Source organism: Denticeps clupeoides, chromosome 14 (genome assembly GCF_900700375.1).
Source record: "Denticeps clupeoides chromosome 14, fDenClu1.1, whole genome shotgun sequence".
NCBI lineage: Eukaryota > Metazoa > Chordata > Actinopteri > Clupeiformes > Denticipitidae > Denticeps > Denticeps clupeoides.
Genome location: NC_041720.1, coordinates 4,653,432 through 4,725,269, shown reverse-complemented (window position 1 = coordinate 4,725,269; position 71,838 = coordinate 4,653,432). Strand labels below are relative to the sequence as shown.

The following is a 71,838-nucleotide window of genomic DNA, read 5'->3' as shown; positions in this document are numbered from 1 at the left end:
CACCCATAGATGTTTATAAAAAGATTATTTCAAAAGAATTTCTGCCATTCTTTTGTGATACAGTGGTGATCCAGGAAAAGCGGATCCTTTCAGCACAAGAGAATGAATTTGCCCACGATCTCATTAAGGTGCCTGGGCGGAAGGCGACCTATCTGCCAGGAAAGTGCCCTTGTCTCCGCTGCTCGCTAAAACCGGTATTTTTTCCTCCACCTCATCCTTTTATCGAGGCTTAATGCTCTGCTAATAATGTGTTGATGAAAACTTCCCGCTTGATGAAAAGCAGTGATCAGAAGGACCGAGCGAACTGAATAAATTAGCCCAGGTGCCTGACATTAATTCCACTATGAATGTGAACTTGGCCGTAAAGGATTTTTTTTCTTTTCATTGTATCATTTATCAGGGTTATTAGGCATGAAATATGGGGTTGATTAACTTGGGGATTGAGTAATGATCGGAAATTAAAAGTGGAAAGTTCCTCCACAAGTGTGACAAATTTCAAGTAGCTTTCTGGTTTATACTTTTGGAGTATCTTGCAGTATTGATTTTTATTCTTTTAAGAGTATAAGACTCATGGTTCAAAGATAAGTTGAATTGTGGTTCGGTTAAACATAAGTGAACCATGCAGTCCTCCATCTATCAGCTTCCTAAATCCACTTATCCCACCGTCATGTTCAAAATGGAGTCTATCCCAGCAGTCATTGCTTTGGACAAGGAACATTATCACATCACAGCACCATGTTTGTGTCGTAAGAAAACTGGAACATGAGGAGAAGATGCAATGACCAGGTCACAAGGTCTTTTGTTGCCTGCCAGCCCCCTGACAAGAACATGATCCTTGCTCCATTAGAGACCGCTGGAAGACCTTCAGTCAAGTCCAGTAGCCCTTGTCCAAAGTGTTCGGTTGAAGTAATGGGCTTTGCAAAGGCCCACTAGCAAGCTGATTGTCCGAGAGAGCTGCAAGGATGTGACATTTACAGGAAAGCGTTTATTTTACTTGCATTTTTTCAACCTTCTGGACAGAGGTGGGTAGTAACAAGTTACATTTACCCCGTTACATTTACTTTTTTTTTTAAAATGCCATATTTACCTGAGTACGTTTGTGAACTAGAAACTTCACTCTTACTTCCACTCGACTTGTTACTTTTTTAAATAATTTATTCAATTTTAGATGTGCTTTATTTTTGGCGGACAGATACTGAGAACACATGACTACAAAAACAAAAACACTGCTTTTCACAAAGTTTGCTGCTTCCATTTTTTATGGCAATTTGCATATACTCCAGAATGTTATTAAGGGAGATCAGATGAATTGCAAAGTCGATCTTACCCTAACCCTAACCCTAACCCCATGAAAATAAACGTAATCCCTCCAAAAATATTTTCCACTGCATTTCAGCCTTGCCACAAAAGGACCTGCTGAGTAGTTACTTGACTATTATTATTGATTTGGAGTAACGCTATCCTACCCACCTATGCTTCTGGAGTAAATGTAATAGATATATGTAATATTGTCATATGTAATATTGTATGAAAAGTAATCTGGTCACCTGATCAAAATATCAACAACATTTATTTCTTATAAAGCCCAAAAGCACATACAGTACGTCTCAATGGGCTTTGACAGGCCCTACAGTTGACACCCCCCACACTTGACCCTATACTCCATACAGAAAAAAAACTATATCAGAGATATCAGAGATGGGTGGGCTAACGTCACTAGTGGGGCAGAACAGACCCGAGTTTCATCAAGCTGTGGTTTGATCACTTGAGCACCTTGAACAAAAGAGAGATTTTCCATAGGAAAATGCCACATCAATCATTTTTGTCTATTCCATTTTTAATATTGTCTCAGCAACAGTAGCAAAAGGCGTAAGGATGATAAGAATTCCATTTCAGTGTTGCATTTCAAATCACATTTCCACAGTCTTAAAATGCATGACTTTTGCTATAGAATTGATGAACTTGGATTCTGCTGGACAACACTTTAGTTGGAAAGCACTGCTAGCAGAATAGGTTTTAAGAGTGCGCATTTAAAAAGGTACTGATCTGGGCATTTATATTTACATAATTGCAGTACTTTACTTCCATTTCTGGGAAAAGACATAAAGGTCCCTGTGTGTTCAACAGATGGAATCCTCACTGATTGTCCCTGGAGTCGTTTAGCTCAGCATTTGCAAATGTAATGCTGAAGGATGAGCACTGAAACAGCATCCAGGGAGACGTTAACATTTTTAGAAGGTGAAGCGCGGTCAGTCTGGCATCAGCCGAGTTCGCAAAAAAAAGCGAGGGATCAAACCCACGTCTCATGACCATAAGCCAACCGGAGCAGAAAATGAAGCCCACAGAGGAAAATCTCAGACTGACGCAAAGGGCAGACGGCCCAAAAATACAAACCCGGCCCAAGTAGAAAATAGTCCCCTCCAACACAGACACAACACAGGCTATATTTGGAACCTGCGGAGACGGATTGCAAGGTCGTCTGAAATACAAACAGGTAGAAGTGGGGGGATTTGCCCTCTTTTAGCCTCAGCCATGCACATGCAGCCCCCTTGCACTCGTACACTTACAACCCAGTGGACCGCTTTCAGAAATAATGACACCAGTCACTTGTCCACGAAGGCCTTGTGGGTCCTGTGCTCAAGTTCAACTGAACAGTTTGGAAGCAATATCGATTACTGCAGACAATCTTAAAATAAAGCCTCATATGTGCGCGACAGTTCCATTTATCAGAAGCCCTTTTCCAGGGGGACTTACAATCAGTAGTGACAGGGACAGCCCCCCTGGAGACACTCTGGGTTAAGTGTCCTGCTCAGGGACACAATGGTGGTAAGTGGGGTTTGAACCTGTGGATTTGTGCTGTTCGGGTTAAATGGCAAGTGTGAAGTAACGCAGCACAGCACACGGAAATGTGTCCTCTGCATTTGACCCATCACCCTTGGTGAGCAGTGGGCAGCCAGGGCAGGCGCCCAGGGAGACGTGTTCCTATTGCGGGTCCATTTCGGGCCAACCACTGCCCCCACTACCCACAACTACCCCCACTACAATAAAATAGAATTAATTTACTGTCTCAATACAGTGAAATGGTTTGGCACGAATTTTTAGCCAAAAAACAGAAGTTATGACACTTTATGAACAACCAGTAGTCCAATGGCTGCAGTCCATCCGACTCCACATTTCGCCGCTGCCAAGACCCCGATAACAGCGCGCGTAGAAAACAAGTCCCGTTCTCTCGGCTAATAACGACACTATTCATGGATTCCCACCCACGCAGCTGTTGCATCCTAATGGCCGCCAAGCCTCATCCCCGCGAGATTAACTCTGTTCACCGCGACTGGTTGCTACGAAACAAACGAACACGCGTCCCTCACCTTGACAGGACGTGACAGTGACATTATTTCCACGTTACGTATTCAAGAGCACCTGACCAAACACGTAACTTGTTCCAGTCTGCAGCCGAGGGAAGGGACTCGGGACGCCTGTGACAACAGTTGTGAATAAATTACAGCAATTTCCTCCGAGTTTGGCGTCTTGTTTGCGGCTGCGCGCGCTCCTCTTTCTCGGCCAGAGCGATACGGGGCGGCTTGGAAAGGCAGGTGATGAAATATTGATGAGCCGAAGAGATTATGTGTCAGCGCAATTGTTCTCATAAGCGAGAGCACCGAATGAGACGCATCCCACGGGCAATTTCCCGTTTGTGGCCTTAAAGATGCATAATTTGTCAATACCGATAGGAAATCGTTACGGAATATGAGCAGAGCGTATCTGAAATCCATACCCGCCGCCCTGTGCAGCATTTATTTAAGTATACAGTCAAATTTCAATGCACTGCGGCATACTGTAGCTCTCACGGATTACGGGCGAGCGGGCGGGAAGAGGGTCGCTTCAGTCATCAGCCTGCCCTTAAAAATGCCCCGGGGACTTTAAATGGATTCGTTACTTGTGCTTAAAGATTTAAGGGCCGCAGGTCCTGGCTTCACACCGTTGCTTGGCGGCAAAACACGGAACTTCACTTAATGTCGGCCTGTCGAGAGCGGAACCTCGGCGGAAAGTACGGCCACGTCGGATAAGACCAGCTTTGACCAGCAAGCTTCAGTAAGAATGTTGGCTTCAATCTCGTAGCCATTGCTGTGTTGGATATTGAGAAGTTTCGGCTTTACAGACAACTCCGCAGGCAACTTTTCCAAACCACTCGCTGTATTTCTTCAGGCATCAAATCTGCAAACCCCTCTAGGGCCAGCACTCGAACCCGGGCAAGCAGCTCCTATTATTAAATCTACTGAATCGTGAACATCTTGAGACTGTGAGTAAAATATGATTCTTGTTTCTCAATGCAACCCCCACAATTAGTGGACGAAACGTTAAATATGGCTGCTCTCTTGTAACTATTAATGTGTCTCATAGTGGGAATTTAGCCTTTGATAAAATCATTCACGTATTTATTCTGGGACATGGGGTGAACTCTTCTCGACTGTTCTCATGGGAGCGCAGTCCAGGACTCGAACCCACGACCAGCGAGCAGAACATCGTGCGGCGACTACAATATTGTTCCGACGACACAAAATCACCTTTAGCTGCGTGAATTGTTAAAAAAAAAGAGAGAGGAGACGTATGACAATGACACACCTCCCTATCTCTCTCCCACTCTCTCTCTCCCTCACTCTCGCTTTCTCTCCCTCCCTCCCTCTCTCTCTGTCACTCTCTCTTTTTCTCTCACTCCCCCCCTCTCTCTCCCTCCCTCCTTCTCTACCTCTTTCTCTCTCCCTCTCTGTCCCTCTCTCGCTCCCTCACTCTCTCTCCCTCTCCCTCCCTCTCTCTCTCTCCCTCTCTCTCTCGCTCCCTCACTCTCGCTCCCTCCCTCCCTCCCTCTCTCTCTCCCCCTCCCTCTATGTCCCTCTCTCTCCCTCTCTCTCTCTCTCGCTCCCTCACTCTCTCTCCCTCTCTCTCTCTCTCCCTCTCCTTCTCTCCGCTCCACACCGCCGTCGCCACCGGGAGTAAAAGGAGGGTAAATGTCCGCCCGCCGCGTCCCCGCGTTGTGATTCCGTCCGCCGGCGTCCTGAAGGCGAAGCCGCGATGGATCTGTCCTTCATGGCCGCGCAGGTAAGCCGCAGGTCTCTCTCTCTCTCTCTCTCTCTCTCTCTCTCTTTTCTCTTTTTCTACAGGTAGAACTTTTCGAGGTGACCTCGTTTCGTTCTCTTTCTGCCCACCTCGTTATAAGAATGAAGAAATTGAACCCACCGGCGCATCAGAAATGAAACATCAGGTCCGAAAATGCAGAGAATACACTAGAAACCAAAAACGATGCAATGTGTACATAGAGAAAAATTCATAAATCTGGAAACAGACACTTTCCGTATCGCCTCCTACAAGTGGGACCTGCTCCTCCCAGGACTTGATCCACGGCTGCTGTCTTGGTGACAGTTTCACAGATGACATGATGCACGGCGTGGTCTGTCTCGGCACGGCTGTAATTATGAATGCACCGATGTGTCTCTAATAAAACACTTTTTTTCTCTCCTTCTGGCATTTTCAAGGTGCATCGCAGTGGTGTTTTATAATGATGAATAAGATCTTTGTGGATGCTTCGCCATTTTTTTACCCTGGTGGTGTTCCGGCACCTTGTCTCTTTCCGTGACGGTTGGTGCGAACAGGTCTTCCGGGACGAATCAGTGTTGAATTCGGCCTGTCAGGGTTCTGTCAGACGGGCCATCAGAACCTCAGAACCTCAGCTGCTGAAGTTCCTGAGGCCCCGTGTGGCTCCAGCCATTATAGGGTGGTAGTAGGTAACCCGCTCGGCTCTGAACCAGAAGACCCGGGTTCGAACCCCTTTGGTTATATTTGGACACTTCTGTCCGGTCACAGATGCAGTCACCAATTTTCTGTACGGAAAATGATTGTTGTGCGCGGAAAGTATATATTTGTCAAATTCCAGAAGCGCAGCCAAGAAGAGGAGTGGACAAAAGATGAGGCTGAGAAGATGTCTCTGGATGAAGCTGAGCTGGAAGGTTGTGGGAACGTTGTCAAAAGATTCCGGTGGAGATTGCTTTGTGTGGTAGTGGTGGTGCTAGTAGCGTAGTGGGTAAGACACTCGCCTATGAACCAGAATTCCCAGGTTCGAACCCCACTTACTACCATCGTGTCCCTGAGCAAGACACTTAACCCCGAGTGTCTCGGGGGGGAATTGTCCCTGTAACTACTGACTGTAAGTCGCTCTGGACAAGGGCGTCTGGTAAATGCTGTAAATGTAAATCTGTAGATTAGTGTCCTACACCTCAGCACTTGGAATTACAGAAAATGAATAATTAAAAACGGGGCCGTCGCACGGTCAAATGTCACAGACAAATCTGACACTTACACACGCACATGCGTACACATTTCACAAACAATACAAAAATGTGTAAATACATTATAATTTTTCTTCGTCTAGCACCTAACAATCTCTGAGCATGCTCTTCACTGACAAGTCTGAGCCTTATCAGGGCTCTTAGTTTGTAAACTCAATATTCTATAGAAATCGAACGAGAATTGCTGGTGTCTTCCTCTTGTAAGTCTGGAGTCTTCCTCTTTGGATAAATAAAGTAAAGTAAAGTAAAGTAAATGTCTTTCTTGTTTTTTTTTATTTTTACTTTTATTCGTCCTGCTTGTGCGTTCGGCGGGTAAAAGTTCTGGGTGTTGCGTGCGCCCTTTCGACCTCCGTGGAGCTGCTGCTTGCGAGTTGCTATTACTTATACAGTAGACGGCCACTCTCGCGCTTCCGTGTCTAATTAGCGGAACCGAGAGACAACGGTGTCCCATTAGCGAGGAAAGCCTTCCCGAGTCGGATTTTGCACGCGAACCTGTCTGATGTGAAAGGGCATTCCGGGGTCCCGTGAAGCAAAACACAGGAGCTTTTTTGTACTTACGGAACTGCACTTTCCCATTGTTCCCTGCCCTGGGAATAAAAAATCCAAATTGATTACGTCTACTTTGGATCTGCTTGTGGCAGAACGTTGAGAAAAGTGCCTTGTCCTGTCCCCATTGGGGGACAGTGTATATGTATGTGTCAGTGCGAGGTTGTAAATCGAATAGAAATAGAGCTTTGAACAAGTATCGAGCTCAAGACCTGCAAATACAAAAAAAAAAAAAAAAAAAGTGCAGGTTGTCTCAGGTGGCCCCAGAGCTCTTGCTGGTTTCCGGTCCTTGGATGTGGAGCAGAAAAACCCTGTCCAGATATCATGTGGACGGGGGTGTATTCGTATCCCCCAGATTCGAAGATGAAATCACTTTCACTCTAATTATATTCGTCCCGAAGGCAGTGAAGGTTCAAAATCCCATAGCAGAAGACCACAAAGTCCCTTACTACCATTGATTCCATGAGCAAGAAACTTAGCACTGAGTGTCTCCAGGGGGATTGTCCCTGTCACTACTGAAGTTGCTCTGTATAAGGGCGTCTGATAAATGCCGTAAAATGTCCATAGATCTCCACGAACTACCTGTTGCCACCAGGAGTTTAATTCAGAACGCTGTTGTCCACCTTCTATGTCTTCAGGGGGACTGTCCCTGTCACTACTGAAGTTGTTCTGGATAAGGGCGTCTGATAAATGCCGTAAAATGTCCATAGATTTCCGCAAACTACCTGTTGCCGCCAGGAGTTTAATTCAGAATGCCGTTGTTCACCTTCTATGTCTTCAGGGGGACTGTCCCAGTAACTACTGAAGTTGTTCTGGATAAGGGCGTCTGATAAATGCCATAAAGTGTCCATAGATCTCCACAAACTACCTGTTGCCGCCAGGAATTTAATTCAGAACGCAGATGGCCACCTTCTAGGTCTTCACCTGTCTACCTGAGATCTAAACCCTCCTCCAGACCCAGGAAGGACCTCCTCCTCCGTGGACATTGTCCTGCTGCTCCCATGGCTCTCACCTGCAATCACTTCACTACTTCTGGAGTTCAAAAATCACAAAACCGACATTTACATTTACAGCATTTACCAGACGCCCTTATCCAGAGCGACTTACAACCAGTAGTTACAGGGACAGTCCCCCCCTGGAGACACTAAGGGTTAAGTGTCCTGCTCAGGGACACGATGGTAGTAAGTAGGGTTTGAACCTGGGTCTTCTGGTTTATAGGCGATTGTGTTCCCCGCTAGGCTACAGACACCTCGCAGTGGTGGCCTAGCGTTTAAAGGAAGCGGCCCCGTAATCAGAAGGTTGCCGGTTCGAATCCCGACCCGCCAAGGTACCACTGAGGTGCCACTGAGCAAAGCACCGTCCCCACACACTGCTCCCCGGGCGCCGGTCATGGCTGCCCACTGCTCACTCAGGATGATGGGATAAATGCAGAGGACAAATTTCACTGTGTGCACCGTGTGCTGTGCTGCTGTGTATCACATGTGACAATCACTTCACTTCACTTCAATTTTCAACTGACTGTTGACACTTGTTGGACAGTCGGCGAGCGAAGGCGGGGGTTGGGCTGGAGGCCTCGCCCCCCCCATTAGTCTCCGTCGGCGTACGTCGTCTCCGCCACTTTCCCCGGTGTGTCATCTTCCTTTGACAGGCGGCACGGCGACCGCTTGAATATTAATGTCCCGGTGGTGCGAGGCGCGCGCGTCTAAGAATAGTCCCGCCGTCCCTCGCCTCCTCTCCTCCGGCCGTGCGGCGCGGGCAGGCTCTGGAGACACGGGGGCGACGGCTTCCATCTGCTCCGTCGGGCGGAGCCTCGTCTGCTGCCGCTAGCTGGGTCTGGGGGCCGAATGTCGAGTCCCTCGCTCCCCCAGTCCAGCTTTACTTCTCCTGACGGATGATGAGCGATGGAAGACGGCGGCGGCGGTGGAGGTTTCCGGCGGTGCTCCCCGAGCGGCCCCGGTTCATCTCTTCTGAAAGATGGTCGCGCTTCTGCTCCATCTTGAATTGCCCGTCTCGGTCGGTGTGGTTTTTTTGAGGGGTGGGCGGAGCTTTACACTTTTGAATGGTGGCATTATTCTGGTGAATATTGGTATAGGGTGGTAGCAGCCTAGCGGGTAACCCACTCGCCTGTGAACCAGAAGACCCAGGTTCAAACCCCACTTACTATCATTGTGTCCCCGAGCAAGACACTTAACCCTGAGTGTCTCCAGGGGGGGACTGTCCCTGTAACTACTGATAGTAAGTCGCTCTGGATGAGGGCGTCTGGTAAACGCTGTAAATGTAAATGAATAACAAACAGACGTTATTACTCATGAATATTTGAAATTCTGTCTCACATAGAATTTGCGAGCAACGGCATCCTTTTGCCATGTCCCATTCTCACCGCGGTCGGGTTCCTTTTAGGAATGCAGTTACAGGGACGGAGAGGCGGTCAAAAACTATGAAAGTAGTCTAGTGGGTGAGACACTCACCTATGAACTAGAAGGCCACAAAGTCACAGGACCAAACCCCACTTACTACCATTGTGTCCCTGAGCAAAACACTTCTATATAATACACTACAGGCGTGTGAAACACGTTTCCAGAGTGGGTGTGACCATGGGTCCCTGGTTGATGGCCATGCATACGTGAGAGGAGGTGGCAGAGAGGGGAGGGGGGCGTCTCTGCGCTCGTGCCCGACCAGGTTGGACCCATCTGTTGAGATCTAATTTCCCTGCTTCCTCCCTGTGTGTGTGACATGACTGTCAATGTCCCAGCAGACTGTGTCTATGACCTACAGCTTTATTGTCCCAAAGGATGTCACGGGGCTACTCATTGTCATTAAACCCCTTAACACACACGGCATTCAGCATATTTATTACTTTATTACATAGTTAATAAAATGTTATTCCAGAATAATAAAGAGGAGCGTTCTTTAAGCTTTGAACCGTTCAATTAGAGCATCTGAAGTTGAGAGTTGACCCATGAAGACGTCATGACATTTGCACACGTCTTGCATTCATTTTAGTAAACACATAATTTCTTTGGAATTTTAGCCTTTTGTTTCAGCCCAACATGCGAAATTTTCACAATAATTCCCAATAATTTTTGTAGGCATTACTGTTGTCTGTGCCAGAGACCCGTAACAATGCAAATGAAATTCAGAAGCACCATTTAGTTCGTTAAGTCTTCAACTGAATGGAAGCTGCAGACCATCTGGTTGTTCATTTGAAGGACCACTGCACAGTAATATCGCTATTTACTTTCAAGATCATCTTTATTCATTTTATTCTCTTCGTCGGCTCGGATAATTGTTTGTTTCAGGACGATGTAGGCTTGAGCTGCATGTCCTACATGGTTATGACAAGCGATTGTTGGTGTGTGTGGGTGTGTGGGTGGGTGGGTGGGGGGTTGACAGCTTCATCACTCAGCAGGCATTTGCTGTATGAAGGTAGGGGTGCATGGCTCACGCTTCCTCAGTACGTCAGTTCGACTTGATAAGGAGTGAAAGCAAGCGTGCTTTTTTTTTTTTTTTTGGTTCCTTTATTTGTGTTTACTGAGTGCTGCTTTAACGCTTCCTCTTCAGAAGATAAATTCACGGCCCATCCCTAGCGCTTGATGCTCGGTTGTCTTTTTTACTCTGATGTTAGTGGCTTTAATTTATAGCAATAAACCTTATTTGGTTTTGACCAATCATATCAGTGAATAAGATCAGCAAAAAAAAAAAAACGATTTTGAACTTGCATTTGAACTTGCATTGAAAAATGCATTTGTTTGGACCTGGTTTCTACCTGAAAATAGGTTTGATGGTGCAGTGGATGTTATTTGTTGTGTGACGCCATTAAAAGTTCTTGAAGGGACCTTTTTGCCTGACATTACAGCAGCACAGACCTGAGATCCCACCTCCTCTACGGGGGAAAAAACAGCATATTTCAAAATGTGAGCGTGCTAAAGACTGGGCGTGGGTCCATAAATGCTAATTCTCTGGCCCTGATGGAGGCCGCTGTTTACCTTCGGGAGGATGGACGAGATGGTGCATTATGGGGGAAAACACCGGGCTCATCGCACAATGAATGAGTCACTCGCCGTGGCCAGAGGTCTTTCTATGCAAATGCGCGACGCTACTCCACTCTAATACATGTCAGATGTCCAAAAAATTTTCTCTCCCCTCCTTTGGCTGGATTGAAGTTCCCTTCCAAGTCCTGGCCTGTTCATTTGGCCAGTGGAGTCAGACAAGCTGTGGAACGCCTTTTGTTAAAACCTTGAGTGCGATAATTACTGCAATAACCATCTTAGCGCCACACTTGCCTGATGTGTGGGAGAGATTTTTTTCCCGTATCGCAGATGTCTGCAGATGATACTGCTCCAGACGAACTCTCTTGCATGCTGTGCAAGGTTATTTTAGGCGTTACCAGTAACCACGTTGCTGTGGTTCTCTGGCTGCTCCCTGAACGTCAGTATAATGACATTTGAAACGTGGTGCCGATTTTCCAGTGTACTGAGTGTTCGCATTTCCAGTTGTCCATCCAGGACAGAAGGCAGAGGCCTTATTCCTGTGGCAAGGACGGGGTAAAAACATTTTCATTGGTTATGTCCATAAATGCTAATTCCTGTAAAGTAATGTGTACCAATGTCTAGTCCGATGTTTGGCCTAATGGCTACACATTGCTGAGATAAATATAGTGCAGGCTGATGCTTTAATGCTTTATTTTGTGCCTGAAAAGCAGAAAAGCAGAGCAATGCGGTTTAAAAAATTCATGTGCGATTTGCAAGCGTGCATGCGAAACACATCAAAGCAAGTAAACAAGACCAGTCAAGCTCGGGAATAAAAAAAAAATGAGCAAGGATGGTGATGCATAAGCATGCAGTGCAAAAGAAGGACAGCTGCTGCTGCACATTTGTGACAATGTCACGGCCAAGGCCCCCAAGGTCAGCATTTCAACGCCCGGAAACGTCACAGAGCCAGCGCACAGACACGGGGACGGGGTGTTTTTACCCTGGTGCCGGGCATTAATCATGAAAAAGAAGACAAAGACGAGCGTCTGTCTATCACGTATTATAAAAAGTAATAACCGCGCTTCCGTCAGACATTAAATCTCAATTTCCTGTGCGAAACTGATGATGCGCCATCCATAATCTTCACAAGCTCCGGGTAGTTTGATGTGTTTCCTGATGTACTATGTTCATAATCTATTTATCATCACTTTGTTAATTTTACGATTTAATATGCAAATCACTCTGAGCTCGTTAGTATGCTTTTTTTTCTCTTGTCTAGCCGTCCTCTTAAGACCAATGCAATTTTCAGTGTGAAAACACTTCTTCAAGTGAATTCCCATGCTTCATTAAAAGGAATAGGGCAGGAAGAAGCTCAATAAATTAATTTTCTCAATATCGTATTTCTTTTCTTTTTTTGCTTAATTAATACTTAATGAATTCATGGATAAAAGAAACCTCTAAAATTCATCTCGGGGATCTGCCAAGAGCTAGATCAGAGATGGAACCGTTCCATTATAGTAATTACGCTATTAACGAGACAGCCTAGGGGACACACAACTTTTTTCTCTAACAACTCTTACCTTCTCCCCTAAAGGAGAAGTTTTATCATGGCACAAGTGAGGGAGCGTGGTTGCCAATACTATGAAGTATCCAGAGGAGCTTTTAGGTTGAATGTTGCCAGATTGAGCAAGATCTCTTTCAAATGGACATTTAAACAAAACAAAAATGGCTTTTGCATTTGATTGCAAAGAGGAATCCATGCTTAACTTTCATTCTAGACATTGTGTTCTACTTGAACACAATGTCATCGGGGAAAAGAATTCTCATTTCCAACAATTACATGACACATTATTTCCATGGCAATCTCAGTCAATTCCACTATATTCACTTTACTGGCATGGCACAGGAACGTTTACAGCGTTTAGCAGACGCAGATATTTTGGTGGTCTTCAGGTTCATAGATTGGCCGTGTTACCCACCAAGCAGTTGGGAGTGGGAAAAGGGAAAGGGTTGATAGCTTGAAACATTATGGTTAGTTTTGGTGTTTTCTGGCTGGTAACTGATCTGTTAGCTGTCTCTAGCAACATTTGGCAATTCTAGGTAATCAAAGATAATCAAACTAGTTGGTTTCTTTAGATGTAATAGTGTACATCTATTACATACACAAATTATTTCTAACAAATGAAGAAAAAAATGAAGGCCCTATGTGTGATTTTATTTGTTAGGTGTAGGCTTCTGAAAAACTACTGTCGGTTTTTGGCGCTCCCAGACCTGTGAAATGAGAAAAATAACCCAATGCCTTATCCTGTAAATCTCTTATTTATGTGAAGTGCAATTTATAAATGGACACTCCAGGACAATGCACCTTTATCGACTCGAAGGCCACCGCTCTCTGTCACCCGCTGCATCCCTCGGCTTTATCTGTACTGGTGAGATGTACTTTTGTTTTCATGTCCATTCCCTGAGTAATGAGCTTCGCCAGAAATATGATCAGTGTCTGAGATTTGCCATTCATTAAACTGTCGGAATACACAAGTGTTTTGTCCTGGTCTGTCGTTAAATTCTATTTTAATTTAAAGCTGGGAACACAGCTTTTTTCTCAAGTCTATGGTCCGAAGGCATGGCCTTCCTCCCCGTATTACATTAAATTCATGCCATTTATTATATTTCTGGTCAGAGCCATTGCTTCACACCTGCTTGTACTTCCACCGATTCTCTAGATGGCTGATGAAAGAAGAGACAGAATAATAGTGAGGTGAAAGTGAAGTGAGAACCTCTCGGTTGGGACATCCTGCAGCATCGTTTTTGGTTCACTTCTGCCCTTAGAAGTGAACCAAAGAAGGTGTCCAATCACAGCAATCCTGTGGTTCTGGTTTTTGAAGAAATTCGGTTATACGGTATATAAAAGGAAAACCGAGCACTCTCTACTTCCGGAATTGCTGAGTAAGATAAGATAAGAGATAAGAAAGTCCTGTATTAGTCCCCCAAGTGGGAAATCAGAAAATACATAGAATAAAAATCTATACCAACAGTACAGTATAAGTATAGAAATGATGTAACTATAATGACATGACATGATATCAAGGGATACTGGCGATCTTAGACAATTTCTCCTCCATAATCATAATCAAGAAAATATTTTGGAAGAATGGCATCCATTCTGGTAGAGGAACCCAGACTGGAGAAATGCTCTGTTCAGTTTAATTTGTCACTCATCTCTGTCTTTGTTATTCTGATAGAGGAGCTGAAGACCCCTGGGATTTTACGAGATTTCTATGAAATGCATGATTTTTTTAGCTAAGAACATTGTCCTTCTCAAAAAAAAAATTAAGACCTTCTAGGAAAGAGGAAGCAGTCTAAACCATGAAAAACCATTGGAGAGAGGAGTCTGTCAAAGGAGGAGCCTTGCAAAACCTTATCATTTTGAATAATTTTGACAAGCGGTTCTATAAAATATGAGTGGTAAATTCAGCCTCTGAAGAAGCTTATGGGGTCACAGTGACGATAATGAACTTCATACTTCTATCTAGATTGATCTAATGTCAGCAGATATGTCCACGTATACAACTCAGATACACTTAAGCCAGAGCCGCATGAGTAGATGATCCCATCAAGAGCCTGGGACTGATGGTATCAAAAATATGAATCTTGTACGTTCATTATACATCCGTAGCAGCAACAGGTGAAAGGTTAGGGTCACTGTGTACTCATGCACACTACAAGTCAAAACAAGGCGAAAACGTAATCAGGGAGCATTTCACGCTCTCGGCTTATCTCCACCACCTCAAGTTGGACAACGGGGACGGTTTCCAACAGTTTTGAAGGTTCATGCTGAAAACTTTCTTCATTCATCATTCACTCATGTTAATGAGCAATTGATAGTGAACAGGCGATTAATCAAAAAACTTCACCTTCTCCTGATACAACAAATACTAAATGTGTTTCTTGCATTTGGGTTCTTAAAAATAGCTGCAATTTAGTCTCCATAACCGACACAGAGTAGGTGCATCCAAACGTTTGACCGGCAGTGGACACACCTTTGCTGGGAGTGCAGTTTTTCTAGAATGCATTGAGGAAATTTCATATTTATTTTTGTATAAAAGCCCAGTTTTACTGTTGGGATTTTGATTTTCATGTTCATCCCTACTTTTGAAACCAACATCCCCAGAACACCATGAAGGAGTTAAGAGGCTCAACTGTCTAGGACAATTTCTTATGATCACCTTGAGGAAATCTGGTGCATACGTTCGACGGACTGACATACGTTCTGTCTACAGAACTGTCTACAGAATAGAGAATACAGAATAGAAACTCCATGGACGTCTCTTTCTCTCTGGCTGCAGAAAGTCAGGCAGTGGCTAGGCAGTGGTAATCAGAAGTTTGCCGGTTCGAATCCCGATCCGCCAAGGCACCACTGAGCAGATCACCGTCGCCGCACACTGCTCCCTGGGCGCCTGTCATGACTGCCCCCTGCTCACTCACTGATGGGTTAAATGCAGAGCACAAATTTCACTGTGTGCACTGTGTGCTGTGCTGCTGTGTATCACAAGTGACAATCACTTCACTTCATAAACCCATCTGCTGTGTCCAGTCACAATCCATAAAACAAAACAAAAAAAAACAGAATGGAACAGTCTCCTGTAGCATGCAATATTTGTCTGACATTTGAGGAAATTCTCACCCTCTCTTAAAATATGGCCAACTCTATCCTAACTAGGAAACAGGAACTGCAATAAAATAAAAGTTGAGAGTATATTGAGCATAAAACATGCAACCGACATGGTCACACCCTATTTTTAACGTTTGATGCCTGTCTGTTCTGTGACGCTTGTGGAAAATATACCAGAAGGAGGGCTTAAATCCGGGTTAGACCGCGCCCTGTCCTCAGAGTCTTACCGGCACGGCCTGCTGGAGAACAATGCAAATCGATTAACCAGGTTCAGTCAGCCGTCGGAGGAGCCTCGTTGTCTGCTGCCAGTTTGTCTGAAGCAGAACGTACCAAAGAATTCCAGCAATTTATCATAAAACGAACATTGTTACTCATTTGAACTATGATGAAATGCAATTATTGGCCTTGCCAATTTGGTTACAGTTACAATGTACAATTTATGAATACATAAAATGAGTAAATTGATGTTGCATATACATTTGATTTAATGCAAAATTAACAGTTCTGATGCACACAAAAAAAGACAAGTAGCATCATCCCTACTATTAGTAAGATATTTAAAGTCATCAATCAGTCCAATTAGGTGCAAACCTCTTGTTATATTTTAATGCTTTTAATAATTTTTAGCATTATAGATATCTGTAGTTTGAATATTAATAAACCTTTCTTTCATTAAAATGATGAAAATGTTTAGTGTTGGGTAGCAATAATGCTCAGTTATTTAATGGTGTTGCATTCTGACACACAAAACACATGGTCGATATATGAACCTCAATATGATGCATATTCATATTTTCACATTGTTTGTCTGAGTGTATGTGGTTGCACCTTTTTATTTTACATGCAAGTTCCTTTTCTCCTGTGCTGCCAACCCTCCATCTGGATGCAGCGTGTTTGAAAATTGCATCTAATCCCCTCCCTCCTCATTATACCTATTCTCTGGGGGACTTATAGAGCTGGTAGGTGCTGCTCTGAGCTGATTGCTGCTGCCCTTGAAGCATTGACATCAAATGCAAAAAAAAAAAAAAAGAGAGAGAGTCTGCATGGACACAGCGAGGGCCTGAAGAAGCGGAATTGAACTACCTCTCGCTGAGTTGTATAAAGTCAGGCTTTGCCGGTTGAAGGACAGTCGCTCACGGCTGTACCCGCTTCCTCTTTTGATCAATGGGAAGCACCTGACAGGCTTCTTGCAGCGAAATAAGAAAGATGGCTGTGAAGGGCGCATTTGTTCAAGGAGGTGAAATCATCTTTCTACTGAGATTGTGCTTTTTTCCCCATCTGTAGGCCTTTGTGTTGAATTTAAACAATGGAATGTAAGGGCGCACCTCCAGGGTTGTGCTCTCCCCGTATTGACGCGGGTTTCCTCCGTGTACTCTGGTTTCCTCAAGGATTCAAATTCAAGGCGTTTATTGTCATGTGTACGGAAGAAATGACATTTCTCTGTACAATTAAATTATTTCTTGACTGTCCACATACAAATGCCGAGTTAGGTAAATAGAAATAACATAAAAATGTAGGTGAGGGCTGAAGTGTTGTGCATATAAATATTAACTGCAATACAGCGACAAGGAAATTACATAGTGATGTGCAGATGTGCAAGGAGCGGAAAATTGCACCATGACGTAGCTTAGTGTGCAAATGAGCTTAATGAGTCTTAGGGCAAAATTGATGATGGAGGCAGCTCTCCTCTGAATTCTGTGGTGGTAGATGGTCCTGATGATCTTCTCCGCAGTTGTATTCACTCTCTGCAGGCGGTGATGCGGCTCTCCACAGTGCAGCTGTAGAAGGTGCTGAGGAGCTTGGCTGGCATGCCAAACTTTCTCATCCTGCCCAGGAAGTAGAACTACTCTTGGGCCTTCTTGACCAGCTGTGTGGTGTTCAGTGACCAGCTGAGGTCCTGACTGATGTGGAGCCCGGGGTATTTAAAGCTGCTCATCCCTGCTCCCCAATAAACAGCGGCTGCTGAGGCCTCCTCTTCTTCCTAATGTCCACTCTTTCGTCTCTTTTGTCTTGTCCGTGTTGAGGGTAAGGTTGTTGTCCAGGCCGGCCTCCTCTTTCCTGTAAGCCGCTTCGTCCCCTCCAGTGATGCGACAGATCTCTGCAGTGTCATTTGCGAGCTTTAGGATGATGTTGTCTTTGTGGGTGAACAGGGAGTAGAGGACACAACCCTGTCTGAGGACGCAACCCTGTGGAACGTCAGTGTTTGGGGTGATGCTGGCTGAGGTCCTGTTACTAATCCTGAAAGTCTGAGGCCTGCCACTCAGAAAGTCCAGGGGTCACCATGTGCTGTGATGCAGTGTTTCACAATCACTTCACTTTCACTTTTCACTTCAGAACTTTGTGGGGGGTGACCGTGTTGAAGGCGGAGTATCCTGATTTTTTCCATGTGGGAGAGGGAACAGTGAAGGGCAACAGTGAAGTTGTCTGACGTGGACCTGTTGGGCCGGTAGACACACTGCAGGCGATCCAGAGTGTCTGGGAAGATGCTCTTGATGTAGGCCTGCACCACTCTCTCACGACACTTTGCTACTGGTCTGAAGTCGCTCCTCCCGCCGTCCCTCTGCATTGGTGTGAGCGAATGGTGTGTGCGCCCTGCGTCGAAAGGCGCACCAACAAAGTATTCAGCAACAAAGTATTTAGTAGATTAGCAAAGTAAAGTTTTGTAAGATGGGACGCCGCGGAGCCATGACATTTCTACATGCCACATTGTAAGTGATACAGTTATTAGTCCATGTTCATTTTATACCTTGTCAGAGTGGATTTAGAAATACCTCGGTTTCTATGGTCCCAGGCTTTTTTAGAATATGTAGATCCTTTTCATTTAAATTAAAGCACAGAGATTCTATTCCTCGCTATGCAGGAAAATTCAGATAAAAAAGACTTACGGTCGCAGATCCACATCCGAACAAAGGTATCACGTCGGGTTCACCATTGGAAAAAACTGTGGAGAACAGAGTAAAAAACTCTCTCTCTCTACACACAAAAGCACTGTATTCAAACTACTCCAACTTGATGTTACCTGGCAGAAAGAGGCATGGCACAATAGAGGTTAAAAGATGAAGTTTCTAATTTATTAACACCAGTAGATTATTATTGCAGTTACATGTGAATATTGTATGTAAAAAGGTACCAATGTTACAGAGAAAACCAAAATGAAAGACAGGAGAAAAGGACAGCACAGCCTAGACCAAGTTTCAGAGACATCACCTGATCCAGGAGAAAAATGAGAGGAGAGAAGAGACGCGGAAGCCAGAAGGCTTCCGATGGAAATAAGAGAAAGAAATAAAAAGTCCACCCCCCACATAATCTTTATACGCCTAGCCTACAGGAAGCTGTCACAGACCAATCAGAACCTGTTGTTTCTGACGTCACGCCCCCGGTGCCTCCCGTCTGGGGAAGACAAAGAGAGTAGGCGGTCCCGACGGCCGGCACCTCACACGTTTGGCTCGGGGGAGGGCCGGCAACTGTTGCAATGCCGTTCGACAAAGGTATGCAAAAACGGAGGTGTTGAATCTCCATGCACAACAAAGGCACAGAAATGTCATGGCTCCGCGACATCCCATCTTACAGTTTCTTCATATTGTTATTATGTGTTGTTTTGTGTAGAATTCAATTTTAGAATAAGGCTGGAAAAAGTGTTGTGCTGTGAATACTTTCCGGATGCACTGTAGATTTCCACCAGATTTCAACACATGGAAAATGTGACTTTTGCCTCAGGTCCCTGTTATACAAATGACCTAAAATATAGGAGGGGCTGTGTTCTCTCAGGTTCAGTGGCTGGGTGAAACATGCACCGATTGTTGGCCAGTTACCAGAGACTTCTGCAGATGGCTGCCTGACTACATTACAGCCTGTCCACTCCCATCATGCTCCTGTCTGGAGCAGCACACACGCAGAGTAGGGTGCAAATTTGTTGTGGTTGCTGTGGGCCAGCGGAGGACTTCCCTGCTGGCTGCTTATATTCTGGGGTCAACACAGCGAAACGTGAGAGAAAGTTAATGTATATTACATGTGTATTTCCTGTCTTTCTGGCCAGCTTCCTTTTAGTCCTCTGTAAAAAGAAAGCGCTGTATTAAAACTCATCTGATGTTTCCTGGACAAACGGAGGGATGACGCAGCGGAAGCTATCAGAATGAAGAGTTTTTATTTATGAACACAGGTAGCTTACTGTTGCAGTTACATGGAAATATAACTGTTTCAGGCCATTTGTTGACCTTTTGGCACCCTTCTTGTGAGCGGAAGGCCACAGCTTGGAGATGAAGTGGGGGGGTCTTCGTGGACCTGGAATTTCCCATTTTACACCTCTTGGCACAGGGGCACAGCTCTCTTAAAGAGCACTCATCTTCGACAGATTTCACTGTTCATTGTGTGCATAGTGAAGTAACACAGATAAATGATATATAAATATAATTTTTAAAAAGTGTTAATCTTATCGTAGTATTATGACTGAAGTTCCATGGGAGAGATGAAAAGACAAAATTAGAATTTTTTGCTGAATGTTTGCGCCTTGTGTCACGCAGATCCCCGTCATGACAGGCGCGTTCATGGACTCGTCGCCCAACGATGACTACAGCACTGACCACTCCCTCTTCAACTCGTCAGCCAGCGTCCACGCCGCGTCCATGGCGACGCAGAACCAGCCGGAGGAACAGCAGCCCATGTCCCGGGATGCCATTTGGCTCTGGATCGCCATCACCGCCACCATTGGCAACATCGTGGTGGTGGGGGTGGTCTACGCATTCACCTTCTGAGCAGGGTCAGAGGTCACGACACAGTGAGCTTTTGAGCATGTGCCCAGGAGCAGGGCACTAATTCTACTGAATCCAGACTAGGGTGTTTGTAGAATTTTAATTGTTTCTATATTTACACATTTGGTTTCTGGCCATTTTGAAAGAAAATTCAGAAGGACATGAAGCATGTAAATGTAAGAAAACTAGATGGAGAATACTGCCTAAGGTCAGGATTATTTTACACATTTTTTTTTTCTGAGTATTATTAAATGTGCAATGTGCTTTGTCATACTTTTACCCAACGCGGTGTGTCAGATGCCCACTGAATTTTTTTTTTGTCTATGTGTGAGATCAGTATCTCAGATTAATGAAAACACTCACAATGCCTTGAAAATAATCAGATGGCAAGTTTGGACATTGTGTGCCTGAAGCAAAAAGTTATTTCACTCTCATGTTGTGTCTGCTGAATAGACAGTCTTCATTTATTTCCCCCTTAAATGACTCGACCTGAAAATGAATTCCCATCAGCACATGCAGCCCTCGCTGCTGTGAAGGTGATCTCCATCACTGTAGCTTGTGTCTATCTTAGCCCAGTTCAGACTCTCATCTCCAAAAATGAATGCTGTCTTTAATAAATAGGAAGCTATTGCACTCGAAGGCTACAGTTATTTGTTCATTTACCGATTCCAATGATGGGAAGAAAAAAAAAGGCATCTGTTTTGCTGCCTGTGCACGATCCATACTGGGCTGCCCAATCCGCTCTGAATCTGTTCTCATTCGGCCTCAATGGCTGATCCATTCCACTATTAGGTACATGGGCACAGCAGTTCAAGCAAAGGAACTGGACAATCTGGCATCTGCCATAAAAAAAAAAAAAACATAAAAAAACAGCAAACATGTTCACATTCATCACTTCATCACTAAATTTTTTGGGGGTCTGCATTGACGAAAAAAAAGGGGAAACGTGTTTGGTGTCGATGTGTGGATGTGACCGGATTTTCATCATGCAAAATATCTGATCAAGTTGCTGACGAGCTGCAGCCATTGAGAGTGCAGGACAGGAGATGACGGAAATGGGCAGGACCTTCAGTTCTCAAACAGCTTTCCATTTTTATCAGACCAACGGGACGGTTTGCAAAATAATGTTCTGAAATGGTTAATATATTGGTACAGAGGGCTACAATACAAGCCTCTTAAAAGGTTTTGAGAATCCCATCCAAAGATATTGTAGTTAATTACAGTGTAATAAAAACTCCTCTCCGGGTCCACTCGCCACCTTATGAAGGGAGCTTAGAACCCAAAGTTGCCGCTTAAACTCCACCGTACCCCACGAGACCTTCTGGAAAACACATTACTTTTTGCATTAAGGTAATGACTACCAAAACGAGAGGGTGCGGGTCATTTTGCCAGGTCTCCAATGAGCTGGAGGCTGCCGTTGCCATGGTTACATGTCCTCCCTGTCTCTCTCAAGGTAGCTAAGTGCTTGTGTCCTTTTTGCACATAACCCCATGCCAACTGGCTGAACGCCTGGACCCTGGCCATGCCATGATTTAATAGAGTGAGCACTGTGCCACGGTATAAAAGCAGAGCAAAAAAGAATTATTCTCTCGTGCCATTAAAGGGCATTCTCCTGCGAAAAAGGGTCATTCTCACCGAATCCAATCACATTCCGCGCCCAATAACACTTCCCTTGTCGTACTTCACAGTCCGACTGGAACCTTTTCGCATTGGGCGGCATCCTAAGCAGGTCATTTGGCACCACTCAGAGTGAGAGCGTAACTTGAGGGCCGGGTCAGTTCTGTTTCCTGTTCTTCTTTTTTAATTCATGAAGCTGTCCTGACCAGATGAGATGAGCTGCTATTGACCTGCTATTTAATCGACACCTCCCTAATTCGTACGACAGAATGGAAATGGTGGAAATGATTAAAAGAGTCGCTGAGACCAGGTCATCACCAGCCATCCTAGTATTTTTACACTTCCAGCACTGTCTAAGTCTGATGTTCTCACACAATAAATATGACACTGCCTGCACAACGCTTTTCAGTTAATGGATCTTGAAAACCTTAATAAGTGGTACACTGTGTCTCCACTTCATGGTGTAGCTTGACCAAATAAAAATAAAAAAATTCTGAAAATCAAAAACACAGTTAAATGTGTTCATTCTTAAAAAAAATTAGAATTATTATAGAACGAGAGAGATGTATAGATTTCTACGTGCTGTGTAGGCTTATAACCTGAGCTGACTTCCTGTATATTGATGTGAATATGTTTCAACTGTTTAAAAATATGAAATGGACACGTTTGTGTTCAGCAGCATTGTGTATCACTTACACTCGAAGATGTAATTTTTTCTTTTTTGTAACAAAGTTGTATTATATTATATTATATTGTATGATTAAACATAATATTAAACATGTTGTCATGAAACATCTTTAGATTCTGTGTCGTAATTTCTCACATGAGCAACACATAATGTTTTGGTCACTGATTAAGTATTTAATGATTATTACATACTTTTTTCACCTTGTTTAACGTGATATCATAATAATTCTAATTATTGTACGTCCACAGAAGTGAAATTCCACATTGCATCAACCACTCTGTGAATGTATAAGTCTTCTCCAAATCAATATATGGATTGTGTGCAACGCTTTTTGAAAAGCATCTCTTTTTGAAAACACCATTCATCAAAGAGATGAAATTTGTCAAGTGCGATGGGGAAAAAAACAGACCAAGGCAGAGTCTGAGCAGGTGCTACTGTTTCTATTACATAGAATGATCACATCATCGCAGACACACACACACACACACACACACACACATAGGGTTAATGACATCATCACAGATGCATGGATTTACCTTGTCCCTCTGCCGCCGGAAGACCCCTCAACACGTCCTTCTAATCCCACATGTCCTACTCTGGACATGCCACTTCTCACCCCGATTCACCTGTCTGGACAAACAGGACCACGACCGGGTGTCTGAAAAGGCGAACAGCATTTGGTGGGATATCAAATGCAAAATCACACAGAGTTCAGGCATTCAAACAAGTTCTATGTTTTTTCTGTGAATCCTGAATATCTGCTATCTTGACGTAGGTTTCATTTAAGGTCTCGAGAGGAAGCTGAGAAAGAAAGGAGCCTCTAGCGATGATCTATGTCTCTTTCCCTGCCATTTTTTCTTCTATTTATATTTTCATTTCTCCCTTTCCAAAGGCAAACAGAGCATTGTGGGGGCAAGCGGGTGGAAATAAATCTTTTCTTTTGATATGGGGGATTGGACTGGCTCCTCTGTTCCTCCGTCCAGATAGGGGTTTTCTGGGTGATTTATCGCAGTAGGCGGCAGTGGTTCGGAAAATGAATTCTCGGTCGGGCGAGAATTTGTAACATATGTGGTCTCTGCACCGCCGCCATCGCATCCTTTACAAGCTCCTTCGCAGCATGATATTCAATAACGCGGCCAGTAAGTCAAGGCCGCTTGCCGCATCTGACACGACTCATTCCGAGTGAACTCCGGAAAGGCGGTTTAGTTTTGATGTGTTATGTCGGGTTGAGGTGGATATCCGGCATGATGGATCCATGTGCTCTGCACAGGTGACCTATGCAACAGTTCAGTTGGGGTTGAACTATTGAATTAACGACCTGACTCTATTTAGTGCATTATTGAATCAGGAAGGAATGGAAGGAAATAAACTCACTGATATTGGGGAACTGAAAGTATAATTAGTAATTAGGTCTGTCAAAAGTTAACATGTTAATTGCTCCGATTAATTTGAAATATTGAAATATTTAATGCAATGAAATAGACTGTCACTGTTAACCACGTGCATGGTCCCAGTCAGGGAGCACAGGAGGGGCAACCAACCAGTGATTGTGCTGGGTAATTTGCACAAATGCAAGTGACTGGCGAACTGATTCCTGGCGCCAAAAGCAACACAGAGCGACGGACCCACAATTCAGTGCAACATATACTTGTTACTGGACCCAATTATTCCCAATTAATTAATTCCAAAATGTGTCATTCATTTGATAAGTAAAATATGTCATCACACTCTTGATGACAGTTTCAGTTAAACATATTGTCACAGGACGACGTGGTGAATGGATGGACGTGTACACTCAACTTACATCAAGGGTTCTAACCACAAGAAAAACAAGCATATACAAAGACAGGGAAATTACCATGACCCGACGAGGACATGACATACGATTATATTATTATATTAGGAAATAATTATTTGAATAATTAGTTTGTCCAATGACAAAGAAATGAAAAGTCTCAGAACAGTATCATTTAATGGTAGGTTTATTTTAACAGTGACAGATAGCACATCAAAAGGAAAATTTTAAAAATAACTTTAAAAGATAGAGACTGATTTGCATTTCATTGAGTGTAATTACTTACTACTTAAGTAAGACTTAAAACTTAGTGGCAAAACACTTGTTTGCAAGCACAGAGGTCAAACGTTTCTTGTAGTTGATGACCAAGTTTGCACACATTTTAGGAGGAATTTTGGTCCACTCCTCTTTGCAGATCATCTCTAAATCACTAAGGTTTCTTTGAGCGTCAGCTCCCTCCATAGTTTTTCTATTGGATTAAGGTCAGGAGACTGACTAGGCCACTCCATGACCTTAATGTGCTTCTTCTTGAGCCACTCCTTTGTTGCCTTTTCTGTATGTTTTGGGTCATTGTCATGCTGGAACACCCATCCACGACCCATTTTCAATTTCCTGGCAGAGGGAAGGAGGTTGTCGCTCAGGATTTTACGATACATGGCTCCGTCCATTTTCCCGTTGATGCGGTGAAGTTGTCCTGCGCCCTTAGCAGAAAAACACCCCCAAAGCAAAATGTTTCCACCTCCATGCTTGACAGTGGGGACGGTGTTTTGGGGGTCATAGGCAGCATTTTTCTTCCTCCAACCACGGCGAGTTGAGTTAATGCCAAAGAGCTCAATTTCAGTCTCATCTGACCACAGCACCTTCTCCCAGTCACTCTCTGAATCATTCAGGTGTTCATTGGCAAACTTCAGACGGGCCTGCACATGTGCCTTCTTGAGCAGGTGGACCTTGCAAGCACTTCAGGATTTTAATCCATTGCAGTGTAATGTGTTTCCAATGGTTTTCTTCGTGACTGTGGTCCACACGACCACACAAGGTGAGATCTTGCGTGGAGCCCCAGACCGAGGTGGATTGATGGTCATTTTGTGCTCCTTCCATTTTCGAACAATTGCAGCAAAAGTTGTCACCTTATCTCCCAGGTTCTTGCTAATGGTTTTGTATCCCATTCATGTCTCTGACATCCTTGGACAGCTCTTTGGTCTTTCCCATGTTGGAGAGTTTGGAGTCTGCCTGATATATTGATTCTGTGGACAGGTGTCTTTTATACAGGTGACTAGTTAAGACAGGTGTCATTAATGAGGGGGACTAATTGAGTAGGAGTGTCTAACCGCTCTGTGGAAGCCAGAACTCTTAAAGGTTGGTAGGGGTTCAAATACTTATTTCACTCAATGAAATGCAAATCAGTTTCTATCTTTTATTTAAAGTTATTTTTTCAATTTTCCTTTCCTATGATGTTTTTTCATTTCTGTAACAAAACCTGATTGTTGCGTGATTGCACCTCTCCATGTCAAGCCCTCAGTCCATTTACACTTACATTTACAGCAATCATCAGATGCCCTTTTCCAGAGCGACAATCAGTAGTTACAGTCCCCCTGGAGACACTCAGGGTTAATACAATGGTAGTAAGTGGGGTTTGAACCATAGGTGAGTGTGTTACCCACTAGGCTACTACCACCCTACTTCCACCTGTCCCGTCCACCCTCACCTGTCTTCTGAATTCCAAACCAGTGATTCGATCCTCACTTTCGCCTGTCTGCTCTGATCAATCGGCTGCACCACCACCAATGAGGCTGCCGCGTTGCTCTGTGAGAACATCGCTTGCTATTCCTGCCGGAAACTGAGATCTGATTCAGTCTGCCTTCTATCACTTTTCAGCTTTACTGCACCTCACCCACGGACACTGACATGTCCTGAAGCTTTGCAGACCATTATTCAACAGTTCAAGAAAACCTGGTTCTATGAACCCGCCTTTTTAAAAAAGCATGGCACCACGAGTGACCAGAAAGTTTATATATAACTGCAAAAAAAAAAAAAAAAAGAATTAGCAGTTCAGCATTGCGAGCATTAGACATCAGTAACCACTGTTTTGTGTTTGTTTCATTTAGTTATGCATTTTATTTTTAATACCAATTGGTCATTGTTTTAGCTATAATTAATTTGGTTTGTAGTTTTTGTTTGCATTTTATTACTGCTAGCTTATTTTTGCTAGTTTGCACTCTGCAATAAATCTCTACACTAGCCTTCAGACTTTATTTAATTGCCCAATGTAATCTTTGTTTTTTGCCTTGCTTTCATTATGGTAGCAAATACCGTACAGGCCAAAAGTTTGGATACACCTTCAAACTAGCAAAAATAAGCTAGCAGTAATAAAATTGGGCAGTGGTGGCCTAGTGGTTAAGGAAGTGGACCCGTAATCAGAAGGTTGCTGGTTTGAATCTCGATCCGCCAAGGTGCCACTGAGGTGCCACTGAGCAAAGCACCGTCCCCACACACTGCTCCCCGGGCGCCTGTCATGGCTGCCCACTGCTCACTCAGGGTTATGGGATAAATGCAGAGGACAAATTTCACTGTGCTTCTGTGTGCTGTGCTTCTGTGTATCACATGTGACAATCACTTCACTTTTTTCTCATTTAATGTGTTTTCTTTATTTTCATGACCATTTACATGTCCTCCACAGTCACCGGACCTGAACCCAATCCAGATGGTTCACCTCTGGGAACTCCTTCAAGACTGTTGGAAAAGCATTTCAGGTGACGACCTCTTGAAGCTCATCGAGAGAATGCCAAGAGTGTTCAAAGCAGTAATCAGAGCAAAGAAACTAGAATATAAAACATGTTTTTCGTTATTTCACCTTTTTTGGTTAAGTACATAACTCCACATGTGTTCATTCATAGTTTTGATACCTTCAGTGAGAATCTACCAACGTAAATGGTCATGAAAATAAAGAAAACACATTGAATGAGAAGGTGTGTCCAAAATTTTGGCCTCTATTGTATCTACAGGCAGAGCGTCCTCTCTCTCCACGGATGTAGCAGCAGTCAGCTCGCCTGTTGCCATGGCACCGTCACCATGGTGACAGTTGTTTAGCACTTTATAGAGTGAAAGAAAGATTGATGAGTTAGACCTCTGCTCGTTACCGGACAGCGACGGGGTAGTTTCTAGAATCTGGCTGCAATTATCACTTGTCCTGTAACACAGCTGGATTGATGGATACACACACACGCACACACACACACACACCTTCCCACATCCATTCGGGCAATAATTAGAAGGACTCTGCCATCAGACGTATGGCAAAGACATAACAGAGAACGACCAGGGAACACTCTGCTGTCAGCATCTCACCGGAGCCTCGTCATTTCTCCCGATGTATGCTCCGCTCGCTCTTTTCTGCGGACGAGCTGAACCTCTTTTGTATCCGGTGGACGTGATGACACCATTTGCTTTGGTTCATTTGTTGGAGGGCAACACCAGCAGAGGGAGTGTTCGGCCTTCTTTCTGCGTGACTGGTTCAGCGTTCAAAATAAATATGCAAATATGCAAAAAAAAAAAATTTTAGAACGCACATGGAAAGAGCTGCAGCATGTCGTAACTTTTTATTGATATTTTAATCAAACTATTTAGTCTATTGTGCATTTCCCTGGATGTTTAGAAGCACACTTGGAGAAATAATGGTAATAAGAATAAAAAAAAAAAAGAAAGAAAGATTGTTAACATAATATTCTTATTCCGGGAAGAAAACAAAGCTGGAAAAATATATAATAAATGACATCCCACACAATGCACTTACTCATCACAGGTTGTACCAGGAAGTCCAGTACTTTGTGGCTTAAAAATAAATCTCTGTCATTTTGTATAAACACTCCTTTGGTTTCAGTGTAGGATTCTGAAATGATTTTAGAATGACAAAATATCCCACCGGCACTCTGGACTTCCTCAAGCTCCTCTGTTTACCCATGATGCACATGTGACACGGCGCTCGCAGTCACTCTGATGTTCACTGGGTGTGATGAAGAGCAGGCTTCCTCCTACGAACAACAAACAGGCAAAACGAGGCGAGGTCGCCCGTGTGATTCGGTTTCGGTCGCATTCAAAATGCACCAGCATCTCTCACTCGACAGTCCAGAGTGACCACTTTCACCTCAACGGCCCTCCGCCGTTGTGACCCCGTGACCTCCACACCACGGACTTAATGCTTGTGGGAGTGCTGTCATCATCTATGCCTTCAGGACTAGATAATCATTTACATTTTACATTTACAGCATTTACCAGCATTTACCACACTTATCCAGAGCAACTTACAATCAGTAGTGACAGGGACAGTCCCCCCCTGGAGACACTCAGGGTTAAGTGTCTTGCTCAGGGACACAATGGTAGTAGGTGGTATTTGAACCTGGGTCTTCTGGTTCATAGGCGAGTGTGTTACCGACTAGGTTACTACCACCCTAATCGACGCCGGGTGAAATGAATATGGGCCTAAAATAGTGCTTTGAAGGTAAACAAGTCTGCACGCAGAGCCAAACAGGACTGAAAAATGTCATTTGTAACACCCGTGTGAAAGCGGCTGTAAACTGTTTAGATGGGTGTATTTTCTCTAGTGTCGCGTGGGTGGGTGTCAGGCCGGCGCGGCGTCACCTTGGAGATGTCCCAGCCTGAGTCTTGGCGGAAATAAAGCCCTCTTAGGGTGGGGGTGGAATGTGAAAGAGGTCAAGACAAGCCTAGATTCTGATGCAAGAGGAAGTACAAACATGGGCAAAAAAAGCAAGAAAAAATGGACAGAAAAATAAGTACTACTAAAAGAAAACAGAATGATGAATATGCATTAGTTCTATTATTATTATTACATTGTTAATGTTTTTTTAGGGCTTGGTGCAGGGCAGGAAGAAATAGATGCAATTGTACGATGAACAAAAACAGGGATTTACTCACAATACACCTGGGACAGTAATAATTCTCATTAGTATACAAGACACACTGAAAAAAGTGAACAGTAATGCGTCACACCTAATATTTTATCATTGGCATAATGTAAATGACCCAATCAAACCTGCTGTATCCTGGTTTATTTACCTTTGTTCACTTTTTACATGCACAATGATCGGGCGGGAAAAGGACATAAAAAGGATAGATTTATACTAAAACTAACAGATACACACCATCAGGTGTGTACACACACCAAACATGAAATGCTGACCTGGAACACGGAACCAGAGCACCCCAAAAAGTCAGGATTGTGACGGTTTTGCTTTTTTTTTTATTTAGAATTTTTTCAAATTGTTCATATTTAATGACAACCAAATACAAAAACAGTATATTACACCCAGGGCCAGGTGTGGCCTAGTGGCTAAGGAAGCAAGCTCTTATCCGAAAGGTTGTGGATTCAAATACCAAACCACAGATGCGCCGACAAAAGCACCGTCCCCACACACTGCTCCCCGGGCGCCCGTCACGGCTCCCCACTGATCACCAAGGGTGATGGTTAAATGCAGAGGACACATTTCGTTGTGTGCCACCGTGTGCTACATATGTGGCAGCGTATCACAATGACAAAAACAGGGGCAGTGGTGGCATAGCGGGGGGCAGTGGTGGCCTAGCAGTTAAGGAAGCGGCCCCGAAATCAGAAGGTTGCCGGTTCGAATCCCGATCCGCCAAGGTGCCACTGAGGTGCCACTGAGCAAAGCACCGTCCCCACACACTGCTCCCTGGGCGCCTGTCATGGCTGCCCACTGCTCACTCAGGGTGATGGGTTAAAAGCAGAGGACAAATTTAACTGTGTGCACCGTGTGCTGTGCTGCGGTGTATAACATGTGACAATCACTTCACTTTGTTGTTAAAAACTATCACTTTCATTAATTAGCATCTGATGTACAGGAATCATAACAGGACTGTGAAAAACATGATTTTTTTCTTTACTGCCAAACGAAAAATTATATCTGCAACTGACTGCAGGATTTCCCTCCGGGATTTTGACAGATTTCTTGCTTCTTCGTTCTTTTTCAGACATGTACAACGCTTCATATACAATATGTATGATTATGACCCCTTGTATGCATGTCAAAATCCTGACACAGATCAAGCATCCATAATTCATACAGAGTGTCTGACTGGGACTCAAAGAGAGCCAAGCGATGCTTCAAGTTCATGGAACCCGCAGCGGAATGCTGTATGAATAAAAAACATCGTTTTTATTTAGAAGGTTTAACAGTTCGATGAAGACTCAATTGTAAATTGACCATAAAAAAATTATATCTTAGTTCCCTAAGTAATTAGACATAACATTGTGTGTGACAGGGTTTTATATTTAGGTACAAACACTTTTATTTCAGGCCTTGTAATTTTCTGGACAAATCATTTTTTGGACAGTTCGCTTGTGCAAGGTCCTTGAATGTCCATCCCCAGTGACAGTAATGCTAATGTGTTCCTGCATGTGCCAGTGCTCATCCACCTGTTCTTCATCCCTGGGCAGTTGTAACGGAGTGACATCCGGATGAGTCCGTGCCAGGCTGATCCGAACAGGGTTAGCGTCGTTCTCAAGGGATTCCAGTGAGGTTGGGATCCGGTGGACATTTAGAGGGCCTGCCTCTTGTGCGGTCGAGGAAATGTGAACAATATGAACAATGATATTACGTCGGGGAGGAATGCTTTGTTCCGAAAAGATAGAACCATGCCGTCTTGGTTCTGCAACAAAAAAAAATGTTTTGACTATGACCACAGTTCCATCTCCATCAACAGGTTCCTGTTGGTTACAGAAATTAATTTTCTCCCTTAGGGCAGCACATTATTTCAGAAAGCAGTATAACATGACCAGACCAGTCAGGGTCATGGTATAAAATCCATAAATGCATAAAAAAAAACGTGAAACAGCAGAGCTGTGTGTCTGAGGCTGATAAGAGGATTGTTCATGTGCTGGATTTGGTCGGAAAAAAACTCATAACTCCCCACTCATATCCCTGTTCATTGCCTGGTTGCCTTTAGGCAGGGATAACCATGGTGATGCAATCAGTTTCAGTGATATTTCAAGAGTGTGAATCAGACTACATGAATTAGTGTTATATAACAGAAGAGCATTACAGTGTGACTGTGTCTGGAAACCATTGGTATAATCAGGACTGAGATGCAGTCACCGCACAGGGGAACCTGCTCAGCCTCAGTCCTGTTTGATGTGTCACCTGGGGACCAGGCAGGAAGCCTCCACTGAGCTGCTTTGGGCGTCTGGTCCATCAAGTAACATATGGCCATTCGGTAGCCTAGGAAACAAAAAAAAAGAGCTGCGGTCGAGCTATCAGGAAACAAATGTTGGATATAAAAATGTTGACCCACCTGTTATGACGCCACGTCTTTGTGATGTGGGAAAAAAACTAAATCACCTTTCAAAACTTTTCCCACCTTCAACACGTTCCCCATAAAAAAGCAAACAGATCTTTTTGGGGGAGAATAAAGCTGCATAAGTTTGCACACCCTTAGCCTTTGTTCTTGCCCATTCAGTCCACTTGCATTTATTATATAAAGAGACTCACATAAATGTCAGTTGAGATATCTTACAGAGCATTAAAGGGATCACGTTGTTGAAAGGTAACAGTCCAGAAGGGTGCACAATTTTAACTCTAGTTTTAACAATTTGAACAATAAAAAATATTGTCATCCCGGACTGAAAAAAAAGTCAACACTGGCTAAAAAAAAAATTTAAGTACGCCATCACACCTAATACTTTAGCAATGACGTAATGTAAATAATATTTATTTTTAACCAGTTGAACTAGTGTTCACTTTTTTCAGCGTGTAAAGGATAAATATGTAAAATGGTCACCTGGACCCTTCAATAAGTCAATATTGAGACAGAAGTCACAGCTGTCACTCCAGAAAAATAGAGTAAACATGGTGGGGTGGGGTGACATAAGTTTAATACTTAAGTGTGTGGGTGTATATATTTATATATATAGTGTGTGAGTATATATGTGAGTTGACACCTATTTGACAACAGGGTACAGTAAATACCCAGGGTACAGTATGTTTAGTAAAAAAAAAAAATTATATATATATATATATACATATATATATATACACACACACACACACACACACACACACTGTACCCTGGGTATTTACTGTACCCTGTTGTCAAATTGGTGTCAAGTCACATATAGTGCCTCAGCGCTATCTGGCTATTCAGAAGCATAATGGGGTCCATAAACTGCACACGGTGTTATTCATGAGATGAACAGGCCGGATTAAATCCGAGGCGGTGTGAATAATTCCCCTCCGCTGAAACATCAGTGAAACATCCCTGCTATGTGCGGGGCTCTGGAATACTGCTAGCCACGGTGACAGCCCACCCCATCACCACGGACACATGCAGACTTTCTCCAAACTCTGAACCTGCTCGGAAGGGGAGGGAGAAGAAGTCGGGGAGATAGCAGATCTGGGCTGACGGAGACCAGGCGTTGGTGTTGATGAAGGCAACGTGGCTGGCTGGACAGCAGAAATAGAACTACAACCGATGAAAAGATGAGGTGCCTGGAACATGTTGAGCCTGTTCTATTCATAGGCTTAGCAAACTGGATAAAAATGGCAACAGATTTAGGGTTCGTCATAAAAAAAAAAAAAAAGTAAGGGTTCCACAACCCCAAAAGTAAAGAATTTTTTACCAAAACTGTGACATGTCCTAAAACGAAAGAACCAGATGTCCTGACACGGAACCAGATTTTCGTTCTGTCTGACAGACGCATTACTCTCATGGCCCGGAACACAGAGGTCTCTTCCAGGTTTGTGAGAGCAGCAATCGTGCCTAATGTAATATGGCGTGATAAACTAGTTAGGTTTTATCGCCGGATCATGCTCCAGGTGGAGTCTGGGTGGAGGCCAGAAAGGAGCAGGGCTCCAACTCCCTTTCCTGTCTCACGTGGAAAATGCCAGATTATTTTCCCCCTGCGATTACACACCCACGTACATTTTTCAGGAATTTTAAAATAAAGCTGTAAGATGCTCACCGTTGACATTTCTCAATACACAGCTTTGATTTACAGTAGAAATTAGGAATTCATTAACAACAACATTTAGTTCTTATTTAGCCCAAAAAGATTTTGAAACCCTGAAAGATTCTCCTGTTCCTATTTTATTCATGCAATTTTTAAAATATATTGAAAGATTGCTTGGTTTGGAAATAAAACTGAGAGAACAAGTGGTAGACTCTTCTCCAGACATGGCGTGAAGAGAGGTGAAACCTAATAACTGCTTACCTGCAGGACAGTCTTTTGACCTTTGACCTTCTTTGCTGAGTTTATTTCATTCATGGCGACTTTGGTAGAAGCTGCTTTCTGTACAGCCTTCTAACTGTGACAATTTTGTCCTCTCAACCAAGTATGTTAAAAAAAGAAAAATCAGTGCAATAAATTGTTAAAAAGCAACAATGGTGCAATTAACAGATATTGATTCTGAGAAGAGCAGGTAAAATAGGATTAATAATCACATTTGAAGGAGAGCTCTAAATTAGAATAAAGTGTTGCAACAGACTAGCATGATTCACAACATGCTCTCAGTATGCTGATGGAATTTTGCTATGTAAACATTGCAGCACTATCTACCTGTCTATATATCTCTGTCTGTCTATCTGAAAGTGAAAGTGAAGTGATTGTCATTGTGATACACTGCAGCACAGCACCCGGTGACACAACGAAACATGTCCTCTGCATTTAACCATCACCCTTGGTGAGTGGGCAGCCATGCCAGGCACCCGAGGAGCAGTGTGTGAGGACGGTACTTTGCTCAGTGGCACCTAAGTGGCACCTTGGCATATCTTGGCCATCTATCTATGCAGCTATCTATCTGTCTATCTATCAATCTATCTATCGGTTTTTGCAGCATGGGCTTCTGTGAGTGTAATCAATCCGTGTTGAGCACTGAAATGCATAGTTACATAAAAGATGGAAAAGTGAAAGAGAAATACATCACTGACAAGTGCTTGGAAAAAGATGCATCTGGGGACCCGTGTATTAAACTGTACTATACTATTATATTACCATAATATGTAAATTCTATATAACAAAGCTTAATTAATGTATAAAGTACATACAGTTTATAAATTTGACACACAAATGAAACTGTTTAATTGTCAATACAGCAAACCTTTACTTTCAGGAGCCTCAAACATGAAACATTTTGCTTTGTTCCCATTTTTATTTTCTTTTGTTTTATTTCATAGTGTCGCTTGTTCAGTTCAGAAATGAGAGGGTATGTTGAAACCTTTGAATGGTGGTTTAAATGGAATTATATTGAGGTTGAGGCGATCAGGTAGCAACTTGTATAACGGGCCTTGGGAATTTCCGAGCTGCTTTTCTGGTGTGTTGTGGTGCCGCCTCCTCTGTAAAGTTGTCTGGGTCAGTTGTGCAATACGAGGTGACGAAGGACCCTGCCGGTGAATCAGTACAGCCATATAAATGCCGGCCCAATGAAAAAACAGAAGCATATTATGAGTCTGACTGTGATGGGAAATGTGAGTCCTGCGCGTGACGCCAGCAGAGGGGTCTTCCCTCGTCTATAAGAGGCCGGCGCACGCCGCAGACCGGGACAGAGCAGCCAAGACGACCCATCTGGACAGGATACCAGACGTAGTTGCAAGTAGAGCTGCAGATGTGAGAGGATTAGGTGAGCCAGGTTCTTGTTTGTTTAACCAACATAGAATTTGCTGGAAAATGTGAAGGACGTGCATGTGCAAATTCGGTTTGAGGGTAAAAAATTGGGCTTTTTAAAAAGTTGTGTTGAAAGTGAATGCAGTAGAACTTAATTATTGCATTAATGGTGCATCAAAATGCCACAATCTAAACAAACTATATATGCTCCCATTAGGGGCTTTCATTAAAAAAAATCTCATTAAAATGTGGTCTTCTATTTGGGCCAATTCAGTGTTTTTTTCAGTACCTTTAAAAAATTTATCTTACCTGAATAAGACAATTCCGGTAGATTGTAAAAAGCAATCTGTTTAGTCTTTTTTTTTTGTTGGGCCAATGCGATATTTTTCATGATAAGAGCATGGCTTTTGTGTCAGAAAAGTCATCTGTGGATCTTCTGCTTGTGACAGCGAGATGATGCTCCTGAACGGCACGGACTGGGCCGTCCCCTCTCCGAGTCCTGGCCCGAGTGACGAGAACTGCAGCGAGTATGAAGGCTCGTGGCGGCTGCTGTCGTCCCTGCAGCCGGCGTTCCTCTCCCTCATCAGCGCGGTGGGCGTGGTGGCCAACAGCTTCGTCCTCGCCGTCTTCTGCCTCCAGAGGAAGCCGTGCTCGGTGCCCGACGTGTACCTGGGCAACCTGGCCGCCGCCGACCTGGTCATGGTGCTCTGCCTCCCGTTCTGGGCGGTCACCACGGCCAACCAGTTCCACTGGGTCTTCGGGGAGCTGCTCTGCAAGCTGGTGAACGTGGCCATATCCATGAACTACTTCTGCAGCGTGCTCTTCCTGCTGCTGGTCAGCGTGGACCGCTACCTGGCCCTGGTCAGGCCCATGTGCCCCAGTCGCCTGAGGCGCCCGGTGTGGGCCAAGCGGGTCTGCCTGGGCATCTGGATTCTGGGGTTCCTGCTCAGCCTCCCCATCCTGCTCTTCCGCACCGTGGCGTCCTTCTCTGAATACGGAGTGGACGCCTGCTTCCTGGCGTACCCTCACCAAGCCTGGCGGGTCCAGCGCAACGTGACGGTGAACCTGGTGGGTTTCCTGGTGCCTCTGCCTGTGGTGGCCTTCTGCAGCGTCCACATCATCAAAGCCCTCAAGGACGGTAGCGTGGCGATGATGCCGGGGGTCAGGACAGAGCGAAAGGCGACGCAGCTTGTTCTTGTCGTTCTCGTTGTCTTTGTGGTTTGTTGGACTCCGTATCAGCTCCAGCGTTTCCTGGACACCCTGGACTTCTTCCAGGTCACAGCGGGGTGTCTTTGGGGTCACATCCTGGACATTGGCGAGCAGCTGTTCACCTACCTCGCCTACAGTAACAGCGCGGTGAACCCGTTCCTCTACGTGATTGTAGGGAAGCACTTCAGGAGGAGGGCCAAAGTGGTTTTCCAGCAACTTCTGCTGTCCCCGAGGGACAGCACCTCCGTCAGCATGTCAGTGGTTAGCAAAGAAACCCTGAGGACATCGAGTCACCTCATCAGATGAACGATCACAAAACTGATAATCCGCCAAGGGCAGTCACACAACATTTTGGTGCATTTAAGTAGTATGTTTTCAAACAAAAGAAACTTTTGACAATTGACAATTTGAACATTATAGTGCAATTGTGTGATGACGAAATGCTGAAAGAGACAGGTAGGCCATACAGAGCTGTTGTTACTGTCTTTTTTAAGAACTACTCGAGTGTATTGTGTTTTTCTGCTGGTTGTGAGGTGTATTGGGGCGCATATCAGACCCCCCCCTTCTTAGCCTCAAAAACTTGAGTCCCTGTGAAACATTTTTCCGGATTAAGTCAGGGAAAAAAATTCAATTTTGCACTAGATGCATTAACTCACTTTATAATGTTTTATTGTGTTTCAGTACATTGGAATTGTGCATATTCTTGTTATTTATTGTATCAGATGAGATGTTTGTGAACATGTATGATAATATATTATTTTCATCTAATCTCTTCTTAATGGAAATTGATATTTCTGTAATTTACTTAATCATGAACCTATTTTTTTACATTTCTGTTTTCGGTTTTGGGGACTTATTTACTTCACTACCTCCTACCTCATTCAGCATTATTTCTGGGACTTCATGCATTCTCATTATACTTTCATTTCTCTGAACAGCTGCTTTAAACGACCTTGTCTTACCTCCAAGGTCTTGACCCAAAACTCTCTTCGCTTATGTGGGGCGTTTACTTTTTAACGCCTTTGAAATAAGCCGATGGTCTACTGAACATAAAAGTATTAAATTGTTCACTCTGACAGGGGGGAGGTCAGTTAGTAATTTTAAAAGGTCTCTGGTGTTCTGTGGAATGTGGCCACAAAGCACCATGCTGCTCGGTTTAGTAGCTTTTTACTATTTCTACTGCTACCAAAATGGCAAAACATTAGTCGACCCATATACCCCGTCATGGTCATTAGTTCAGAGGCAGAAAGTTAGACAGCCTCAGTAAAAATGAAAATCAGAAGTCCAGAAGCTGAGGAAGTGAGTTATTTCAACTATGTGGGTACATGACTCACATTAAGAACATCCTTCACCTCCTCTACCCTGGAGAGCACATACAATTCAGCTGCCCCCACAGTTTACAGTTCCAAAAGCTACACTATTGATCAGTATTCCCCTGCCCTTGTTACTGGAGATCCACATCTTTTTTTGCGGATTACTATGAATTGTATTTAGAGTTTTTTGGCTTTCATTGCCCAGGTTACATGAGGACATTTAGTAATCCCTTTAATCTCAGGAACAACTGTACGTGCAATTCCAGCCATGGCCGCCAGGGGTCAGGGCAGTATTATTAGTGTTCCCATGCTTGCCAGTTTTCTTGAAGTTAAAAGTTGAGCTTTATTGTCATTCCAGCTATATACGTGTTAGACAGAACATAGTGAAATGAAACAACGTTTCTGGTGCTACATGTAACATTTGAACGATTAGACAAAAGTACACACTGACAAGAGTAACATTAAACCAAACATGTACACAACAATGAGACAGACAAGCGCTAAACAGGTGAAATGAAAAATAAATGCAAAGTGCAAATATTGCTGTGCAAAAAGGAACAGTGCATTACTAGATGATATTACAGATAGATAATCAAAATGGAGCGATGCAGGACAAGATTATATTACAGATAGATAATCATACAATATAACAGAGGTAGTGTTTGTGTGTTCAGGTGTCTTCTGCCAAAGGTTTCTGTAATTTGATAATACTTTCCACATTTGATATTAAAATGTTAGTTATGTTATTTATTATTTTACAATCCTAAAATTACTAGAATTGTGTTTTTTTGGTAACAATTGAAGCTAACTGGCACTGACTAGCGTTGCTGGCACTGACTAGCGTCCACATTCAGGACTGTTAATTCCTTAAAATTGATACAATTGTACCAAAGTATAAAAAGTCTAAAAGGTATAAAAAAAAATCTAATATGTTTTTGTACTTAAGGGTAAATGTTATCCTCCTCTGTGCATCTCTAGACAGATTATTAAGGTAGCCTAGATTGTTGAGGTCCCCAACATGAATGAGGCCCGCCAATAACAGGTCATCAGGTACTTACACCACAGCATTTAATCCCCCGTAAAATGTGTAATATATCTTCATTTGAAAAAAGATTACGGCAGTGCACACCCACCTTTCAGAGTGTCTGTATTGTTGAAAAAGGGATTATCTAAAACTACTAAATCTTCTTGCTTCTTGAGGCAGCTCATCAAATAATCAAACACTTTAATTGAAAAAATGAAATGCATAATGGTGTGCTGAAATTTCCATTTAATTTATTTTCTGCAAAAATTCTACTGCTGAATAATTGAAAGAGCTTTAAATCTCTTCGCCTATGACGTATGGTGGTCTCACATACAGCTCACATACAGCAAGCATTATATCTACAAACTATAATATGCACAATATGATATCCTGGTGCTGGGCAGGATTGGATCGATATGGGCTCCCCTGAGGTTCCCAAGGTTCTTTGAATGTTATTTTAATGTTCAGAATTTCAAAAGAGAGCATTTTAACTTTACACTGAGGTCTTGACTGTGGCTGCTGCACCCAGTCTTCTCGACCTGTCCCCTCTGTTTTATTGGCCAACACTTCTCATCGTCATGTTCTGTTCGATCTCTCCAGCACCTGGGGCATAAAATCACCTCTGTGATATTATGCTGCTGCCACCAGGCTTGCTATAATAATGCACACAGAAACAAAACGCCCAATATCCGATAATGCTTTTACTGCAAAAATGTTCTTGAACCTTCCAAGAATGTTTTAGAGAAACCTTTACGAAATCATGTTGTGGACAACTCTTGCAGAAATTGTTAGTTTGTCCATTTTGTAGGTGATAATGTACAAATGCAAACGCACATTTAATGACAAGCGTGCAAGATTTCGTAACTGAACATTCATTACATTCATGTGATTTCATTTAATTGCCTTTGGACTGCAAATCAGGAGTTGTAGAATTCAGTTTGTAGCCTAATACAAAATGTTCTTGCTGCGACTGTAGTTCCTATTATGAAGAGGGTATTTTGCAGCACATTAATGTACTGTGAGCTTCCTCAAATTGAGACAATGATCATTAGGTCACATAAACCTCCCGTCACTGACCACTTTCATATTCAGCACTTCTCAAGGACATTGGCTGGAAGTTCATTGCCCAAATTGGTGAAGATTAAATTGACGGCTGGATGGTAGGATGAATTATTTATTTTTCCTCCCACGGAGGCCACCGTAAAAGCCACTCTTAAAAAAAAAAGAGAGGGACCGTAGAGCAAGACGGTCGGGGTCCATCAGAGAAGATATTGTTCATCGTGATACAGCGTGTATGTAGCAGGCCGCCATCTTAGCCTGTGTGATTTTGACATCTCTATTGCCATCCAGTGTTACAAAACTGAATATACAAAAAATATATATGTTTCTTGTATTATTTATTTCATGCCAAATCAAACGCTTCAGACATCAGAAGGCCGGCTCTAATCATCATACACATAATTGCGTTTTTTGTATAATCCGGTCCGAAGAGAACCTCCCGCAGCACTGAAATGCGACGCTTGCATGTTTCCAAGGCAACAATACACATGAGGCTGTGGAGCGTTATAAAAAATATCGAACAAGTAGAAAACCGTCCGTTTCTCTCATCCCAGAGTGTCTCAAGAATAAGCAATTTCATACCTTGTTTGGCTTTTTGCAAAGTGTTATTAATCTCCTCCCATGCCAGTCAGATGGGATGAGAGTCGTGCTTCCAAAAACGGTTTTTAAACCGATGTGTGCACGTGCATAAACCAAGTTTCCAATCGTTTTACCACAGTGAGCGCCCCCTCTGAGACCATCCGCCACCCCCCAGCCCCCTTAGATGTCCTGCCTTTCATTACCCCGGCCCGGAAACGAGCCACTGTGAATTGCGAACGAGCAATAACCAGCAGCCAATCAGCCGGCCCGGTTGTTTTTAGGTTGTTTTTGTCCACGGCCGATGATGAGTCACGTCGGGAAATTCATCACGGCCGCTGGCGATGCGTCGGGGGGGGGGGACATAAGCTTCTGGATGTGCGCAGTGTGTCGCGGCGGAGCTGGCAGAGCGCAGACAGCAGCACTGCCAATGGACCCACGAGGGGCGGGCGTCAGAGCCGATGGCGGCGTGAAGTGCAGTGACGATGCACAGGAACCTGGACACATGTTGGCCAGTGGTGTCCTAGCGGGTAAGAGGGCGGACTCATTATCGGAAGGTTGCGGGTTCAAATCCCGAACTGCCAAGGTGCCACTCAGATCCCATCGATCCGCCACAGGCTGCTCCTTTCATGGCGGCCCACTGCTCACTAAAGGGGATGAGTGAAAAAGTGAAGTCATACACCGCAGCAGAGCATACGGTGACACAACAAAATGTGTCCTCTGCTTCTAACCCTCACCCTTAGTAAGCAGTGGGCAGCCATGACAGGCGCCCGGGGAGCTGTCTGTGGGGACGCTACCTTTATCAAGGGGACCTCAGTGGCAACTTGGCCGATCAGGATTTGAACCGGCAACCTTCTGTTTACGGGGTCGCTTCCTTAACCGCCAGGCCACCGCTGTCCCCCCTGGTGGAGGCAGGGGACACATACATTTCTTTATGTGCACCTTGTGTTGTTTCACAATGACAGTCACTTTCACCTTCTCGACTCGGTCGGACATTGATCCAACGTGTGAAGGGTCATTATTGGGAGTTATAACACCGCAGAGCTCCCATCATGCGCTGCTCCACCTGTGACCTGTCGCGGTCCGAGGGCTGAAGGCTGATGGCAGAATTGATGTTTCCAGTCATTGGGTCATTAAGGAATTCCCTGGAGTCAGCGATTGCGATGAATGTCTTTAGTTTCAGTGGAACCTGGTGCAGGAAGTAGCCTAGTGGATAACAAACCAGAAGACCCAGGTTCAAATCTCACCGACTGTCCCTGTAACTACTGATCGTAAGTCGCTCCGGATAAGGGCGTCTGGTAAATGACGGAAATTACCTGCTCTAAGTGTTTCTCTGTCAAGAAAAGGTTCTCCATGAAAAAAAAAAATTCTGATTGATCACAAGAAGCGATTTGCTGTGAACTGCAATCAGAATTTTTGGGTTTGGTTTTGGGTCATTTGCCATATTTCATATTTCCATACTTTCACAACGCATGATTTCTATATCTTCCAATGTCCTACAGCTGTCATCAGATGTAATCAAAAAGGGAAAACCAAGCCAGTTTGAAACCTATGGGAAAAATTAATAGCTTAATTGGTTTATGTATCAAGCAAGTCTTGTGTTATCTGAACTTTCAACACACCTTTGGCCAAAATGTCATTTTCAGATCGGAGAGTCACCCAACACTCTCCGAGCATGCTCTTCAATGACAAGTCTAAGCCTTATCAGGGCTCTTAGTTTGTATACTTGATATTCTATAGAAATCGAATGAGAATTGCTGGTGTCTTCCCATTGTAAGTCGCTTTGGATAAAAGCGTCTGCCAAATAAAGTAAAGTAAAGTAAAGTAAAGATTGATGTGGTCATGCTTCTCTCCACATTCGTTTAGATTAGTTTAAGATGGTGTTCTGGTCTTATTTGCTCAAAACAATGCCGAAGACTGCATAGTGGCATGCCTAGCCGCAGGATTTCTGTAACCACGATTCAATGTGTTCCCTCCACCATCTCTCTTTAACCTACATGAACAGGATCAGGTTCTCACAGGGAAAAAAATATATAATTCTTGTTTCTTGCCTATTATGTTTTACACTAAGCAGTTTGGAAAAGGGGTAATATTTCATGTCACCGTCACCGAGCTTCTCAGCTCGTAAAAGCGGATGCACTCCTTCTTTCTCTGTTTTATCTCCCTAGTTCTCAGCATCATTCGTCCCATGCCATTTCATGGCCTCCGCCTCCTACATCTCCACCTGCACAATGCTGTTGTTCGTCTTTGAACCGCCGCTGGAAAGTCTTGCCCAGTCACTTTCTCTGGCTCAACGACTCGCCACAGTGGAGCACATCTTGTCCTGAAGAACAACAATGACACAAATGACACGGGTTCTATTTTTGCCACCGTGTTTTGTTTGTACAAATTGTGCAGAACACCTAATTATAATATTTAATCCGGCTGCTGGAATGAAATGTCTAAGAAGATTAAAGCTACTGGGATGAATGGGATGTTAGCCTCGTGGCCCCTTGGTTTTATTAAGTAACGATCTGGGCAGTGAAAAGAACCAAATGCTCTCCTGCTAGGCAACATCATGCTTCTGTCATGCAGCAGTGGCACCGCTGCCTGGGGAATGACCCGACCGGATACTTTACCAACAGAGAGAACATTTTGTCAGCATCAAGGCTCTTGTTTTAATTTGATTAAGATGAGCCCACCATATCCAGGGAGACTGGCACACCAGTGATAAAGGTGGCAAGAGAAGCATACAAAGTGCAAATGAAGTCCTTTTATTGCAAGTAATGAGGATTGTGGAATGATTAGGTAACTGGGAGAAGGTACATTTTGTCCTCACACATAAAAAAACGTCCAATTACATCTCGAAAGAGAGAGATTATGTGCTTTCAGGAGGAAGGTCGACACCTTACAGCATATATTAACAGATTCAAACTAGAACTCTGAAAAATGTGTTGCTTCTGTGTGTGTGTGTGTGTGTGTGTGTGTGTGCAGAGGAGAGTTTCCATGCACAAACCCCAGTCCCTGGCCAATTGGCTGCGAAAGAAATTTTTTTTTTGCATGATATCTCTCAGACAGTGGTTGCCATGGCAACCACGTTGGACCCCACATCGCACCTAGCTGCAGCTCGGCCGTCTCAAGGTCTTGCAGCTTGGCACTGCCTTTGTCTTGACATTTTGAGTGTGTGTGTGTGTGTGTGTGTGTGTGTGTGTGTGTGCAACAGTGTTTCTTAGCAGCTTGCCTCGTGTCATAAAGGTGGCCTGTAGCAGGCCATGGGTGGAGGTGCGGCATCTAAGTAAAGAACAGCTGCCACTCTGGGCCCGACGGGCGGAACATGTGCGGCTGTCAGCCGCCGGAGTTCCGAGCTCCGTCCCGCTTCTTAGCCATGCAGTAACCTAGAGCTGTCAACCGTGGTCGGAGTTGGGATTGGGCTTAATTTTCATAAAATGTAGTGTGTGCAGAGGAGACGCAGTAAATGAGCACACACAAGCTTTCGGCCTATAGTACCTATTCTTTCTGTATGATTCGCTGCTTGTAAATTTGTTTCGTTTATTTGCAAAAGTGTTTCGCATGTTTTAATAAAATGTTAATAATTTTATTTGCAATTCTCGGCCATCATCATCAGGTGATGCGTTAATTATTGCGAGAGAGGAACGAAAATGGATGCTGAGCTTCCAAAGCTGTACTAGTTGGGACGGATCACGTCGGGTGTGGCCTAACATTTTAGGCCAGATTAAGGCTCTATAGTAGCCTTCCCGGATTCCTGGGGTTGCTGGAATTTTTATTTTAGAGCTGGAAGGTCAGATCTAGACCACAATGTCTGCCACAATCACATCGTATTACTTTAAACGTGATCACCTGACGTACTGCTCTACTCTGTCTGGTGCCTGCAGGATAAAAGGTTCTCACAGAACTATGCAACAAATCAGACAGAGAGCTACACATTCAGATCAGGACTCACTTGAAAGGGCTCTATTCAGAATATCATAGCCTTGAAAGGAAGAGGCCAGATCACATGGAGGTCAGACTCCAACCCACAGCATCAATACAGCTGCAGATGGAGGAGATCATCACTTTCTCAACGACTTTCTACAAGAGACTCTTCGTGAACTGTTTGTTGAGTCTATCAATAGAAGGCAAAGGAACGAGCCAATCTGTGCAGAAAAAAAATCTGTCCAACAATAAATCTAACAAACGGCAGCCAGAGATCGTTCTCCATCTTGGTAGGTAGTCAGTGGAATGGAGCAGTCAACTCTTCGTTAACGCATTAAATCTGGACACTGCACATTATTATCCTCGTAACAGCAGAAGGTACAAATGGTTTACAAACGTTTCAACGCATAGGCTATATGTCAGACATTACGTTTATTTATATATATATAATTTCATATATAATATATATGGTGTGAAGGGTGGTAGTAGCCTAGTGGGTAACACACTCGCCTATGACCCAGGTTCAAATCCCACTTACTACCATTGTGTCCCTGAGCAAGACACTTAACCCAAAGTGTCTCTGGGGGGGGGCTGTCCCTGTAACTACTGATTGTAAGTCACTCTGGATAAGAGCCTCTGATAAATGTCATAAGCGTAAATGTAATAAACGTTGCCTGGTGGGGCAGTGGTGGCCTAGCGGTTAAGGAAGCGGCACTGTAATCAGAAGGTTGCCAGTTCAAATCTCGATCCGCCAAGTTGCCACTGAGGTCCTCTTGATCAAGGTACTGTCCCCACAGACTGTGCAGTGTATGACTTTCACTTTAACCCATCACCCTCAGTGAACTGTGGGCTGCTCTATGCGTGTGTGTGCCTAAAAGAAGGTGCAAGAACACAGTGTCAGTCAGCGATTAGCATCTTTCTCAGCCGCTTCGCTTACCTGAGGCGCTTGGCGGCACGTGCAGGCCACATGTGTGGTTCCTGCAGCCGGGCGAGAAGTCACCTCTGTGTGACAGCCGGCAGCTTGATGCTCCCGTCAGAAGCAGCACTGGGGCTCTGCAGTCGGCACCTTCACGGCTCTGAACCTGTTGATTAGCGTCGGAACAACGCGGATGCTGCAGACTGAGCTCTCACCATGGCTGTCATAGTGATATGCAAATATCTTCTCTACACCTTCAGAACGAGTGGCTAAAATATCATTACGAACATAAATATTTTCAGAGCAGGAAAGCTACTGTTGTTTTATTGTTTTGGGTCTAAAGGTCACTAAAGGTCAAAGTGATTTAGAGCACAATAAAGATCGTATGGTGTAGATCCAGGGAGGAAATGAGCCAAGTGAATGGCCATTGTGATGCTAACACAAAGAGACAAGTTTGCCTGATAGTCCCCGGGAACTGTTATTCAGGGAAGGTTTAATATTACCAGAGTCAATTCTTATCAATATCATCTGCGTGTCCGAACTCCCCCTGCAAATCTGCTGCGGCACGCGGCTTTCGGGAACTCCACCCGAATTCACTGCTTTCACTCAGCAGGTCACTGCTGCTGAGCGGTAATGACATCTGTTGGTACGGCAAGAAAAAATTGGGCTGCCACTTGTTGTTCTGGGACTGGAAACGGGAGAATGGTTTGTCGGACATTGGCACCACGGCTCACCACGAGGTGCCCTCCATTAACCTTTCGGACCCCGTCTGTGAACCTGACCTACAACCAAGGATTAGCACCTAATCTCCACCCAGGGCAGCTGTGGGGTACGTGTCACGGTGACATTGTTCTATAAAAAAAGCCGTGTAACGTTACATGTTAGAGGAGACGGCTTTCGCAGGAAGGCTTGCTTCACCTCAAGCCAACACGACCATGTGATCCAACACCAGGAAGCCCATCTGAATGTGATCTGTCTCAGAGGGACATCGAGTGGCCATTTTCAAAGGCGGACGTGGAGCAAGACTTTCCGAAGAAAAAAAAAAAAAGGAAGGTCGTTGACTACACCGACCCAATACCGATGGCATCTAATAATGGAAAAGGACACATGAGAACATTGCCCGTCTGTTCCAAGCACTTCAAAAACTCAGCAGCCATTCGTTAAGTGATATTTATTTCCAAAAGGCACTCACTACATTGAATGTAATGGTTGCACAAGTTACGCCATTTAGTGAGCATGTGCAGCCCGTCAAAGAGCATAAACGTGGACATTTAAAAATGCTGCTCTGCCTAAGCATGTAGTCGTACAATCAATACCATACCATGATAATATATTTGCACAATAGCATGCTTTTTTTTTTAAACTTCCATGTCTTTTACTTTATGCTTTTTTTTATTTATCATTTTGGTTTTTTTTTAGCTTTGCAGTATTTTTGTCACAAACAGTTAGTCCTTTGTTGCATTCACAATAGCCTATTGCTGCACCCGATTTGTCGCAAACAAGAGAAATACGAAGAACTTTGTAAAGCTTTACCATGAAGGACGGGGGAATGGGGCTGAGGTGGGAACAAGGCTCTCGGAGGGTTTCGTCTGTTTTTCCTTCATTTTTTTAATACATCCCAGCTCCAGACAATAGACCACATGTAGCACATATAGGAGGGTAGTCACACTCACACGTTCACGGACAGGCTGATAGCACCAGACAGGTTACGAGTTTTGGAGAAGCAAAGTCTGTCACAAAGGGGTACAGTTTAGACGGATGTTGATGGCGGCACACGACGGGGTAAAAGGTGACAGCTATTACGTTTCCTCTTCAGGAGCCCTGCCAAAGCCTCTCGCGGTCCCGCCGTTCCACCCCGGCTCAAATCTTCTCTTGCGTTATGGCTTCGCTTCCCTTCCATTGTCACGGGATCTTGTTCAGTAACACCATAGTAGGACCACAAGCCCTGAGATCGTAGCATGTTCGGTACAACAGTGTCACTCTGAGACCGTGCACATACACTCGTTTTTACCCCGCGGTGGACCGGGTGAATGAGACGTTCTCGTTCGTAGCAGCTTTGTCCTGCGTGCCGAAGGAAGGCAATCCTTTGAAATTAAGGGCCGGTACTGACGCGGAGGTCAACAATGGTGCGAAAGGAGGGCACAGTCCAAAGTCAAAGAGGAACACCTGATCAGTCTGCTACAGTATCTTCTTTGCTCTGTGTGAGATGTTGTCCCTCCGCTCCGCCCGTTGTTCCATCGTATGACGTCCCTTTAGGGTTTCTCCTTGTCAAGTTATCAGGGCACAGTGAATAGTTTAAGAAACAGACAAGTAAGGATTCGGAATCTCACCGTAAAGAGACATCGTAAGGTTAAGGCACGCTCGGTTTCATTTTACAACACTTTCTTCTTCTTTCTGAGGATCTCAAGGGTCGATCTGCAAGTGCACCTCCTTGTCGCTGACGTCCTTCGCGCTTTCCTTCTCTTTGGTCTCCACAGATATGAAGCCATTCTGGGGCTTCGGACTCTCGACGAAGAGGGGCAGGTTTGTCAGGCTCGTGTTGAACTCCTTCTCCACCTCCTCTTCCTCCTCTTCTTCCTCAGCCTCCTTCTTCTCCTCGTTCATGGTGGAGTTGCTGCTCCCGTACGCGTCGTAGGCTTTGCGGGCGTCATCCAGGATGTTCTTCTTGAGCTCCTTGGTCTTGCTGCGCTTGGCTAGTTTGGTGACGGAGCCCAGGCGGTTGAAGATGTTGTCTTCGGAGGAAGCCGGGGCCGGGTCGCTGCGGCGGTCCCCCACCTCCGCCCTCAGGCGCAGGTTGTTGAGCTTGGTGTCGATGCTCTCCTGCGACGAGGCCTTGAAGTTGTTGCCGTCCAGGCTGTTGAAGGCCGCCCGGCGCTCTGGAGACAGCATGTCCAGCGAGTGGGCGCGCTGGTCCAGGCCGAGCTGCCGGCGCTCCATGCTGCGGATGGTGGCGGCTCGCTGCAGCTTGTCGTGCACCTCCACGCTCAGGCGGCGGCGCGTCTCGCGGAACTCCGCCCGCACGTTTGCTTTCCACTCGGCTGCGTGGGCCTTAAACTCGCCGACCTGGAGGGCAAATCATTTCATCACGAAGTTGGAAAGTGACATATATTACAATCATATGTAGCAAACCATACTGATACTGTTTTCTCCTGTGTGTTAACTTATTTTATAATATAGTTATTTATTTATCAGTAAGCCTTCATAAATGTTCATGTTACGTACATGAAACGTGTTGGTGATTATGGCAGATAGCTCTGGAAATCAGAAACCTTTCTTCAATGCACTAGTGAAAGTGATTAGTCGTCACATGTGACACAGCACAGCACTTAGTGCACAGAGAGAAATGTGTCCTCTGCTTTTAACCCATCACCCTTGGTGAGCAGTGTGTAGCCGTGACAGGCGTCCGGGGAGCAGTGTGTGGGGACGGTGCTTTGCTCAGTGGCACCTCAGTGGATCCTTGGACCACTTCCTTACCCGCCTGGCCACACTGCCCTACACTAGTAGCATTTTTACCATTCTATGATAATCTTTGTTGTATTTAGTTGTATAGATAAGTTTATCTGGAAATGACGATGCACACTGCTAAATAATGTATGATTTCACTGCTATAGTATCTAATTAAACTGACTTGCATGTATTTGTATTATTGCATTTGATACTGTCCTGGTTTTTTATTTTGTTTTATGCTAAATTTGTGCATCTATTTTTAGGTTCTAACCACAACTGGGGTCATTTTCCTACCTCTTCCTTCGTCTTCTTGGACAAGACGCGCAGCCAGTCTCCTATCATGCTCAGAACCGCAGCGAAATATGCCAGACCCACTAGAATCCAGAACCAGACCAGGGGCTTGTACCATTTGCGATAATCTATCTTCCGATCTCCTCCTGCGACACAAGAGTAACAGTCTCGTTTCAGTCCCACGCTCACCGATCTAAGAAACGTACATTAGTGGTACATCCTGTGGTACCTCGCGGCTCATGTATCTCTCTCCAGTGAGGAAAAACTCATTTTCTCGTACAAGCACTCATGCGTCAAAAATGCTATCAGTCAGGGGAGGAAAAAAAATCCGCAGAGACCTACAGTACAGCAATGCACTGTCTATTAAACGGCAAATAATAGCCAATTATTTTTATTCTGCACAGTCACCATGAATGCACTAAATAACAAAAAAAAAAAAGACAGAAAACTGCCTGTGGCATATTTTAATAATAATGACACAAAAGGCATTCAGGCAAATCCATTCTTTAAATCTCCAACATGTAATTGGCGAATGACAGATTAGCATCAGCTGGTGAAATGCAAATGCTGTTTTCTACAAACTCCAATGACAGTTGGCACTAACTACTTCAACCAACGACTCCTGGTGGCACTATATTGAAACAGAAGACTGCATAACATTAAATCATGCTGACATCATGTTTACATTGGTTAAATTACCCACAATTCCAAACATTCCTGTCTTTTTTTTACCAAATATGTAATAGTCTTAAAGTGCATTAAGGCTCGAACCTGAACAACTCTGGTCTTAATTCCATCATTATTATCGTAATGGAGCTGCCAAACGCCAAGCTGCTGCTGAATGACGTTACTTAGGAATTATAACTTAGGGTTATATTAGTGTCACGACTACGGACTTACGGGGGAAGGAAGCGCAGAGGTCTGACATTCTGGGAAGGGGTTTATATTATTAAATAAACAATAAACACAAATAAAGACGGGCGCGGTGGCCGAAAACGATTTAACTTAAATACAGACAAACTAAAACTAACCCGTAGGCGTGTGGCGATTGCCAGAACTCAAATTTCAAACAGTGTTACCAACTGAAGTTCACGAAAATGCCAGCGACCCCGAACGGGCTGAAACTTCCGGCATTTATGGGGCGTCAGGATTGGATTCCGGTGTGGAGCCCAGCTGCAGGCAATCCTGACAATTAGATGAGTTTCTCAGTATGTTGGGTTTTTTTTTTATTTTATCTTTATTGTCACAACTGTCACAAATTACAATTACAACCACATTTATTTCTTGGTGGTGATATGAGGTGATTGTGTGGTATTGTAGTCAATATATTATACAGTACAGGCCAAAAGTTTGGACACACCTTCTCATTCAATGTGTTTTCTTTATTTTCATGACCATTTACATTGGGAGATTCTCACTAAAGGCATCAAAACTATGAACACATGTGGAGTTATGTACTTAACAAAAAGTGGAGACCTGACCTCCACAGTCACCAGAACCCAATCCAGATGGTTTGGGGTGAGCTGGACCACAGAGTGAAGACAAATGGGCCAACAAGTGCTAAACACCTCTGGGAACTCCTTCAAGACTGTTGGAAAAGCATTTCAGGTGACGACCTCTTGAAGATCATCGAGAGAATGCCAAGAGTGTGCAAAGCAGCAATCAGAGCAAAGAAACTAGAATATAAAACATGTTTCACCTTTTTTTTAGTTAAGTACATAACTCCACATGTGTTCATTCATAGTGTTGATGCCTTCAGTGAGAATCTAACAATGTAAATGGTCATGAAAGTAAAGAAAACACATGTGTGTCCAAAATTTTGGCCTGTACCGTATAGATGTGTCACGTATTAATGAATTGTAGAGTGTGCACTGTACCTGCAACATAATCGCCGATCCCAACAGTGGTCAGTGTTATCACGACAAAGTAGATGGCCTCGAGAGCCGTCCAACCCTCTATGTGCTTGAAGATGACTGCAGGGATGGTGACGAAGAGGATGCACCCTGCCAGGATGAAGAGCAGGGTGGAGGCCACTCGGATCTTGGTCTGGCTGATCTGGTTGTGTTTGCTCTGGTGGGGAATTTAAGAGGAGAGAAGCACAGCTTGAGATAAAGTGGCCATGGTGATGAAGCCATCCTCATTTCCAGAGCCCGCCTACAGGGACCACCTCAGAAGCTTTTGGCCGAAAGTTGTTGACACTAAGGTGGCATGTGCTGGTTAGCCGAGTGGCCACCCGAGGAGCGTCTGAGCACTACGAGCGGCTCAAATGAGCTGCGATGCTGTGACCGTGTGTCCTAAGATATGCGTGACTGGGACTCTGGCGCTAGTATTTGTTTTTCTCTTTTCAGGCGCCTGCTGCTTAGCCAATCAGAGCACAGTGTGATGCTGCCATCACGGCACAGATGTGCATTTTTTTTTTAGCAAGTACCAGATGGACACCATCAATCCATTCCATATTCGTTGGAAATCAATCACTCTTCTGTTGTGGATGAATCATGCCATGAAAGTAACGCTTTTCATTGGCACTTAATAATAGGCATGACGCTGAACAACAAGCAAAATTAGCATGGGTGGAGTAAAGTTAAAGTTAAAGTTAGCGGGAAAAAAAAGATAGAACCCTAGCCTGCAATGTCCAGTGATCAAGCTACAAAGGTATGGGTGAACGCGTGGTTGCCCAGTTAAGGCTGGCTAATGATAGACAGTTAATGCTTATTGGCGAGATTCCACTCACCCTGAACACTTTCTCCACTTTCGCGATGCTCTTCACAAATATGGTCCCAAGCTGATCGCCCACGCCAGCCAGAAGGAACCCGAACAGGGGAATGCCAAAAATTGCATACAAGATACAGAATATCTTTCCGCCTTCAGTGCTTGGAGCGATGTTGCCATAACCTGCCAAGTGAAAGGAACAAGGTGGGTCTCTGCACAGACATACAAAGGGTACATTCTGGTAGAACATCAAGAGCCTGCAAAGTCCTATGAATCACTTCATGTTGATTCATAGTGCCCTAAAGGGGCCAAATCGAGCTTTTCCAAATCCACATGTCAGGCGGGCAATAATGTCTCCCAAGTCGATCAGGATGTGAAAACTAGTTGTTCTGTTCTAATCCTGTCTCTAGCTGTGTCCATCACTTGCTGGGCATCACGTCCAATTCGATATGGACTCTGGCCATCTTCCCATTGGCAGTCGGAGGATTTTTTTAATCATCTATCACCACAACCTATCCTGGACACTGGGGGCTGAATGATTGTGTTACCTCATAATCAATACACTGATCATAAGTGAACTGGGGCTGAAGAAAGTTGATCAAATCGACTGCAATGTCTGTGTAAAAGAGCCTCCCAGACAGCAGGTATTAGTAGCGTTAGTCATTTCAGGGGACTGAGCTGTCACATTTTATTTAATTATATCAGTGTTTCATTTTAGCTATGACACAGATACAAACACTGTGTGGGAAATGAATCTGCTCAAGGATATAATTGCAGGGATAATGTGGGCTAATGCTTGCAATCATTATACATGCCGACTGTGGACGTGTCCAATGATGCTTACAGGGTTGCGTGTTCAACCCAGGTTTCTTTTTCATCAGAGGAGCCTGATCTGATACTCAGTGGTCACCCTGTCTGGCTATATCTAATATGAAGCCTGTGGTTGGGTTATTGTCGTGAAAGAAGCCTCACAAATGCATCCAGACTTGAGCAAGTCTCAAACGAAACAAATTAAAACACGCGGCTGAATACCTTAATTTTTGTGCAATGCACAGTTTAATGTCAATATCGTGTGTATGTAGTTATTTAACCAGGACTACAACATTTCATCATCATAGTGATTTCATGATGCAATTTTGTATAACCAGGTTGGCTTTAAAATGGAGAAGTGGTGGCCGAGCAGGAGAGAAAGTGAACCTGTAGCTGTGGCTGCTGTGTATCACGATGACAAAAGCAACTACTTTCTAATGCCACTGACAGTGATATTTTCCAGGTTACCTATGGTCGTGATCACAGTTCCAGCAAAGAAGAAGGCACTGCCCAAATCCCAGTGGCTGTAGTTATATGATGTTTCACCAATGGGACTGACTCCAGTGTTGGCAGCATCTATGGAGTGCTAGAAGAAAGGGAAACCAAAATTCGAGTCGCATTAGAATGGCATATATGTTATTAAACAAGCAAAAGTTGTTCATTAAACAATGCTGTTAAGCATGGCTTCATCAGCGTCCATTTTATTACTTTCAGAACTTGAGTGACAATGTGACACGTCTAACCACTTTATAAAAATGTGTTAGCACGGTTTGCGAAGACTTTTTACCACGTTCAAATGAAGACATAATGCTCTCACTGATGGTTAATGGCTAACACCATTTAAATACAGCCCTAAAAGTGTATAAAACTGACTAAGTACAAACATTTGTACAGAAAATTGAGTATTTTGTTCCCTGTCATGTTTTGCTTTTATATTGGTCTTAGTGGTCCCCTAATGCTATATCTGTAGTCTCTTTCCAAAAATCAACCTTGGTGCAGAATTTGAGGTTTCTGCAGGATTAACGAAGCCAAATTTAAGACATTTCTAAGCCTGTTTTTAAGGTCACTTTCATTAAATTTAAGACTCTTCATTGAGGTTGTCAACTACATCTCTCCAAGGAGTAGAGGTTTTCTCGGCAGACACTGTGAGGGTCTACTACTACTTGCTTCTACTAAAATTAATATCATGATATGATGGCACTTGGTTGCCTTTCAAATAAAAAAAATGACATAAGATTAATAATTAGTAAATCTTTACACCACTGCAAATGTTATTTTTTCAATACTGCAGCTTAATAAAATGAAATAAATCAATAAGAATTTTTTCAAAAACAGGTACATTTTAAGAAAGATGTACTACATATAATAGTATAGGATCTGCTGGATGTAAATGGGACATTTTATGCTTTTTGGTGCTGATACAAATTTGTATTTTTTGCATCTTTAACTACAAGTTCACTTTCGCCCGACTCCATATAGAAACAACCACAATGTTTGGCCCAGACAGGAAGTAAATTTTTTCCATCCAATCAACAAGCAACTGCATCGATGGTTGGTGGAGATAATGTTTTAGGGAAGGGGTGTAAAAATTCTCTGGGCGGAAAAAGCACGAGAAACGGGAGGTAACCTTTCCTATTATGATGTCATAAGGGGACAAAATTCCAGGTCTGACCATCTGAGCTGCTGCTTTACTGAACAGCAAAGCAGAATGGCCAAAGCACATTGTATGCATTTCGCCATTTCTAGCCACTGCAGCACCATAGACAGGCTAGGGGAACTCAGAAAGTAAAATTTCCATGATAGGGAACATTTAATGCTCAGCACATCTAAAACTGTATTTGCGAATGCCTTATTGAGCGAGCTTATTCATAACCCGAAGCATATTAATGACACGTCACCAAGATAAATCATCGTCATAACTCCGAGTGGCTTCCAACAGGCGGGTGAGGCAATTGCCAGGCTCGTGTCGGCAACTCTGCGCCAGTCTGCCCGGCAGGGTGGCACGAGCAGATGGAGGTGCGGTGTGCCGAGCGACAGGACATGGCGCAGGTGTGAGTGGTTGGGTGTGTGGGCTGCTAAAGGGCAAATAAACAAGGGCAAACGGCGAGGATCCATCACTCCGAACCCTCAATTCATGAGTCCAGCTGTATGATGAGCGCTGGACAGAAGTTGGACAGTTTTACGCCAGGGTTGTCATGGCACTGCATTTACACTTTTCAGTTAATGTAGCATATTATATTCTGTTGAAACGCAGTGGTAAAAGTTTTTTTTTCCGTGTTAGGGTTATGCTGAATCTCATGTCTGGCCAGAGAGTGCCTGTTACTCTCACAATGGGTTAAACTGCCGCATTACAAAATCTGAGATGTTTACTCCTTGGGGACCAGCATTCTACTAATGGTGGTAGTAGCCTAGTGCAGTGTTTCCCAACCCTAGTCCTGGAGGAGCACCTGCCAGAAGACCCAGGTTCAAACCCCACTTACTGCCCAGTGATTGTGTCCCTGAGCAAGACATTTGCTCCAGGGTTACTGTCCCTGTAAGCACTTATTGTAAGTCCCTCTGGATATGGTCATAAATGTAAATAAAATCCTGACTGGTCGGTAGATAAGAGCAACTGGTGCTGGTCGGTGCTGATAGCAAGAGGCAATTCAGAGCGCCTGATGGATTTTTCTTGTCCCCTTTGTGACGTTTGCGCACACTAACAGCATCTTCCCTCTGATCTTTTTCAAGCATACATATGGAGGAATGTGACAAGCGTAACTAACACTGCCTTGCCTTTGGACATGCTGCCTGAGCAACCGTGAATGTCTCTTGCTGAGCAAGGGCTGAAGTCGGTCAAGCGACTGTCCTCTCAGTTGCCACCACAGACATAAGGAACTGTGAACCAGACACAACACTCCCTGGGAGGAAGAAAAATGGCAAATCAGGCCACGAAGGTCAAAAAGAAAGACTGAGACAGTGATGTATGACTGTAGGCAAGACAAGAGCAAGTTCTAATCTAATCTCAAGGTGCCGTTTGTGAAGCTTTTGAGTCCAGATTCCAGAATTGAGTCCAGAATTTTGTTTGTCACAGAATCAGTACAAAAATACAAAAAATAAATTAAGTTAAACTATATATACAGTACGGGCCAAAAATTTGGACACACCTTCTCATTCAATGTGTTTTCTTTACTTTCATGACAATTTACGTTGGTAGATTCTCTGAAGGCATCAAAACTATGAATGAACACGTGGAGTTATGGACTTAACAAAAAAAGGTGAAATAACTGAAAACATGTTTTATATTGTAGTTTCTTTGCTCTGATTACTGCTTTGCACACTCCTGGCATTCTCTCGATGGGTTCAGGTCCGGTGACTGTGGAGTCCAGGGCTCCACTTTTTGTTAAGTACATAACTTCACATGTGTTCATGCACAGTATAAAAGGGTAAATTCAATAACCTCACATTAATCCACTGGAATACTTGAATTAACTGAATTCACGACTGAATGGTGACAAGATGACCGCAGAAGAGAAGGTGTCGTATGAGTATATAGAACAGAGGAAAGGTTCTGATGCTATGTTACTCCTGTGCTTGTGACGTTTTGGCAGGAAGCATCTACAACCATCCAAAATGAGGAATTAAAGCGTGTGAGAGCTGTCAATCGTCCTTATGGCTTTCATCTTCCCTCCAAACACTGAAAGCCCTAAGGTGATAGAGCTTAATGTGAAGATCAGGATCTTGAAGATCAGAATTCTAGACGAGTATCAGACATCAGCATATGTCTGGACAAATACATTCAACACATTTTCTTTGTCTAGGTTATTTTTCCCGGTCTAGGTATTTTTTAATGATAACAATTCAACCGGAAAGGGCTGGGTGGCTGGTTAGTACCTTTTTACACTTATGTTCACACATATATTCATACATACATAATATGAATAGAAATTGTGCAGACAACTATATGTGTGCCCTCTTCTTGGAAACAAATTAACATTTAGATTACCTGCCTAACTACGGAGGACGGGGGGGGTAGCATTGAAATGCCACACTTTCCTTCAAATAGAAAAGGAATTCTAAATACATTGCCAACACTGTCAGGCTGTATGGACGTGAACTGATATAAATGTGTGCCCTGCCCTGTCATCGATGGATGCCATCGTTGACCCTCTTCCAACCACCTCCCAGAACCCATCTCTGGCAGATTGTAGCGCTGTCCATGCTACACGGGGTTTATTGTAATGATGCAGGCCTTGTGAAAGTGATGAAATACCTCACCGAGAACATACGCTTGACTGATGTTATATCCTTCCAGGAATTTCTTCCATGGCTACGTGCTGGAGCTCAGCAGGCTTGCTGACTTGCAGTCCAGCAGGGGATACTGCAGGGTGGGGGGGGGGGTTTACATCTAATTTCCCACTCAACGCAGTTCAATCGAAGCCTCCGGCGCGCAGTTACATGGCAGCGTTGCCAGAGAGGAGAGCCGGCCGCCACTACGCCGCGGAAGGTGTGCAGTGCGGCGAGCATCTCGGAGCCATGGCTCGCGGCCTGGGTAATTAGGAAAAGCGCCACGCTGGGGCAACTCTGGTCACGAGCCACGCAGTGCGGCACCTCGCTCTGCCCCGCTATCGGTCTCTCTGCATCGCCTCACCTCGCCACCTGAGCGAGCGGCACGCTCATTAGCCTCAAGCTGGCCGGGCATCAAAGCGATGAGTTACAACAAGAGGCAGAGGTGACCTCGCTGCATCACGTCGAGCGGGGCGCCTTTTCCCCGCCGAACCGAGGTGCGGCCATAGTATAAAAAGCGATTAGCGACCCGTTACCGAGCTCCACGGCAAGGGGCGGCTGTCACGGGCAAGTCACATGCTGTCACTCCTTTTATCCATGAATATTACAGATCATTTTTTTTAATTAAGCTTATTTAATTATGTTAACAGCATTTAGCAGGCGCTATTGTCTAGAGCGATGTGCATCGGTGCTTTGTGGTCTACATCTATATCGTCGATCAACAAGTACTGCAAAGTTACAAGACCTCACACCTTACGGTGCAAAGAGGCAAAAACCGAAAGACCACTTAATCAAAAACACGTTAACACTGTTATGAGAAGGGTGTGTGTGGTTTGGTGGGCTCGGTTTTAAGGATAATCGTGGTCAAATTTTTTATTTTTTTCCCCAGCCTCATCCCTAAAGCAGTCATTACGAGCTCATTCCTTCATGTCCCGGCGGAGAACCTTGATAAATAATTGATTGAGCAACAGATGCTCTCACATCTTAATTTGTCCTGCCTTTTGCTTAAATAGCGTGGGCAATCACTGCTGCTCTGCGTGAGGGCTATAACATTTATGGAATTATTCACTGGAGCAAAATCACAGATGCACTTAAGCTCATAGCGTTGAAAAGAGTTTAGTCATAGAGGCTATTTATGTCATTTGTTCTGGATTTTATTGTTTCTTACACGTAAAATAATAATAATATAATTCAAATAGTCTGAAATTGGGTAGTGGTGGCTGAGCAGGTAAGGGTTGATGGTTCAAATCCTGAACTACCAAGGTGCCACCGAGGTCCCTTTGAGCGCTTTTCATGGCTGCCCACTGCTCACTAAAGGTGATGGACTAAATGCAGAGGACGCATTTTGTTATTTTACATTTACATTAACAGCATTTATCATACGCCCTTATCCAGAGTGACTTACAATCAGTAGTGACAGGGACAGTCCCCCTGGAGACACTCAGGGTTCAGTGTCTGGCTCAGGGACACAATGGTAGTACGTGGGGTTTGAACCTGGGTCTTCTGGTTCATAGGCGAGTGTGTTACCCACTAGGCTACTACCACCCGTGGTATGTCACTACCAAACCACCAAGGTGACACTGAGCAGAGTACCGTCCCCACACACTGCTCCCCGGGCGCCTGTCATGGCTGCCCACTGCTCACTAAGGGAGGACACATCTTGTTGTGTGCACCCTGCGCTGTGCTGTGCTGTATTTCACACTCACTTTAGCTTCACGTTCCTTTTGTTTTCAAACTATGATACCTGAGAACAGGATACCAGCATATTGAGAATATTCACCAATGGAATCACATTCACAATGAGATTTATATCCCACATGTTTATTATGCATAATTGCATTTAATTCACTTTTAAACAGCCACTGGTTGGTAAAAAAATAGTTGTTGTTATCCATTCAAGTTCACATGATGCCACGGGACACATTCACATGACTGTGGAACACACAGGGATTTAATTATAAAGAAGAGAATTCCGAACGAGCCACATGACAGGGAACGACAACGATGGCACTCCGACTAGAAACATCCAAGGGACATTTATATAATAATTACTGGTGGGAGCAGTCAAGGCGATCAGGAAACCCGCGGAATTCCCGGCCCGGAATACCAGGGAACGCTCGGACCGTGACGCGTGATCGTATAATGTGAACGCTCCTTTCTTCCCCCTATATCATGACTTGGTGTGCTGTCATGTGCTTTACTGTTATCTAGCGGCAGGACGGTTTTTTCATGAATCGTCTCTTCTGCGAAAACAAAGCGAGCCGCTTATCAAACTCGAGCCGACTGATTAACGTTCTTCTATTGGCTTTCTTACGCTGCGACCGGGAAGTAATTCCCTTCCATTCAAGAGCCCCTCATTCCCTTTACAGTCGGTTATTTACTGGCAGGACGTGGCGCGCTGTTCAGAGATATAATTGGCTGCGCTCTCCGGTCCGTCCACGTGTGGAACGTGGAGTGTTTTCGTAATGAAAAGGGCGCGGCCACGTGTCGGCCGGCCTGTGCGCTTCGCTGCGTTTTGTAGCCGCGAGGTCAGAGGTCAATTTACAGAGAGCCTCGAGCTCCCCTTCCAGGCCGCCGTCACATGACAAAGCCCAGTAAAGTGTTATAAAGTGTTGGGTTGGTATTTCCGGAACGTTAAATAATAACGCGGCATGAAGCCGAGGTGAACGTTCAGACGTGGGGGGTGAAGCGGCTGGTCAGCGGCTAATTCATTTTGCCCCGTCCTTCTCCACGCTGGCCGGTGGAGGAGCGTCTCAGGGGCGCGTTGCATAACACACTCACCTCCTTAGAGCAGAGTGGCCAGCGAGTCGGCGAGCGTCCCGGTGAGAAGGAGGCCGCCAGCCTCGACCCCTGGGGGGAGGTCTCCCGGTGAGAAGGAGGCCGCCAGCCTCGACCCCTGGGGGGAGGTCTCCCGGTGAGAAGGAGGCCGCCAGCCTCGACCCCTGGGGGGAGGTCTCCCGGTGAGAAGGAGGCCGCCAGCCTCGACCCCTGGGGGAGGTCTCCCGGTGAGAAGGAGGCCACTAGCCTCGACCCCTGGGGGGGGGGTCTCACGCCGGTCCCGGTGAGAAGGAGGCCGCCAGCCTCGACCCCTGGGGGAGGTCTCCCGGTGAGAAGGAGGCCACTAGCCTCGACCCCTGGGGGGGGGGGTCTCACGCCGGTCCCGGTGAGAAGGAGGCCACTAGCCTCGACCCCTGGGGGGGGGGTCTCACGCCGGTCCCGGTGAGAAGGAGGCCACTAGCCTCGACCCCTGGGGGAGGTCTCCCGGTGAGAAGGAGGCCGCCAGCCTCGACCCCTGGGGGGAGGTCTCCCGGTGAGAAGGAGGCCGCCAGCCCCGACCCCTGGGGGGAGGTCTCCCGGTGAGAAGGAGGCCGCCAGCCTCGGCCCCTGGGGGGAGGTCTCCCGGTGAGAAGGAGGCCGCCAGCCTCGACCCCTGGGGGGAGGTCTCCCGGTGAGAAGGAGGCCGCCAGCCTCGACCCCTGGGGGGAGGTCTCCCGGTGAGAAGGAGGCCGCCAGCCTCGACCCCTGGGGGGAGGTCTCCCGGTGAGAAGGAGGCCGCCAGCCTCGACACCTGGGGGAGGTCTCCCGGTGAGAAGGAGGCCACTAGCCTCGACCCCTGGGGGGGGGGTCTCACGCCGGTCCCGGTGAGAAGGAGGCCACTAGCCTCGACCCCTGGGGGAGGTCTCCCGGTGAGAAGGAGGCCACTAGCCTCGACCCCTGGGGGGAGGTCTCCCGGTGAGAAGGAGGCCGCCAGCCTCGACCCCTGGGGGGAGGTCTCCCGGTGAGAAGGAGGCCGCCAGCCTCGACCCCTGGGGGAGGTCTCCCGGTGAGAAGGAGGCCACTAGCCTCGACCCCTGGGGGGGGGGGTCTCACGCCGGTCCCGGTGAGAAGGAGGCCACTAGCCTCGACCCCTGGGGGAGGTCTCCCGGTGAGAAGGAGGCCACTAGCCCTCGACCCCTGGGGGGAGGTCTCACGCCGGTCCCGGTGAGAAGGAGGCCACCAGCCTCGACCCCTGGGGGGGGGGTCTCACGCCGGTCCCGGTGAGAAGGAGGCCACCAGCCTCGACCCCTGGGGGGGGGGTCTCACGCCGGTCCTGGTGAGAAGGAGGCCACTAGCCTCGACCCCTGGGGGAGGTCTCCCGGTGAGAAGGAGGCCACTAGCCTCGACCCCTGGGGGGAGGTCTCACGCCGGTCCCGGTGAGAAGGAGGCCACCAGCCTCGACCCCTGGGGGGGGGGTCTCACGCCGGTCCCGGTGAGAAGGAGGCCACCAGCCTCGACCCCTGGGGGGGGGGTCTCACGCCGGTCCCGGTGGGCCGCCCGGTTTCATCTGCACGCGCGGGCTCCATTTATCAATTACGGGCAATCTGAGCACGCCCGCCAGACGCTCAGACTGCTCCTATTTTTGTCTGGCCCGGGTGTATTGTACGAGCGCAGGGAGGGGGGGGCTTGGATTTCGCCGATCGATGCCCCTCTAGCGTTACAGCAGACCTGAGAGCCCACAAGGGGCACCAGAGGGGGGCGGTGGGCAGGCAGGCTTACCTTGATGAGGGCCTCCAGGTCTTCTGAGGTGACACATGGGTGCTTCTGCAGGAAGGCTGCCTTCTCCATGGTGATGGTGTCCTTCTGGGTGCTCTCGAAGGGCTGCTCCAGCGCCTGGAAGCCGAGTCCCCCGGCCACGAGGTACAGGACCACCACCACGAAGACCGCCAGCACCGTCTTCCACTTCATCACCGTGAACGTGGCCGAGCCGTCGGCCACCGCCTCCATGCTGGCCACCACGCTGGAGGGCCGCAGGGAGACGGAGAGCCGGGGCAGGGAGCAGCCCATCGGGTTCTGCATGGTGGCCACGCTGGCCTGGACCAGGCTGGACTGCAGCATCCCCGGCTGCACCTTTTTGGGAGGGACCAGGCTGGGCTGCACGTCCGCTACGGAAACAGAAGCGGAGAAAGACAACGTACCGTCCGTACTCCGGCAGGCGTGGAAAAAGACGAAAGCACAACTCGGAGAAAGCGTGGAGACGCCGCCAAGCTGATGGGAATTGCCGCGCGTGTGTAAACATGTCTAACGCCCCTCATCCTTGGCACCTCCAGCGGTACTCACAGCACTTTTCTACGGTAATGGAGCCCCGTCCAGCACTTTCGATTACTCGGCTGCGGTGCACGCGCTTCTGGCGGGGGGAGGGGGGGGGGGGGGGGATCTAATGACGTCTGTGGGCTTTTGTGGAAAGCCATTAAAGTTCAGGGCGGAGCTGCCCGGGGTCTGGCTTTCCTGTGGTCTGGCCGTGGGAACGCCACAGAGTTCTCCAGCGGGAGGACAGCGACTTTGGACCTCTTGACATAGAAGAGGAAAATAAAACTATATATATGTAAATATATATATATATATATTTAAATAAAACTATATATATGTAAATATATATATATATGTTTAAATAAAACTATATATATGTAAATATATATACGGAGTAGAGGAACGTGCTTAACCTCCAGGTATGTGTTGGAGGTGCGCACCACAACCTCACCCCTCCGGTGAGCACGACACAACAGGGCACGACCTGTCCTTCATCAGCCCACGCCAGCGGAACCGGCCCGGAGTGGGACCCGGTCTCGCTGGTGTAGGCTTCAAGAAGGTCAGTCTCCACAGAACCCTGCGGCAGCAGCCCATCACCGCGTGTGCTTCACAGACTACCAGGCGGTGCTGGGCAGGGTCTCCTGGCGATGAGGTAATGTGTCCACACACAATGCGCCACTGCAGCTCTGTCACGGAAACCGAGACACGCCCGGCCGGGTCCCGTCGTGGTCCCGTTCGGACCCGTTGATGGTGAATGAGGGACCGTGAGCGGGGGGGAGTGGGGGCTGCAGCGCGGAGAGATGTGATGCTGATGCTGATGGTGCTGAGGATGCTGAGGATGCTGCTGGGGACTTTTCGGCAAGTGCTCCGTGGAGTGGAGCCCGTGTGCGTGAATAATGACGGTAGCGACGACAGTAAGAACATACCTGGTGTGGGGTCGGGGTTCCCCGGCTTCCGCGGGTTCTCCGTGGGAAATTTCATCGTCTCGGCTGGATCTCGTTGCGACGAGGTGCGAAGCAGATAAGCGCGCGTCCGTGTTCTGCCGAAACGTTACATCGTGGCGCGGGGCGGAGAGCTTCAGACGCAGCGCGGCGCGACACCATCATCATCGTCACCCACCGCCGGCCGCACCATCGTCGGGTTCTTCCTCTCCGGCGCGCCGCGACGCAGCTCCGTGCGGTCCTCCATCAGGTCGTCGGCTGCACCGCGTGATCTCTGGCGGAGAGCGGTTCCTGCGGCAAAAAGCCCACCCCTCCCCTCGACCGTGGCGGTTCCCACGCTCACCACATTACATCACCAAACTCGCGCCGTGGGGTCGGCGAGGGTGGACCGGAGGCGCGAGTCGTGGGGGTGTGCTGCTGCTCCGCGGGGCTCAACAGGTGCGGTTTAACACCCCAGAAGAACCTTCTCCAGTGTGGGGGAAACATCTGGACGGCTGGCCGAGATCCAGCTGCGGAGCCCGTTATCCAAAGTCACGGAAAATCGATAAGGACCCAATTCATGTTGTTTTATATATATATATAGTGTGTGTATGTTTGACTCAATAACTGCTCGCTTCAAATTCTGCAATTGGAAATATAATGGTTGAAAAAGGACACATATCCCATAATGCAGTAGTTATCGCACCGTAATGACTTCAACTTCGTTAACCAATGTGAATAAAAGTGTTTGCAAAAGACGAGCCGTGGACGAGAAAGGACCCAAGCGCAGTGTAAACTTGTCACGAAACGGCCTACGTGATCGAGTGGCGTGTGGAGCGCCCTTTAGAGCACCTGCGGTGGGATGCGGTGGGACTTGAGGTCCTTGTGGCCACGATGAAGAGCACCAATTTGCAGCCCAGCTCTCCGGCCGGTGAACCTCTGACCCGGTGGGATCGCCTGTGGTCCTCAGTGTACAAACATGGGCAGTGGTGGCCTAGCAGGTTAAGAAGTGGCCCCGTAATCGGAAGGTGGCCGGTTGGAATCCCAAACCGCCAAGGTGCCGCTGAGGTGCCACTGAGCGACACACCGTCCCCACACACTGCTCCCCGGGCGCCTGTCATGGCCGCCCACTGCTCACCAAGGGTGATGGTTCAAAGCAGAGGACACATTTAATTGTGTCACCGTGTGCTTGCATCATAACAACTATAACTATACTTTCACTTCCCTTTCTGTCTTTTGTCTGTTCTGGATAAGGCCGTCTGGTAAATGCCATAAATGTGAATGTCCACAAGTCATAAATGAACCAATTCTAATGGTCGTCAAACCACGTCTTTATGGATTGACCGGAGGTGTTCAAATTTGTCTGTTAGGATACAGGGGTCGTTGTCCAATAACTGGAATACAAGGCTCATTCAGAACAAATTTACACTTGCAGCATTTATCAGACGCCCTTATCCAGAGCGACTTACAATCAGTAGTTACAGGGACAGTCCCCCTGGGCACACTCAGGGTTAAGTGTCTTGCTCAGGGACACAACGGTAGTAAGTGGGATTTGAACCTGGGTCTTCTGGTTCATAGGCGAGTGTGTTACCCACTAGGCTATACATATTAACAGACATCATAAATACTATATAATGTATATAGTATATTGCTCGTTTTAATAGTTTTTAAGCAGCTTTATCAACATATTGGTTAGTTATTGGGGACTTGTAGAATTTAGAATATGCTGCTTCTGAGGTAAATGCGGTTTATTTTGTTTTACAGTCAGAGACAGTGGTGGGCAGGCACGGTAATAGAAAGTGTGTGTTGTGTGTGTGAGAGTGTTGTGTACTGTAACGGAGACTGTATGCACTGTATGCGTGATTGGATGAACAGCACCATCTTCTGGACATTTTGGTGAAAAGGCACATAACGCCTTTATAAATTATTCTTGCAACAAGACAGCGCCATCGTCCGGCAGAGTGCTTTACTCACCTCTGATGAACCCAAACCCCTCCATCTCCAATGAAGTGATTGTGTCTGCAGCACACAGTGCACTCATAGGAATGTGTCCACTAGGTATGTGCGATACCACTGATTTACTTTTTGTTCCGATACCAAGTGGTAGTGGGTGGGTGGTAGTAGCCTAGTGGGTAACACACTCGCCTATGATCCAGAAGACCCGGGTTCAAATCCCGCTTACTACCATTGTGTCCCTGAGCAAGACACTTAACCCTAACTTGCTCCAGGGGGACTGTCCCTGTAACTACTGATTGTAAGTGGCTCTGGATAAGGGCGTCTGATAAATGCTGTAAATGTAAATGTAAATGTACCAAGTAAAATTGAGGTTGGTATTCGCAAAATATTGATCCGATATTGATACTTAAACTAAATGTAACTAAACAGTGTGTGTCCTTGAAAGAGCCGTGAAATTGGGCGGGTGTTTCTCTTGGGCCTCTTGGTCAAGGGGACATCAGTGGCAACCTACTGATCACGGGTCCCTTACCTTACCCACTGCCCACCATCTACATCATGAAGCAAACGCCATTATCCAGAGCGACTTACAGTCGGTAGTTACTGGGACAGTCCTCCTGGAGACCTTTTATCGACTTTTATCGATAAAAGTCGATAACTAAAAGATTTGGCAACGAATTTCATAATCGATTTGTTGTGTTTCTTGTTTAAAAAAACCTTTGGTTGAGCACGTAGCGCCGCTCTTGCACACTGATGCCTACAGCCTCATAGACACATTGGAGTCTTTGAGGCTGAGTGGAGGCAGAGGAAAGATACAAGGCCATATGGGTCATAATTTTAATGCGTGAGTTTTACACTAAACACATGCGTTATTAAAAAGCTGGAGAGGACAGGTGAGGTAAGGGGATGTGAGGTGAGGTTGTAAAAGCCTAGTGAAGACCCAGGTTCAAATCCCACTTACTACCATTACTACCATTACTACCACCTGAGTGTCTCCACTCTACTACTGATTGTAAGTCGCTCTGGAGCAGTGTGAGAGTTTGTGAGTGTGTTCATCTGCAAAAGTGTGTGTGTCTGCAGTGTGGTGTAGAGAACAAGGTCTGACATTGAAACAAATCCTTTTAAATTTTCTGATTTGTATTGTTCTTTTTTTTATTATAAATTATTTATTGTTCTGGCAGCTCAGTTGGCACTTTATTATTTGGCAGATGTAAAGTATACATGTGTGTTTTTTTGTGTTGGTCAATGCATTATTGTTATTATTACAGCTCAAGAAGCAGCATGTTTGTGCACTTTCTAAATTATTTTAGTTCTGTTTTTGAATAAAGGGTTTGGAAATTATTGCTTTTCTTGTGTTTTGTTTTTTTTATCTGATTCTAAAGATTAATCAAAAATCGACAGATTAATCGATTATTAAAATAATCGTTCGTTTATTAGAACAGTCTGAGATCTCGTCTTTTGTAACTCAAGGCCGCTACTGCAAAAATGCAGCAAACAAATAACCTAGTTAATGATTTGAAAGGGTGCAAAAATGAGGGGGGAAGCTGGACCTAACTGGGCCAAAAACACACCAATTCCAATTCCATTTCAGAGGGGTATGTCACATGATCCCATCATGTGACCGGGAGTAACACGGAAACGAGGTAACGTGACTCCTATATATTAGGCTGGAGAGCAGCTGCCAATTGCTCAGTCATTGAATGACGCACGCCATTCGACTCGGCTCCGAAAACCCGCTCCCAGTAAGACCGTACCTGTCCTCTATGTTCTCCTGATTCCTGAACTCCTTCCTGTCACCCTGTCCTGCCCTGTCTTGTGTCTTAATACGCGAACGACAACATCAGTGTGGTGTTGCGGCTCGCGCCGTCCACGTTCGCAGATTAACGTGGAGGAACTTACCTGCCTCCCTGCGTCCCACCGCACTGAGGTCTCTCGTTTCCTCCTACACGTCTCTCTCGTTCTGGTCCCGGTTCGCGTGTCAGAATGACTGAGCCCGAATTACGCGCTTCACAACTCGCTGCTTTGTGCGATCGGATAGCGCGGCAGGAGAATCTTTTTGGAAGTCTGTCGCAGGAGGTTCGCTTACTGCGGCAGCGCGTTCAGGAAGTGACCGCCGCGCACCGAGACCATGAAGCGGCGAGCGTGGCGCAGAGCCCTCGCCCCCCCGCGGTTCCCGAACCCAGTTTGCCGCTCCCGGAGCGCTGGAACGGGACCGAGGGGAGCGGCGAGGTGCTCCTCACCGCTCTCTCGTTGATTTTCGAGCTACAGCCTAGCCGCTACCCCAGTGCCCGGTCCCGAATCGCCTTACTCCTAACCCGGCTCGGTGGTTCCGCCGCAGAGTGGGCGGCTGCGCGAATTAATTCCCCAAGTTCTGCGTCCCTCTCGTATGCCGAATTCGTGGAGGAATTAAAAATCACCTTCTGTCATCCGGACGGTGTGGAAGACGTCGCGTCACAGCTTTACCATCTGCGCCAGGGTACCTCATCGGTCAGCCAGTTTACCGCCAGATTCCGGACCCTGGCTGCAAAGACTCCGCTGGGCGACCACGCCCTCCGGATGATGTACTATGAGGGACTGGCCCCACGAATTCGGGGTGAGATGGTCAGTCGGGAGATGCCAGCAACGTATGAGGCCCTCATACAACTCGCAATGCGGATTGATCGCCATCTGCTGGCTCTCCCGAAAACTGCGGCCCCCACTCCGACACCACTTCAGCCCACCGTCACTCCTCCAGACCATAGGGGGGAACCCATGCAGCTGGGACGGACAACCCTCACGCCTGAAGAGAAGCAACGGCGTTTTCGGGAGGGTTTGTGTGCATACTGCGCTTCCCCCTCACACATCCGCCTGACCTGCCCTATTCGTCCGGGGAGACGGGACACCCAGCAGATCAGCACGGCGCGGCCATCTAGGCCCCTTCCTCCACATCTGATGCCACCGACCTCCCGACTCACTCTCCCGGCCGTCCTGGAATGTAATCAGCGAAGCATCTCCACCACAGCCTTTGTGGACTCCGGGGCGGCTGGAAACTTCATAGACCACTCCTTCATCCGACAACATCACATTCCCCTGGAACTCCTCCCAAGTCCCCTCACAATCACCTCCGTGGATGGTCATCCTATCTCCGCAGGACCCATCATTCACCGTACGGTCCCTCTGCAACTCCGGCTGGACTCCCATGTGGAGAAAATCCAATTTCTGGTGACCAAGATCATCACCTCACCACTCCTCCTCGGGTTCCCCTGGTTGTCCCTACATGAACCCCATCTCTCCTGGTCGTCGGGCATGGTGTTGGAGTGGGGAGCGCACTGCCATCACCATTGCCTTCTGCCACAACCCTCCTCGTCTGTCTCCACGAACCCAGAACCGAGTCCTCCAGTGTTAGACAACATCCCCTCCTGTTACCATGACCTAGCCACCGTCTTCAGTTCAGCCAAAGCCGCCCAGCTGCCTCCCCATCGACCAGGCGACATGGCCATTGATCTGCTGCCAGGAACCACTCCTCCGAAAGGACATCTCTACTCCCTCTCCAAGGCAGAGCAATTGGCCATGGAGCGGTTTGTGGCAGAGGCGCTTCAAAACGGCACCATCCGCCCCTCGACCTCCCCGGCCGCGGCAGGGTTCTTCTTTGTGACCAAGAAGGATGGTGGTCTGCGACCGTGCGTGGACTATCGGGGGCTCAATAAAATCACCATCAAAAATCGAACACCGTTACCCCTCACCAACACCGCCCTGGACGCCCTCTCGGGAGCCAAGTATTTCACGAAGCTGGATCTCCGGTCTGCCTACAATCTGATTCGTATCCGGGAGGGCGACGAGTGGAAAACCGCCTTCATCACCCCCACTGGTCATTTTGAATCCCTAGTAATTCCATTCGGTCTATGCAACGCACCCGCCGTCTTCCAGCAGTTCATAAATGATACTCTCCAGGACATGCTGGGACGGTGGGTGTACGCCTACCTGGACGACGTACTCATTTATTCACCCACTCTAGAATCCCATATTCAACACGTGAGGGCAGTACTAAAGAGATTGCTCGCCCACCGACTGTACTGTAAGCTGGAAAAATGCGCCTTCCACCAGCGCTCCACCACGTTCCTGGGTTTTACCATCTCGTCCCAGGGTGTGGCCATGGAGCCCAAGAAGCTAGAAGCAGTGGCGTCGTGGCCCCTACCCACGACGCTGAAGCAACTGCAACGGTTTCTTGGGTTTGCAAATTTCTATCGTCGCTTCATCCGTGGCTACAGTACGGTCGCAGCACCCCTCACTGCTCTCACCAAACCGTCACCAGGTCCGCTTCACCTAACCCCGGAGGCCATTCAAGCATTTAAATCTTTGTGTCATCATTTCACCACCGCCCCCATTCTTCAACACCCAGACCCTACCCTTCCGTTTGTTGTAGAAGTGGACGCGTCAGAGGTGGGTGCTGGCGCCGTCCTCTCTCAACGCGGTCCGGACCGGAAATTGCACCCGTGTTGCTTCTTCTCGCGGAAGTTCACCCCTGCACAGCAGCGATACGGGGTGGGGGACCGTGAGCTGCTGGCAGTCAGGTGGGCCCTCGAGGAGTGGCGGCACTGGCTGCAAGGCAGTGACACCCCCTTTCTGGTCTGGACCGATCACCAAAACCTAATCTCTATCAAAACCACCAAACAGCTCAATCCCCGCCAGGCGAGGTGGGCACTATTCTTTGAACAGTTCGACTTCCAACTCTCCTACCGTCCCGGCTCCAAAAACCAGAAAGCCGATGCCCTGTCCCGTCAACACGCCCCAGACTCACCATCCTCTGACCCCGAACCCGTTCTTCCTCCTCATCGCATCCTAGGCCCTCTCCGGTGGTCCCTCGAGACGAAGGTCCGGGCAGCACAGGCATCCGACCCTGGCCCAGACAACACCCCACCCGGGTGCCTGTACGTCCCAAATACCTGCCGGCCCGATGTACTACATTGGGGCCATTCCTCCGTCCTCTCAGGCCATCCAGGACGCCAACGGACCCTCTCCTTCATTCGCCGAGCATTCTGGTGGCCTTCAGTACGACGGGACGTACAGGCCTACGTGGATGCATGTGATGTCTGTGCCCGGGCCAAGACTCCCAACACTCCGGCTGCTGGGCCCCTGCGTCCCCTTCCCATTCCTCATCGCCCCTGGACCCACCTCGCCTTGGACTTCATCACCGGCCTCCCTGAAGCTAGTGGTATGACCACCATCCTGACCATAGTGGATCGTTTCTCCAAAGCGGTCCACTTGGTCGCCCTGCCCGGCCTACCGTCCTCTGCCACAACCGCTGACCTTGTGCTTCAACACGTGGTCCGCCTCCATGGGTTCCCCCAAGACATCGTCTCTGATCGGGGACCCCAATTCGTCTCAGCTGTGTGGAAGGCGTTTTGTCGCCTTATCGGATCCACCTGCAGCCTCTCCTCTGGCTACCATCCCCAGACCAACGGTCAGGTGGAGAGGGCCAACCAACAGCTGGGACGATACCTGCGATGCTTCGCGTCCGAACACCAACGCACTTGGCCCGGGTTTCTCCTGTGGGCAGAGCTGGCCCACAACCTGCAAATCTCCTCCGCCACCGGCCATAGTCCCTTTGAGATCTGCCATGGATATCAGCCCCCCATCTTCACGCACCAGGTGCCTGCAGGTGGGGTCCCCTCGGCCCGTCAGATGATCCGCGGTTGTCGAAAGGCCTGGAAATCGGCGCGGTCGGCCCTCCTCATCGCCTCCCGAAGGATGTCCACCCAGCACGATCGCCGGCACCCTCGTCGACTGCACTTCCGAGTGGGACAGAGGGTGTGGCTGTCCACCAAAGACCTACGTCTCAGGACTGAGTCACACAAGCTGTCCCCTCGATACATCGGACCATTCCGGATCCTCAGTCGGATCAACCCCCTCACATACCGTCTCCAACTCCCTCCTGCCATCCGTGTCCATCCAGTCTTCCATGTCAGTAAACTCAAACCCTTTGTCCGATCCTCGCTTCATCCTCCTGCTCCGGATCCGCCACCGCCACGCATCGTCGACGGGGGACCCGCCTACACTGTGGAGCGCATCATTGCCTCGCGCCGCAGAGGTCGGGGGGTCCAGTACCTGGTGCATTGGACCGGCTATGGACCAGAAGAACGGTCTTGGATCCCGAGTCGTTTCATCCTGGACCCGTCTCTGGTGGCTGAGTACCGGCAGCGTACCGCCGCCGCTCCGGGGCCGTCGGGGGTCGGCCCTGGAGGGGGGGGTACTGTCACATGATCCCATCATGTGACCGGGAGTAACACGGAAACGAGGTAACGTGACTCCTATATATTAGGCTGGAGAGCAGCTGCCAATTGCTCAGTCATTGAATGACGCACGCCATTCGACTCGGCTCCGAAAACCCGCTCCCAGTAAGACCGTACCTGTCCTCTATGTTCTCCTGATTCCTGAACTCCTTCCTGTCACCCTGTCCTGCCCTGTCTTGTGTCTTAATACGCGAACGACAACATCAGTGTGGTGTTGCGGCTCGCGCCGTCCACGTTCGCAGATTAACGTGGAGGAACTTACCTGCCTCCCTGCGTCCCACCGCACTGAGGTCTCTCGTTTCCTCCTACACGTCTCTCTCGTTCTGGTCCCGGTTCGCGTGTCAGGGTATTGTTTTTTTTTTTTATGTTATATTCGAAGTGTATTTGTCTGATGTGCCAATTGACCATTTCTATTCCAAAAAAATGCAGAGCTACATACAGTATATAAAGTGCCCTGTTTAAATAAAGATATGTTAAGCATTTTTATCTTTGGAAGATCATTTTGACCCATGTAGGATGGGAAATTCCAGGTCCATGGCATTTTGTGCTTTTGCCTTTGGTGAAGAAGCCCCGTTTGTAACTTTATCAAAGTGCGACATCCCCCAAGCAAAACGTGTCGAAAGCCAGCAAATTGCCAGAGGTGCCATGACATGAAAGTCTTGTCGGGGTTTGAATGTTATTGGAATGTTATTGCTGACTATAAATGAGTTTTTCTCTTGAAGGCTGTGGTCTCTGCTTTTCCTCCTCCATTCGGGTGCTCGGGGGTTCTCATCCCCCCTTTCCCCCGTTTCTGGACCTCTCTCTCTCCCCCTGTTTCTCCAGGGCCTGGCTCCTGGCTTCCTCTCTTTCTTTTCTTTTCTTTTCTTTTCTTTCGTTTTTTTTTTCTGTAATATTGGTACCATTTTTACATACAATGTTTACATGTAAGTGCAATAGTAATCTACTGGTGTTAATAAACTAGAATCATTCTTGTAATTTCTATTGTGCCACACCTCTGTATGTCCTGGTCACATCAGATGAGTTTTATTACAGTGCTGTTTTTTCCACCCACACTGAAATTGAGCTGTCACACAGTAGCAAAGACCACTGAGTGGTTCAACA

At 46.3% G+C, this 71,838-nt stretch overlaps 3 protein-coding genes across 3 annotated transcripts; 2 read left to right on the top strand and 1 right to left on the bottom strand.

Moving 5' to 3' along the window:
• The first annotated feature begins 4,842 nt into the window (after window positions 1-4,842).
• LOC114763441 (uncharacterized protein C14orf132) lies at window positions 4,843-22,684 on the top strand. The gene is made up of 2 exons (XM_028953145.1): window positions 4,843-5,097; window positions 20,048-22,684. Exons 1-2 carry the CDS (start codon window positions 5,071-5,073, stop codon window positions 20,276-20,278), a joined length of 258 nt encoding a protein of 85 aa, XP_028808978.1. The 5' UTR covers window positions 4,843-5,070; the 3' UTR covers window positions 20,279-22,684.
• Window positions 22,685-34,945: 12,261 nt separating this feature from the next.
• Window positions 34,946-36,659, top strand: LOC114763714 (B2 bradykinin receptor). The gene is made up of 2 exons (XM_028953469.1): window positions 34,946-35,015; window positions 35,449-36,659. Exon 2 carries the CDS (start codon window positions 35,453-35,455, stop codon window positions 36,512-36,514), a length of 1,062 nt encoding a protein of 353 aa, XP_028809302.1. The 5' UTR covers window positions 34,946-35,015; window positions 35,449-35,452; the 3' UTR covers window positions 36,515-36,659.
• Window positions 36,660-46,162: 9,503 nt separating this feature from the next.
• kcnk10a (potassium channel, subfamily K, member 10a) lies at window positions 46,163-62,974 on the bottom strand. The gene is made up of 7 exons (XM_028953650.1): window positions 62,522-62,974; window positions 61,065-61,450; window positions 52,734-52,851; window positions 51,478-51,638; window positions 50,624-50,816; window positions 48,750-48,892; window positions 46,163-48,071 (listed from the first exon to the last, which is right to left on the bottom strand). Exons 1-7 carry the CDS (start codon window positions 62,574-62,576, stop codon window positions 47,412-47,414), a joined length of 1,716 nt encoding a protein of 571 aa, XP_028809483.1. The 5' UTR covers window positions 62,577-62,974; the 3' UTR covers window positions 46,163-47,411.
• Between the last annotated feature and the right edge of the window lie 8,864 nt (window positions 62,975-71,838).

What these genes read in the sequence shown, in the direction of transcription:
- LOC114763441 (XM_028953145.1), top strand. Translation starts at nt 5,071, where the DNA reads ATGGATCTGTCCTTCATGGCCGCGCAG. An exon ending in TGTCCTTCATGGCCGCGCAG is followed by an intron (nt 5,098 to 20,047) that starts GTAAGCCGCAGG and finishes TGTGTCACGCAG; the next exon opens with ATCCCCGTCATGACAGGCGC.
- LOC114763714 (XM_028953469.1), top strand. Translation starts at nt 35,453, where the DNA reads ATGATGCTCCTGAACGGCACGGACTGGGCCGTCCCCTCTCCGAGTCCT.
- kcnk10a (XM_028953650.1), bottom strand. Translation starts at nt 62,576, where the DNA reads ATGAAATTTCCCACGGAGAACCCGCGGAAGCCGGGGAACCCCGACCCC. An exon ending in GAACCCCGACCCCACACCAG is followed by an intron (nt 61,451 to 62,521) that starts GTATGTTCTTAC and finishes CTGTTTCCGTAG; the next exon opens with CGGACGTGCAGCCCAGCCTG. An exon ending in CCAAGAAGACGAAGGAAGAG is followed by an intron (nt 48,072 to 48,749) that starts GTAGGAAAATGA and finishes TTTGCCCTCCAG; the next exon opens with GTCGGCGAGTTTAAGGCCCA.